The sequence below is a fragment of the Myotis myotis genome, unplaced genomic scaffold (genome assembly GCF_014108235.1).
Source record: "Myotis myotis isolate mMyoMyo1 unplaced genomic scaffold, mMyoMyo1.p scaffold_m19_p_4, whole genome shotgun sequence".
NCBI classification, from domain to species: domain Eukaryota; kingdom Metazoa; phylum Chordata; class Mammalia; order Chiroptera; family Vespertilionidae; genus Myotis; species Myotis myotis.
Window position 1 is genome coordinate 84,466,576 of NW_023416346.1, and position 72,089 is coordinate 84,538,664.

General features: G+C 43.2%; 1 pseudogene; it reads left to right on the forward strand.

Moving 5' to 3' along the window:
• Nucleotides 1-31,116: 31,116 nt before the first annotated feature.
• On the forward strand, nucleotides 31,117-40,205 carry LOC118653507 (annotated as a pseudogene).
• Nucleotides 40,206-72,089: the final 31,884 nt, after the last annotated feature.

The following is a 72,089-nucleotide window of genomic DNA, read 5'->3' on the forward strand; positions in this document are numbered from 1 at the left end:
CCATATCTTGCAATTTAGGCACAAAAAACTGGATTATCATGTCGCGATAGTGAGCACCATTAATTGTTATTGCCTGAGCAGCCGCATTTTCGAAGAAGAATGGTCCAATGATGCCTCCAACCCAAAATCTGCACTAAACAGTGACACACTGTGGATATTTTGCCCGATATGCTATTCCATACATAACCCTATACTGTATACTTTATGAATCAATAAAAAATTATAATTTTTAAATTATAAACCTGTGTTTTCTATCAAAATTACTTCTTACATGAATTTTGGGACACCCTTTAGTATGGTTTGATATCTGGTATTGGTATCCCTCCAACTTTGTTCTTCTTTCTCAAGATTGCTGCAGTTATTGGGGGTCTTTTTTGGTTCCACATAAATTTTCAGAGTGTTTATTGTAGATCTGTGAAAAATAACTGGTATTTTAATAGGGATTGCATTGAATCTATACATTGCTTTTGGTACTATGGACATTTTTAAAAAATATGTATTTGTGTTGATTTCAGAGAGGAAGGGACAGGGAGAGAGAAATAGAAACATCAGTGATGAGAGAGAATTATTGATTGGCTGCCTCTTGCAGGCCCCACACTGGGGATTGAGCCTGCAACCCAGGCATGTGCCCTGACCGGGAATTGAACTGTGACCTCCTGATTCATAGGTTGGCACTCAACCACTGAGCCATGCTGGCCAGGCAGTAGTATGGACATTTTAGTGATGTTAGTTCTAACAATCCATGAACACAGAATATCCTTCCACTTGTTTATATCTTCTTGTATCTCTTTTTTCAACATCCTGTAGTTTTCCATTTTAGTGTCTTAAACTTCATTAAGTTTATTCCTAAGTATCTTAATTTTTATGTTGCAGTGGTAAATGGGATTGCTTTTTGAGTTTCTCTTTCTGAGATTTCATTATTTTTGTATAAAAATGCCAACACTTTCTGGGTGTTAATTTTGTATTCTGCTACATTGCCAAATTCATTTATTAAATCTACTAGTTTTTGGTGGAGTCTTTAGGGTTTTCTATGTACAATATCATGTCATCTCCAAATAATGAAAGTTTTACATCCTCCTGTCCAATTTGAATGCCTTTTATTTTTCCTTCTTCTCTGATCACTGTGGCTAGGACTTCCAGTATTATGTTGAATATAAGTGGTGAAAGTGGATGTCCCTGTCCTGTTCCTGTTTTTAGGGAAAATGGTTTCAGATTTGACCATTGAGTATTATGTTGGCTGTAGGTTTGTCATATATTGCCTTTATTATGTTGAGGTATGATCCCTCTATTCCCACTTTGCTGAGAGTGTTTATAAAAATTGTTGTTGGATTTTGTGAAATGCTTTTTCTGCATCAATTGATATGATCATGTGATTTTTTGTCTTTCAATGTGTTTATGTGATGTATCACATTTATTGATTTGCAAATAGTGTACCATCCTTGAATCCCTTGGATAAATCCCATTTGGTCATGAGGTATGATTTTTTAAATGTATTCCTGGATCCAATATTCTGATATTTGTTGAGGATTTTAGCATCTCTGTTCATTAGGAATATTGGCCTAAAATTCTCTTTCTTTATCTATTTTTGTTATTAGGATAATCCTTGACTCATGAAAAGAGCTTGAGAGTATTCCTTCCTGTTGGAGTTTTTGGAATAGTTTGAGGAGGATAGGTGTTAGTTCTTCTTTGACTATTTGGTTAAACTCCCCTGTGAAGCCATCCTGGCCCTGGCTTTTGTTTGCTGGGAGTTGTTTGTTTTTTTTGTTTGTTTGTTTGTTTTTTCCTGCTTCAGTTTCATCATTGTTATCAGCCTATTCAGGCTTTCTGATTCTTCCTGATTCTGTTTTGGAAGGTTGTATTTTTCTAGGGATTTGTACATTTCATTCAGGTTGTCCAGCTTGTTGGCATATAGTTGTTCATAGTATTTGCTTACAATCTTTTGTATTTCTGTGGTATTGTTGCAGAAGACCAGAGAAAAACCAAGCAACACTTTAGAGAAAAGAAGTGACATTGTTTATTGACCCTGGCAGAATCAGGGAATAACTTTCCAAATCTGAGTAAAGTAACATGCAGGGGGGTTCTCTTTTATATCTTATTTGGGTCTTTGTCCTGCAAATATGGATTATGTTTCCAGTCATTTTCACCGGCTTTGCAAGAAGACCCCCAGGTGTTGGGGGTCTCGAGGTCATATATGATGGTCTGGCCTGGTGCCAGCGTTAATAAGCCTCCCTGCGGGGCAGTGTACTGTTCACAGTTTTATGGTCTCTGTAACAGGATCTGCAAGACCAGTTTCTGGAAAAAAGATAGTGACTTAATTATAGGTTATCTAGAATATACACTGGGCTTGCTGGCATGGGTTCAGATTGCTAGCCCCCCAAATATCAGGGTTACATTGGAATCAGCCCTTTTTAGTCTTCTCAGTATCAGTTGTTATTTCACATCCTTTGTTCCTGATTGTATTTATTTGGGTTCTCTCTGTTTGTTTCTTTTTTATCTTTAGTTTCTTTATTGGTTAAGGTATTACAAATGTGTCCTCATGCCCCCATTAACCCCCAACCTCCCCCCCCCACTCATGCTCTCATACCCCTGTTGTCTGTGTCCACTGGTTTGGCTTATATGCATGCATACAAGTCCTTTGATTGATCTCTCCCCCTTACCCCCACCCTCCCCTACTTTCCCTCTGGGGATTGACAGTCTGATAGCTGTTTCTCTGTCTCTAGATCTGTCCCTGACCATCAGTCTATGTTGTCCTCTATATTCCACAAACGAGTGAGATCATGTGGTATTTATCTTTCTCTGACTGGCTTATTTCACTTATCAGAATGCTCTTCAATTCCATCCATGCTATTGCAAATGGCAAGAATTCCTTCTTGGAAAACCAAGATGGCAGCATATGTAAACAACGGAGTTTGCTGCCTCAAACAACCACTTCAAAAATACAACTAAAAGATAGAACGGACATCATCCAGAACCACAGGAAGGCTGGCTGAGTGGATATTCTACAACTAGAAGGAAAAAGAAAAACATACCGAGACTCAGAGGAGGCGCAGTGCGGAAGTGAAATACTAAGGTGCAGAGGTGCATGCAGAGAGGGCTGGTGGCTGAGGGTGTGGTTGACATTTTCAATTGGGAGGGAGTCCCAGGCTCTGGCCTCCAGTTCCAGGTGAGTCTCTAGGGACCCAGACTCATACGGGAGAAGCGGGACTGTCTGGCATCAGTCGGAACTCGAGGGCAGCTTTCTCTCAGAGGGGCTGGTAGGGATTTCCAGGATACTGAGAAGCAGAGATTCCATAACTGCTAGCCCTGCCCTGTTGATCCCGTAGGACCCGCCCCACCCAAGCCCTGCAGGGTGGCTTTTGCTGGATAGCCTAAGGCAAAGGCTAGATTAGCACCTCCCTGGAGATCCAGGAGCCAGGAAACCCAGAGGTCAGAGTGGGACCATCCAGTTGGCAGCTCTGTGGAACCATAAAAGACACACTCAGGGGGCAGACTCAGTGAGCATCAAAGCCCCATTGAAGCAAGTCTTGCCCCAGAGGGTTGTCTCCAGCACAGAAGTTCTTCCACTGCAGACACACCTGATTCTCACAGCCAATTGGCCTAGAGGTCAATTCCTCTCAGTGATACCTACAACAATCAAGGCTTAACTACAAAAAGACTGTGCACAAAGACCACAAAGGGGTGCACCAAGAGTGTCCTCCTCAGGTAATTGGGGAGGCTGAACCACTGGGCCCTAGAAGACACTTAGCACAGAAAAACACTGTATCAACACAGGGAAGCATAAAAAATGCAGAGACAAAGAAAAAGGACACAAATGACAGAAATGGAGGAAAGCAAACTACTGGATATAGAGTTCAAAACCACACTTTTAAGGTTTTTCAAGAATTTTTTCTAGAAACTGCCGATAACTTAATGAGATCTACAAGAAATCTAATGAGACCCTTGAGGTTGTGATAAAGGACCAACTAGAAATTAAGCATACACTGACTGAAATAAAGAATATTATACAGACTCCCAACAGCAGACCAGAGGATACAAGAATCAAGTCAAAGATTTGAAATACGAAGAAGCAAAATGAAAAAAGAATCCAAAAATATGAAGATAGCGTAAGGAGCCTCTGGGACAGCTTCAAGCGTACCAATATCCGAATTATACGGGTGCCAGAAGAAGAGAGAGAGCAAGATATTGAAAACCTATTTGAAGAAATAATGAAAGAAAACTTCCCTAGATGGTGAAAGTAATAGACTTACAAGTCCAGGAAGCGCAGAGAACCCCAAACAAAAGGGATCCAAAGAGGACCACACCAAGACACATCAAAATTAAAATGCCAAGAGCAAAAGACAAAGAGAGAATCTTAAAAGCAGCAAGAGAAAAACAGTCAGTTACCTACAGGGAAGTAACCATATGACTGTCAGCTGATTTCTCAACAGAAACTATGCAGGCCAGAAGGGAATGGCAAGAAATATTCAAAGTGATGAATGCCAAGAACCTACAACCAAGATTACTTTATCCAGCAAAGCTATCATTCAGAATTGAAGGTCAGATAAAGAGCTTCACAGATAAGAAAAAACTAAAGGAGTTCATCACCACCAAACCAGTATTATATGAAATGCTGAAAGGTATCCTTTAAGAAGAGGACGAAGAAGAAGAAGAAGAAGAAGAAGGTAAAGATAAAAATTATGAACAACAAATACACATCTATCAACAAGTGAACCTGTAAATCAAGTGAATAATCTGATGAACCGAATGAACTGGTGATTATAATGGAATCAGGGGCATGTAAAGGGAGTGGACTGGCTATTCTTGGGGGGGAAAGGGGTGAGAAGTATGTGGGAAGAGACTGGACAAAAATCGTGCACCTATGGATGAGGACAGTGGGTGGGGAGTGAGGGAGGAGGGTGGGTGGGAACTGGGTGGAGGGGTTATGGGGGGGAAAAAGAGGAACAAATGTAATAATCTAAACAATAAAGCTTTAATTAATAATAATAAAAAAGAATTCCTTCTTTTTTACTGCAGCTTAGTATTCCATTGTGTAGGTGTATCACAGTTTTTAATCCACTCATCTACTGATGGGCACTTAGGCTGTTTCCAAATCTTAGCTATGGTGAATTGTGCTGCTTTACATAGGGGTGCATATATCCTTTCTGATTGGTGTTTCTAGCTTCTTGGGATATATTCCTAGAAGTGGGATCACTGGGTCAAATGGGAGCTCCATTTTTAGGTTTTGAGGAAGCTCCATACTGTTCTCCACAGTGGCTGCACCAGTCTGCATTCCCACCAGCAGTGCAGAAGGGTTCCTTTTTCTCCACATCCTCTCCAACACTTGTTGTTTGTTGATTTGTTGATGATAGCCATTCTGACAGGTGTGAGATGATACCACATTGTCGTTTTCATTTGCATCTCTTATATAATTAGTGACTTTGAGCATGTTTTCCTATGTCTTTTGGCCTTCTGTATGTCCTCTTTCGAAAAGTGTCTATTTAGGTCCATTGCCCATTTTTTGATTGGATTGTTTATCTTCCTTTTTTTAAGTTGTATGAATTCCCTGTAAATGCTGGAGATTAGCTCCTTATCGGTGATATCATTGGCAAATATGTTCTCCCATGCAGTGGGCTTACTTGTTTTGTTGATGGTTTCCTTTGCTGTGCAAAAGCTTTTTATTTTGATGTAGTCCCATTTGTTTATTTTCTCTTTAGTTTTCATTGCCCAGGAGCATTATCAGAGAAGTAATTCCTTCGGCATATGTTTGTGACTTCGCTGCCCGCGGATTTCTCTAGTATTTTTATGGTTTCCCATCTTACGTTTAAGTCCTTTATCTATTTTGAGTTTATATTTGTGTATGGTGTGAGTTGGTGGTCTAATTTCATCTTTTTGCATGTATCTGTCCAATTTTCCCAACACCATTTATTGAAGAGACTGCCTTTACTCCATTGTATGTTCTTGCCTCCTTTGTAAAATATTAATTGGGCATAGTGGTTTGGGTTGACTTCTGGGTTCTGTATTCTATTCCATTGATCTGTTCTTGTGCCAGTACCATGATGTTTTAAGAACAGTGGCTTTGTAATACTTCTTGATATCTGGTATTGAGATCCCACCTACCTTGTTCTTCTTTCTCAGGATTGGTGCAGCTATTCAAGGTCTTTTCTCATTCCAGATGAATTTTTGGAATGTTCATTCTAGATCTGTGAAATATGCCATTGGTATTTTAATGGGCATTGCATTGAAACTATAGATTGCTTTGTGTAGTATGGATATTTTGATGATGTTGATTCTACCAATCCATGAACACGGTATGTTCTTCCATGTGTTTATGTCTTCCTCTACCTCTTTTTTCAGTGTCCTGTAGTTTTTCGCATATAAGTCTTTTACCTCCCTAGTTTAAGTTTATTCCTAGGTATCTTAATTTTTTTTGGTGCGATGGTAAATGGGATTGCTTTTGTAGTCTCACTTTCTGTAAGCTCACTATTGGTGTAAAGAAATGCCATAGATTTCTTGGCATTAATTTTGTATCCTGCTACATTACCGAATTCATTTATTAAGTCTAATAATTTTTTGATGGAGTCTTCAGGGTTTCCCATGTACAGTGTCATGTCATCTGCGAATAAGGACAGTTTTACTTATTCTTTCCCAATTTGGATGCCTTTTAAAGGGTGTCCCAAAATTCATGCAAGAAATACTTTTGATAGAAAACAAGGTTTATAATTAGAAAATCGTAATTTTTTATTGATTCATAAAGGAAACAGTATAGGGTTATGTATGCAATAGCATATTGGGTAAATGGATTATCATGTCACAATAGCAAGCACCATTAACTGTTAGTGCCTGAGCTGCCGCATTTTTGAAGAAGAATGGTCCGATGATGCCTCCAGCCCCAAATCCGCATCAAACAGTGACATGTTGTGCATGCATTTGTTTCTCAACAATCAGTCGTGGATTTTCTGAACCCCAAATGTGACAATTTTGTCGATTAACCAAGCCATCAATATGAAAATGAGCCTCATCAAAATTCAGCCACATTTATGCAAAAACGGTCATGGAAAATGTCAACAAAAGAGTGCATATGTGCCAGCAAAGCTGTGGAGGCCATTTACCTGGTATGCTATTTAATACATAACCCTATACTGTATACTTTATGAATCAATAAAAAGGTACAATTTTTTATTATAAACCTGTGTTTTCTATCAAAATTACTTCTTGCGTGTATTTTGGGACACCCTTTATTTCTTCTTTTTGTCTGATCGCAATGGCTAGCACTTCCAGTACTACATTTAACAGGAGTGGTGAAAGGGGACATTCCTGTCTTGTTCCTGTTCTTAGGGGAAATGGTTTTAATTTATGGCCATTGAGTATGATGTTGGCTGTGGGTTTGTCAAATATGGCTTTTATTATGTTGAGGTATGATCCTTCTATTCCTACCTTGCTGAGAGTTTTTATCAAGAAAGGGTGTTGGATTTTGTCAAATGCTTCTTCTGAGTCAATTGATATGACTACGTCATTTTTGTCTCTCAATTTGTTTATGTGATATATCCTGTTTATTGAGTTGCGGAAATTGTGCCATCCTTGCATCCCCGGGATAAATCCTACTTGGTCATGGCGTATGATCTTTCTGATGTATTTCTGGATCTGATTTGCTAGAATTTTGTTGAGTATTTTGGCATGTATGTTCATGAGGGATATTGGCCTATAATTCTCTTTCATTGTGTTATCTTTATCTGGTTTTGGTATTAGTGTGATGCTGGCTACATAGAATGAGTTGGGAAGTGTTCCTTCCTCTTGAATTTTTTGGAATAGTCTTAGGATAGGTTTTAGTTCTTCCTTGAATGTTTGGTAAAACTCCCCTGTGAAGCTGTCTGGCCCTGGGCTTTAGTTTTCTGGGAGCTTTTTGATGGCTTCTTCAATTTCTTTCATAGTTATTGGCCTATTGAGATTTTTAGAATCTTCCGGATTGAGTTTTGGAAGATTTTATTTTTCTGGAATATGTCCATTTCTTCCAGGTTGTCTAGTTTGTTGGAGTAGAGTCATTCATAGTATTTTTTAACAATTGTTTGAATTTCTGTGGGGTCTGTTATTATTTCACCTCTTTCATTCCTGATTTTGTTTACTCGAGTCCTCTCTCTTTGTTTCTTGGTGAGCCTGGCTAAAGCTCATCAATCTTGTTTATCCATTCAAAACTCTTGGTTTCATTGATCTTTTGTATTTTTTTTTGTCCTCTATGTCATTTATTTCTGCTCTGATATTTATTATCTCCTTCCTTCTGCTCACTCTGGGCTTTTCTTGTTGTTCTCTTTCTAATTCTTTGAGTTGTAGAGTTAGATGATTTACTATCATTTTTTCTTGTTTTTTTGAGGTAGGCCTGTAGAGCTATGAACTTCCCTCCCAGGACTGCTCTCATTGTGTCCCACAGATATTGGATTGTTGTGCTTTTATTGTCATTAGTTTCCAGGGTGTTTTTATTTTCTTCTTTGATCTCATTGGTAACCCAATCATTATTTAGTAGCATGCTATTCAGCTTTGAAGTGTTTGAGATTTTTGGATTGTTTTTATGGTAGTTTATTTATAATATTTTGCCATTGTGGTATGAGAAGATGCTTGGTATGATTTCAATCTTCTTGAATTTGAGGAGACTTTGCTTGTGACCCAATATGTGGTCTATTTTTGAAAATGTCCCACATGCACTTGAGAAAAATGTATATTCCATGGCTTTGGGGTGAAATGTTCTGAAGATGTCAATTAAGTCCATCTGATCTAGTGAGTCATTTAGAATTGCTGTTTCTTTGCTGATTTTTTGTCTAGAGGATTTATCCAGTCATGTCAGTGGTGTGTTTAAGTTCCGTACTATGATCCCTTAATATCTTCCAGGAGTTTTTCTTATGTATTTCAGTGCTCCTACATTGGGTGCATATATGTTTATCAGGGTTATATCCTCTTGTTGTATACATCCCTTTAGTATTATGAAGTGGCCTTCTTTATCTCTTGGTATGGCCTTCACTTTGAGGTCTATTTTGTCAGATATAAGTATTGCTACCCCAGCTTTTTTTTTTTTTTTCATTTCCATTTTCCTGAAAGATATTTTTCCATCCCTTCACTTTCAGTCTGTATGAGTCCCTTGTTCTGAGGTGGGTCTCTTGTAGACAGCAAATATATGGGTCATGTCTTTTTATCCATTCAGCCACTCAATGTGTTTTGATTGGAGCATTTAGTCCATTTGTGTTTAAAGTTATTATTGAATGGTACTTGTAGTCATTTCTATTTTTGTACCTGTGTTCTTTCTTACTTTTTTATTTCTTCTTTTTTCAGCATTCCCTTTAGCATTTCTTGCATTGCTGGCTTTGTAGTGATAAACTCCCTTAGCCCTTTTTCTGTCTGTGAAGCTCCTGATTGCCCCTTCACTTTTGATTGATGGTCTTCTGGATAGATTATTCTTGGATTCAGTCCTTTGCTTTGCAACACTTTGTATACCTCCTTCCATTCCCTTCTAGCTTGATGTGTTTCTGTTGAGAAATCATTTGATAATCTGATGGGGATCCTTTGTAGGTAACTCTCTGTCTCTCTTTTGCAGCCTCTCTTTGTCCTGAACATTTGCCATCATTATTATGACATGTCTTGGTGTGGGAATTTTGGGGTTCATCTTGCTTGGGACTCTCTGTACTTGTGTAACTTTTTTCTTCCCCATATCTGGGAAGTTTTCTGCCATTATTTCTTCAAATAGATTTTCTAATCCTTGCTGCTCTTCTTGTCCTTCTGCCAACCCTTTTATGCGTATGTTACTTTGTTTCATGTTGTCCCAAAACTCCCTTAGGCTCTCCTCCTTCTTTTTAATTTTTTTCTCCAGTTGCTGTTCATATTGAGCTTGTTTCTCTACCTTATCTTTGAAATCACTAATTCGGTCCTCTGCTTCTTCTAGTCTACTGTTCAAACCTTCCATGGTGTTTTTGATTGTAGCTATATCACTTTTTATTTCTTCCTGATCCTTGCATAGGTTGTTGTATTTCTCATCCATCTGGTGAATGAATTGTACAACCATTACTCTGAATTCTTTTTCTGTCTTGTTGCATGCTTCAACCTCACTAATTTCCTTTCTTGGCGACTCCTCATTTTCTTTCCTCTGGGAATTGTGTCATCTCCCCATTCTGACTATCTCCAGAAGATCCAAACGTCAAGTTGCATGGGCCTGCGCTGTGTGCAGTGGGAGCTTCGCACCACCCTCGTGTCGCTGAAGAACTCTGACACTAAGATGTGTGGTTGTCGTGGATTGGTGGGAACCAGGCTTGCTCAGAGTCAGTGTTACCAGTGCTCAGTGTGGCTCATGTGCGTGCTTAGAGTCAGGGTTCCCGCCTTCACTGTGCTGAAACAGAGACCCCCCTGGATTGTGTTGAAAATCAGAGCCCCCTAGTGTGTGCCAGGAGTCAAAGTTCCCCAAGAATCCAGTATCGGAATCTCTGTTGCTTTGCGTGGCCTTGCATTGAGAATCAGTGTCCCAGTGTGCGCATGCACCAAGAATTGGAGTCACTGGCTCTTAGTGTGAATGCACTTAGAATCAGGGATCCCAGGCACAGGTGATAAGAAACATAGTCAAGTCACTGGTGCTTATTGCTGCCTCCCACCCAGAGAATTGGGGTCCCAGAGCCCGTGCTTCAGGGAACAAGTTCCCAGTGTTCGCGCGTTCCCAAGCTAAGATTCCTGTAGCCTTTACTGTGGGGAACAAGTTCCCAGAGTTTGCACGTTTCCAGGCTAAGATTCCTGTAGCCTGTGCTGTGGGGAACAAGTTCCCAGTGTTCATGCTTTCCCAGGCTAAGATTCTTGTAGCAGCACTGAGGCCAGAGTGAGGGGTTGGTGTATCAGTTACTATGGCACTGCCCGTGAGCCTGCCGGGAGGGGGATGGGCTCTCTTACTCACAGAGATCTTCCTCCAGGATGTCTGGATTCTTGCTGTCCGTGGGTTTGTAGCTGTGGTTGCAGGTCTCTGTCCCCAGTGGCTGCAGGGTCCTGGTTTGCATCTGAGACCAGACTGGGCGTGCTGAGGTGCCAGAAGCCACCTCACCCTTGCTGCTTGACACAGTCGCTGGAGGGAAGAAACATCTGCACAGCAAATGTTTCAAGGGACCTGGCGTATATGGCATATGTTTGCTCCCCCTCTTAGCACTATTTGTTTTAATCAGGACCACCTCCCTGAGAAAGGTTGTTTCCCCAGGTGGGGATTTTTCCCTAGAGTTAGGGATTTACAGGACTAAGGAATGGAATAAATCAGTAAAATGCCTTAACTAAGTGCCAGGCAGGTAGTTAATCACCTTAACTACGAACAATCACACTTAAGCTACATAATCTTTACTTAGGAAAATCTCCTTCAATTACTTCCTTGTAGCTTAACAGAACAGTAGAGTAGTGACCTTGGAATGGAGATAACACCTTTGGAATATAATGGATAGGATTAAAATCAACAGAACTAGATGGAGATGGGATTTTTGGCAAAGGTCAGATAAGAACTATGGACATGAAACAAGGAACTGTAGAAGGTCAAGGGAGGACCCAAAACATACCATGATTATAGAGGCATGCTTATAGGATCAAATGGTATAAATACAGATGTAACGAGAGAATAAAGGGAGAACCTGGCTATGCTGATCATCTGAACACTGCCTCCATGTCCTTCATTCTTCGCCAACTCTGTCCACACCTTTGGGAACCCCTGGACTGCTGGGGCTGGACCCTGACACTGAGTCCAGGATCCTAGTCTCAAGCAGCTCTGTTTCTCAAGATGGCGTGTTCTTTGTGCCTGCGCTGTCGGCCCAGGAGTGTCTGTGCTGGGAGTGGGGCTCAGCCATCTAAGACTGCCCGGTTAGGCAGCCCCTTAGAAGACCTGCAGAATCTAACTGTCCCTAGCTCAGACACACACACACCACACACATCCAAACATTTCTCTATCACTCCCTCGTGCTCTCACACTCTCTCCCTCCTTACCTTTCTGCCAGTTGCCATCTTCCTGGGCGTTTTTCTCTCTTTGTTTCTTGATGAGTATGGCTGAAGGTTCATCAATCTTGTTTGTGTTTTGTTTTTTCCAAAAAACCTGCTTTTGGTTTCATTGATCTTTTTTATTGTATTTTTTTCACCTCTGTGTCATTTATTTCTGCTCTGACCTTTATTATTTCCTTCCTTCTACGTACTCTGGGTTTTTCTTGTTGTTCTCTTTCAGTTCTTTAAGTTGAAGGGTTAGATAGTGTAGTAGGTTTTGGGTTGCTGTATGTTCAATTTCATTTGTTTCCAGGAAGTTTTTTATTTTTCTTGACTTCACTGGTAACCCATTCATTGTTTAATAACATGCCATTTAGCCTCCTTGTGTTTGAATGTTTTAGGGTGTTTTTATTGTAGTTGATCTCTAGTTTCATGCTACTGTGATCCAAGAAAATGCTTGATATCATTTCAATATTGTTGAACTTTTAGAGACTTATTTTTTTCTCCTAACATGTGGTCTATCTTTGAGGATGTCCCATGTGCACTTCAGAAGAATGTATAGTCTAGTTTTGGGGTGAAATTTTCAGTAAATGTCTATTAAATTGATTTGATCTAATGTGTCATTTAGGGTTACTGTTTCCTTGTTGATATTTTGTCTAGAATATCTATCCAGTGATGTCAGTGGGGTGGTAAAGTTGCCACTCTGGTTGTATTGCTATCAATCTTTCCCTTTAAGTGCTCCAGGAGATTTTTATATATTTGGGTGCTCCTACATTGGGTGCATATATATTTACCAGGGTTATATACTGTTATTGTATCAATCCTTTTAGTAATACGAAATGGCCTTCCTTGTCTCTTTTTATGGCCTTTTGAAGTCTATTTTGTCAGATTTGAGTACTGACAATAAGAGGCCAGAAGAAGTGTTATCCTTCCCCATCAGGCTTGCTACTATCATTCCCCACCCCCCCAATAGAAACCAGGTAGCTGGGTGAATGGAGAAGGGGGAATCCTACCACTTCAAGTGCCCTGTCTGAGGAGGCACTCTGAATTTTTGGGATGGCTTGGGGAGACTCCTTTTTCCCACTCAGTATCACCAGCAGAAGCCAGTGGGAGCCCCAGCAGCATCAAGCAAACCAAGCAGACTAAAATAGCACTTTAAAGACTCTGAAATTAAATTGTCATTGGAATCAGAGTCCACACAATAAGCAAGGACCTGTGTGTTATACCTAAACCAGACACCTGCCTGCTAAAATAAAAGATTTAAATAGGGCCCAGAGTCTTTTTACATAATTGACAAAATGCCTAAGAAAAAATCCCACCCACTATAATAAGAATCAGGAGAATCATAACTTGAGAAAATCAATGAGAAAAGACAGTCAACAGATGCCAAAACAGATGAATCAGATGTTGGAATTATCTAACAAGGATTTTAAAGCAGCCACCATAAAAATGCTTCAATGAGTAATTAAAAGTTATCTTCAAACAAATGAAAACATAGAACATCTCAGCAAAGAAACAGAAGTTATAAAAACAAATCAAATACATGTTAAATAAGTGAAAATACAATAACGGAAATTAAATGTTGCCAGATGGACTCAGGAGTAGGTTGAAAATGACAGAGTCAAATCATTGAAATTGAAGGCAGGTCAATAGATTTCACCCAATCTGAACAACGGAGACTAAATAGACTGAAAAAATGTACTGGTGGGACAGTAACAAAAATCAAACACTGATATCATGGGAGTCCCAGAAAGAGAGGTAAAACTGACTGTAACTGAAAGAGTATTTGAACAAATAATGGGTAATGACTTTTCTTTTATTCTCACCCAAATATATTTTTTAAATTGATTTTAGGAGAAGGAAGGGAGGGAGGGAGAGGGGAAGGGAGAGAGAGAGAGAGATACATTGATGTGAGAGAGAAACATTGATTGATTGCCTCCCAGATGCACCCTGACCAGGGATAAAACCCGCTACCTTTTGGTGCATAGTATGATACTCCAACCAACTGAGTGACCTAGCCAGGCAATGGCTAACAACTTTTAAGGTGTCCAAACCTCAAAAGGATAACCAGAAAAAACTCCACACCAAGATATATCATAACTAAACTTCTGAAAAGCAATGACAAAGAAAAAAGCCTGAAATGAGACAGGGGGACACATAAGACAATGAATGATGTTTAAATGTGAGGAAGGTAAGGGGATCTAAATGGAATGTTTCCACATTTCACTTATGTATTAATTACATTTCCTTAAACTTTTGTATTTTTTGTTCACATATTTGTTTACTAGTCCAGCTGTTATAGCCTTAGACTGTGGTAGCTTCCCTGAATTGTAGGATCATATACTTCCTGACAACCAATAAATGACCTTGTAGGGAAATCAGCTTACTTTTGATCAGTGATAGTTTTTCCTATCCAGTGTCCATAGAAATCACCTAAAAGCAACTATTTCAAAAGGCAGAATGTTAAAATCTTTACCCTGTGTTTACTGATTTGAGATGTTTTAATCAAAATTGAAATGATAATCTTTTTATTGAGGTATAATTGACATATAACATTACATTAGTTTCAGGTATAGAACATTATGATTCAATATTTGTATGTATTGTGGAATGATCATAATAAGTCTTCCATCACCACACAGTTATAAATTTCTTTTCTTGTGATAAGATTTTAAAATCTATCCTCTTAGCAACTTTCAAATTTGCAATGCAGTATTATTATTTATTTTTATTTTTAAAATATATTTTTGTTGGTTTCAGAGAGGAAGGGAAAGGAAGAGAGAAATAGGAATATCAATGATGAGAGAGAATCATTGATCGGCTGCCTCCGGTATGCCCCCTACTGAGGATAGGGCTTGCAACCCAGGCATGTGCCCTTGACCAGAATCAAGCCCGGGACCCTCCAGTCCTCAGGCTGATGCTCTATCCACTGAGCCAAACCATCCAGGTTGCAGTGCAGTATGATTATAGTCACTGGGCCATATATTTCATCCCCATGACTTTTTTTTATTTTATACCTGGAAGTTTTTACCTTTTTACTCCATATATCCATTTTCTCTCCCTCCCTTCCCCCACAACGCTCTGTTTCTAGTAATTTCAAATGTGTTGTCTATATCTATGAGATTGTTTTTGCTTCTTAGTTACCACATTCAAGTGAAATAATACAGTATATGTCGTTCTTTAACATATTTCATTTAGCATAGTGCCCTCAAGGTCCATCTATGTTGTCACAAATGGCAAAATCATTTTATGACTGAATAATATTCAGAGTGAGTGTATGTGCCATTTTCTTTATTTATTTATCCATCAGTGGACTTTTAGGTTGCTTCCATGTCTTGGCTATTGTAAATAATGCTGCACTGACTGTGGAGCTACATATTTTTTTTATCAGTGAAAATTTATCTTTTATTGTCATGGTCTCATAAAAGGATGAGTGATATTATTTTATTTATTTATTTATTTATTTATTTATTTATTTATTTATTTATATCTTAATTGTTGAAAATTATAGAGATATCCCACTGAAGTTCCTTAGTCTGTTCCAAGCATGTATGTATCTGGATCTATTTTGTTCATCAGTTTATTTATTGCCTTTGTTTTTTATGTCAAATTCAAAAAAATTATTGTTAAGGAGTTCACTGTCTTTTTTTTTTAGGTCTTACATTCATATATTTATCCATTCTGAGTTAATTTTCATGTATGGTGTAAGGTAGTGGTCCAGTTTCATTCTTTTGCATATGGCTCTACAGTTTTTCCAACATTATTTACTATAGTAGAGGCCCGGTGCATGAAATTCGTGCACTGGGGGGATGTCCCTCAGCCCAGCCTCTACCCTCTCCAATCTGGGACCCTTCTGGAAATGTCTGACTGCCGGTTTAGGTCCAATCCCACAGTCGGATACCCCTCTAACAATCCGGGACTGCTGGCTCCTAACCACTCGCCTCCCTGTCAGCCTAATTGCCCCTAAACACTTCTGCTTGCCAGACTGATCACCACCTAACTACTCCCCTGCTGGCCTAATCGATACCTAACTGATCCCCTGCTGGCCTGATCACCCCAACTGCCCTTTCCTGCTGGCCTGATCCACTCCAACTGCCCTCCCCTGCAAGCCTGGATGCCCCTAATTGCCCTCCCCTGCAGGTCTGGTCCCCCCAAACTTCCCTCCCCTATGGGCCTGGTCACCTCCTAATGCCCTCCCCTGCTGGCCCAATCGATCCCAACTGCCCTTTCTTGCTGGCCATCTTGTGGCGGCCATCTTGTGATGACATGGAGGAGACCATCTTGTGACCACATTGGGGCGGCCATGTTGTGATGACATGGGCACAGCCATCTTGTGACCACATGGGGGCGGCCATCTTGTGAACACAAGGGCATGGCCATATTGTGACCACATGGGGGCAGCCATCTTGTGTGGGGCATGGTGGTCAATTTGCATATTACCTCTTTATTATATAGGATTATTATATAGGATAGGTTGTCTGTTCCGCATTGTAAATTCTAGGCCCGTGGTAGGCAAACTGCGGCTCACAAACCACATGTGGCTTTTTGGCCCCTTGAGTGTGGCTCCTCCTAAGCCTTAGGAGTACCCTAATTAAGTTAATAACAATGTACCTACCTATATAGTTTAAGTTTAAAAAAGTTGGCTCTCAAAAGAAATTTCAATCGTTGTACTGTTGATATTTGGCTCTGTTGACTAATGAGTTTGCCGACCACTGTTGTAGGCTCTTTGCCAGTAATTACTTGACTATATATGTGCGGGTTTATTTCTGGGCCCTCTATTCTGTTCCATTGCTCTATGTGTATTTTCTTAATTCTTTTTATTTTTTTCTTTATTGATTAAGGCATTACATATGTGAACTTATCCCCCCATTGCCTTCCAGACCCCCCCCCTCACTCATGCCCTCACCCCCTTGGTGTCTGGGTCTATTGGTTATGCTTATATGCATGCATACAAGTCCTTTGGTTGATCTCTACCCCTTATCCCCACCCTACCCTATCTTCCCTCTGAGGTTTGAGCATCTAATCAATGCTTCTCTGTCTCTGGATCTGTTTTTGTTCATCAGTTTATGTTGTTCATTATATTCCACAAATGAGTGAGATCATGTGATATTTATCTTTCTCTTATTGGCTTATTTCGGTTAACATAATGCTGTCCAGTTCAATTCATGCTGTTGCAAATGGTAAGTATTCCTTCCTTTTTATAGCAGCATAGAATTCCATTGTGTATATGTACCACAGTTTTTTAGTCTGCTGATGGGCACTTAGGCTATTTCCAAATCTTAGCTATGGTAAGTTGTGCTGCTATGAACATGGGGGTGCATATATCCTTTTGGATTGCTATTTCTAGTTTCCTGAGATATATTCCTAGAAGTGGGATCACTGGGTCAAATGGGAGTTCAATATTTACTTTTATGAGGAAACTCCATACTGTTCTACACAGTGGCTGCACCAGTCTACATTCCCATCAGCAGTGCAGAAGGGTTCCTTTTACTCCACATCCTTACCAGGACTTGTCATTTGTTGATGATAGCCATTCCGACAGGTGTAAGATGGTACCTCATTGTCGTTTTGATTTGCATCTCTCAGATGATTAGTGACTTTGAGCATGTTCTCGTATGTCTCTTGGCGTTCCTTATGTCCTCTTTTGAAAAGTATCTATTGAGATCATTTGCCCATTTTTTGATTGGGTTGTTTATCTTCGTTTTGTTAAGTTGTATGAGTTTCCTGTATATGTTGGAGATTAAACCCTTATTGTTGATATCACTGGCAAAGATGTCCCCCCATGCAGTGGACTTTGTTGTTTCATTGATGGTTTCTTTTGCTGTACAGAAGCTTTTTATTTTGATGTAGTCCAATTGGTTTATTTTCTCTTTAGTTTTCTTTGCCCTAGGAGCTGTATCAGTGAAGATATTGCTCTGGCATATGTCTGAGGTTTTTGCTGACTGGATTCCTCTAAGATTTTTATGGTTTCCCATCTTAGGTTTAAGTCCTTTATCTATTTTGAGTTTATTTTTGTGTATGGTGTAAGTTGGTGGTCTGGTTTCATTTTTTTTTTTTTTGCATGTATCTGTCCAAATTTCCCAGCACCATTTATTGAAGAGACTTTCTTGACTCCATTGTATGTTCTTGTCCTCCTTTGTGAAATATTAATTGAGCATAGTGGTTTGGGTTGATTTCCGGGTTCTCTATTCTATTCCATTGGTCTATATGTCTGTTCTTGTACCAGTACCAGGCATTTTTGAGAACAGTGGCTTTGTAATACAGCTTGATATCTGGTTCTTCTTTCTCAGGATTGCTGTAGCTATTCGGGGTCTTTATTTATTCCAGATGAATTTTTGGAGAGTTCGTTCTAGCTCTGTGAAATATGCCATTGGTATTTTAATGGAGAGTGCACTGAATCTATAGATGTTTTGGGTAGTATGGACATTTTAATGATGTTGATTGTACCAAAACAATGAACACGGTATGTTCTTCCATATGTTTATGTCTTTCTCTATCTCTTTTTTCAGTGTCCTGTAGTTTTCTGAGTACAGGTTTTTTACCACCTTTGTTAAGTTTATTCATAGGTATCTTAATTTTTTTGGTGCAATGGTAAATGGGATTTTTTAAAAATCTCTCTTTCTGTAAGTTCACTCTTGGTGTATAAAAATGCCATAGATTTCTGGGCATTAATCTTGTATCCTGCTACATTGCTGAATTCATTTCTGTTTTGAAAAAAATTTACTTTATTGTTTAAAGTATTAAAAATAGTAATATATATGTCTCCTTTTTTTCTCTCATTGACTTTCCCCCGCCACCCCAACCCCCTGGCACATGCCCTCACCTCACCGCTCCCCGCAGTGTCTTGCATCTATTGGTTATACTTATATGCATGCATACAAGGCTTCGGTTGATCTCTTACCTTCCCACCGGCCCAAACCTCCCCAGCCTTCCCGCTGTATTTTGAAAGTCTGTTCAATGGTTCTCTGCCTCTGTATTTATCTTTTTGTTCATCAGGTTATAATGTTCTTTATTATATATAAATGAGTGAGATCATGTGGTATTTTTTTCACTGACTGGCTTATTTCACTTAGCATAATGCTCTCCAGTTCCATCCATGCTGCAGCAAATGGTAAGAATTCATTTTTTTAAATATATTTTATTGATTTCTTACAGAGAGGAAGGGAGAGGGATAGAGAGTTAGAAACATCGATGAGAGAGAAACATTGATCAGCTGCCTTCTGCACACCCCCAACTGGGGATCTGCCAGCAACCAAGGTACATGCCTTTGACCAGGATTTAACCTGGGACCCCTCAGTCCACAGACCGATGCTCCATCCACTGAGCCAAACCAGCTAGGGCAAGACTTCATTTTTTATAACAGAGTAGTGCTCCATTGTGTAGATGTACCACAGTTTTATAATCCACTCATCTGCTGAGAGGCATTTAGGCTGTTTCAGAATCTTAGCTATTGTAAATTGTGCTGCTATGAAGATAGCGGTGCATATGTCCTTTCTGATCGATGTTTCTGTTTTCTTAGGATATATTCCTAGAAGTGGTATTATTGGGTCAAATGGCAGTCCCATTTTTAAATTTTGAGGAAACTCCATACTGTTTTCCACAATGGTTGCACCAGTCTGCATTCCCACCAACAGTGAAGGAGGGTTCCTTTTTCTCTGCAACCTCTCCAGCACTTGTCCTTTGTTGATTTGTTAATGATAGCCATTATGACAGGTGTGAGGTGATACCTCGCTGTTGTTTTGATTTGCATCTCTCAGATGATTACTGACTTTGAGCATGTTTTCATATGTCTCTTGGCTTTCTGAATGTCTTCCTTTGAAAAGTGTCTGTTTAGATCCTTTGCCCATTTTTTGATTGGATTGTTTATCTTCCTTTTGTTAAGTTGTATGAGTTCCCTGTAAATGTTGGAGATTAAACCCTTATCAGAGATACCATTGGCAAATATGTTCTCCCATACAGTAGGCTTTCTTATTGTTTTGTTGATGGTTTCTTTTGCTGTACAGAAGCTTTTTATTTTGATATAGTCCCATTTTTTAATTTTTCTCCTTAGTCTCTCTTGCCTGAGGATCTGTGTCTGTAAAGATATTGCTACAATATATGTCTGCAATTTTGCTGCCTATGGAGTCTTGTAGGATATTTATGGTTTCCTGTCTTACATTCAAGTCCTTTATCCATTTTTTTTATTTATTTAAATTAAATCTTTATTGTTCAGATTATTACATTTGTTCCTATTTTTCCCCCCATAACTCTCCTCCTCCCAGTTCCCGCCCCACCCTCCGCCCTCACTCCCCACCCACTGTCCTCTTCCATAGGTGCACGATTATTGTCCAGTCTCTTTCCGCATCGCCCACACCCCTTTCCCCCCCAAGAATAGTCAGTCCATTCCCTTTCTATGTCCCTGATTCTATTATGATCACCAGATTATTTATTCACTTGATTCTTAGATTCACTTGTTGATAGATGCATATTTGTTGTTCATAATTTGTATCTTTACCTTTTTCTTCTTCTTCCTCTTCTTAAAGGATACCTTTCAGAATTTCATATAATACTGGTTTGGTGGTGATGAACTCCTTTAGCTTTTCCTTATCTTTGAAGCTCTTTATCTGACCTTCCATTCTGAATGATAGCTTTGCCGGATAAAGTAATCTTGGTTGTAGGTTCTTGGCATTCATCACTTTGAATATTTCTTGCCACTCCCTTCTGGCCTGCAAAGTTTCTGTTGAGAAATCAGCTGACAGTCGTATGGGTATTCCCTTGTATGTTACTGAGTTTCTTTCTCTTGCTGCTTTTAAGATTCTCTCTTTGTCTTTTGCTCTTGGCATTTTAATTATGATGTGTCTTGGTGTGGTCCTCTTTGGATTCCTTTTGTTTGGGGTTCTCTGCGCTTCCTGGACCTGTAAGTCTATTTCTTTCACCAGGTGGGGGAAGTTTTCTGTCATTATTTCTTCAAATAGGTTTTCAATATCTTGCTCTCTCTCATCTTCTGGCACCCCTATAATTCTGATGTTGGTACGCTTGAAGCTGTCCCAGAGGCTCCTTACACTATCTTCATATTTTCGGATTCTTTTTTCATTTTGCTTTTCCAGTTGGGTGTTTTTTGCTTCTTTGTGTTTTGAATCTTTGACTTGATTCTTGCGCTCCTCTGGTCTGCTGTTGGGTGTCTGTATAACATTCTTTATTTCAGTCAGTGTATGCTTAATTTCTAGTTGGTTCTTTATCATAACATCGAGGGTCTCATTAGATTTCTTGAGGATCTCACTACATTTATCGGCGGTCTCACCAGTCTTTTCGAGGGCCTTACTAAGTTTATCGGCAGCTTCTAGACAGTTCTTGAGAGACCTTAAAAGTGTGGTTTTGAGCTCTATATCTTCCATTTCTGACATTTGCGTCCTGTTTCTTTGTCTCCGCATTTTTTTATCTTTTCTTGGTGCACCCCCTAGTGGTCTTTGTGCGCAGTCTTGTAGTTAAGCCTTGATTGTTGTCGGTAATACCAGGGGTGATTTGACCTCCAGGCTAACTGGCTATGAGAGTCAGCTGTGTCTGCAGTGGGAGAGCTTCTGTGCTGGATCTCTAGGGCAGTACTAATCTAGCCTTTGCCTGAGGCTATCCGGCAAATGGTGCTGCGCAGGGCTTGGGCGGGGCGGGTCCCCGGGGATCTACAGGGCGTGCCGGAGCGAGCAGTTATGGCTGCTCTCAGTTCCGTCCCTAGGAGCTCTGCCTCTCAGAGTCCCAGCAACTGCTTCAAACCTCGGAGAGAAAGCTGACTTCGAGTTCTGACTGAAGCCAGACAGTCCTGCTTCTCCCATTTGAGTCTGGGTCCCTAGAGACTCGCCCGGATCTGGAGCTCAGAGTCTGAAACTCCCTCCCGATTGAAAACAACAACCGCGCCCTCCGCCGCCAGCCCGCTCCGCGAGCGCACTCCGCACCTGAGTATTTCACTTCAGCACTGCGCCTCCTCTGAGTCTGGGTATGAAATTCTCTTTCCTCCTAGTTGTAGAATTTCCACTCAACCAGCCTTCTTGTGGTTCTGGATGATGTCTGTTCTATCCTTTAGTTATATCTCTGAAGTGGTTGTTCGAGGCAGCAATCTCCGGCGTTAACCTATGCCGCCATCTTGGTTTCTCCTTTATCCATTTTGAGTTTGTTTTTGTGTACGGTGTAAGTTGGTAATCTAGTTTCATTTTTTTGCATTTATCTGACCAAATTTCCCAGCACCATTTATTAAAAAGACTGTTTTGACTCCATTGTATGCTCTTGCCTCCTTTGTCAAATATTAATCGAGTATAATGGCTTGGGTCAATTTCTGTGTTCTCTATTCTGTTCCATTGGTTTATATATCTATTCCTGTGCCAGTAAGAGACAGTTTTGAGAACTGTGGCTTGGTAATATAGCTTGATGTCTGGTATTGTTATCCCTCCAACTTTGTTCTTCTTTCTCAGTATAGCTGTTGCTATTAGGGGTCTTTTTTTATTCCAGATGAATTTTTGGAGAGTTTTTTCTAGACCTTTGAAATATGCCATTGGTATTTCAATAAGTATTGCATTGAATCTATAGATTGCTTTCGGTAGTATGGACATTTTAATGATGTTGATTCTACCAATCCATGAACAGGGTATGTTCTTCCATTTGTTTATGTCTTCCTCTATCTCTTTTTTTTTAGTGTCCTCTAGTTTTCCAAGTACAGCTCTTTTACATCCATAGTTAAGTTTATTCCTAGGTATCTTAATTTTTTTGGTGCAATGGTAAATGGGATTCTTTTTTTTCATTTCTCTTTCTGTGAGTTCATTATTGCTGTATAAAAAGGCCATAGAGCCGAAACCGGTTTGGCTCAGTGGATAGAGCGTCGGCCTGTGGACTGAAAGGTCCCAGGTTCGATTCTGGTCAAGGGCATGTACCTGGGTTGCGGGCACATCCCCGGTGGGGGATGTGCAGGAGGCGGCTGGTCGGTGTTTCTCTCTCATCAATGTTTCTGACTCTCTATCTCTCTCTCCCTTCCTCTCTGTAAAAAATCAATAAAATATATTTAAAAAAAAAATAAAAATAAAAAGGCCATAGATTTCTTGGCATTAATTTTGTATTCTGTTACATTTCCAAATTCACTTATGAAGTTTAGTAGTTTTTTTTATGGAGTCTTTGGGGTTTTACATGTATAGTATCATGTCATTTGTGAATAAGGACAGTTTTACTTCTTATTTTCCAATTTGGGTGCCTTTTATTTCTTCTCCTTGACTGATCGCTATGGCTAGTACTTCTATTACTATGTCAAATAGGAGTGGTGAAAGTGGGCATCCCTGTGTTGTTCCTGTTCTTAGAGGAAATCGTTTTAGTTTTTGCCCATTGAGTATGATGTGGGCTATAGGTTTGTCATATAAGGCTTTTATTATGTTGAGGTATGATCCTTCTATTCCCACTTTGCTGAGCGTTTTTATCAGAAAAGGGTGCTGGACTTTCTCAAATGCCTTTTCTGCAGCAATCAATATGATTATGTGATTTTTATCTCTCAATGTATTTATGTGATGTATCATGTTTATTGATTTGAAGATATTGTACCAGCCTTGCATCCCTGGAATAAATCCGACTTGGTCATGGTGTATGATCTTGCTGATGTAATGCTGGATCCAGTTTGCAAGAATTTTGTTGAGGATTTTAGCATCTATGTTCATGAGGGATATTGGCCTGTAGTTCTCTTATTTGTGGTGTCTTTATCTGGTTTTAGGATTAGGGTAATGCTGGCTTCATAGAAAGAGCTTGGAAGTTTGCCTTCCATTTGAATTTTTTGGAATAGTCTGAAGAGGATATGTTTTAGTTCTTTGAATTCTTGGTTGAACTCCCCTGTAAAGCCGTCTGGACCAGTGCTTTTGTTTGCTAGAAGATTTTCGATCGCTGTTTCAATATCTTTGGTAGTTATTGGCCTATTCAGGTTTTTTGAACCTTCTTGGTTGAGTTTTGGGAGCTTGTATTTTTCTAAGAATAAGTCTATTTCATCTAGGTTGTCCATTTTGTTAGAATAGAGTTGTTCACAGTATTTTGTCATAATCATTTGTATTTCTGAGGGATTGGTTGTTACTTCACCTCTTTCATTTCTGATTTTGTTTATTTGGGTCCTCTCTCTTTGCTTCTTGGTGAGCCTAACTAGAGGTTCATCCATCTTATTTATCCTTTCAAAGAACCAGCTCTTGGTTTTGTTGATCTTTTGTATTGTTGTGTTTTTTTTTTCGTATCTATGTTGTTTATCTTCACTCTGATCTTTATTATTTCCTTCCTTCTACTTATGCTGGGCTTTTCTTGTTGCTCTCTTTCTGACTCTTTGAGTTGTAGGGTTAGATAAATTATTACTATTGTTTCTTCTTTTTAAAGGCAGGCCTGCAGAGCTATGAACTTCCTTTTCAAGACTGCTTTCACTTTAAAAAAAATTTATTGATTAAGTTATTACATATGTGTCCTTATCCCCACAATACCCCTCATGGCCCCCACTCATTCCCTCAGCCCCCTGTTGTGTTTGTCCACTGGTTAGGCCTATATGCTTGCATATAAGTCCTTTGGTTGATCTCTCCCTCTTACCCCCACCCTCCCCTACCTTTCACTGTCACTGTGTCCCATAGCTTTTGGATTGTTGAGTTTTCATTGTCATTTGTTTCCATGATGCTTTTTATTTCTTCTTTGATCTCTCTGGTAACCCAGTCATTGTTTAATAGCATGATATTTAGCTACCAGATGTTTGATATTTTTATTGTTTTTATTGTAGTTGATTTCTAGTTTTACGCTATTGTGATCTGAGAAGATGCTTGATATGATTTCTATCTTCTTGAACTTGAAGAGACTTTACCTGTGTCCCAATATATGGTTTATCTTTGAAAATGACCCATGTTCACTTGAGAAGAATGTATGTTTCGTGGATTTGGGGTGAAATTTTCTGAAGATGTCTATTAATTCCATCTGATCTGGTGTGTCATTTAGGATTGATATTTCTTTGCTGATTTTTTGTTTAGAGGTTTTTTCCAGTGGTGTTAGTGGGGTATTAAAGTCCCCTACTATGACTGTAGTGCTGTCAATCTCTCCCTTGAGATCCTCCAGAAGTTTTTTTATGTCTTGGGGTGTTCCTGTATTGGGTGTGCATATGTTACCTAGAGTTATATCTCCTTGTTGAATTGCTCCCTTTAGTATTATGAAGTAGCCTTCCTTATCTCTTGTTATGTCCTTCACTTTGAAATCTAATTTGTCTGATATAAGTATTGCTACCTCAGCTTTTTTTTTCATTTCCATTTGCCTGAAAAACCTTTTTTCATCCCTTCACCATCATTCAGTTTCAGTCCTTTTTTCTGAGGTGGGTTTCCTATAGACAGCAAATATATTGGTCATGTTTTCTTATCTACTCAGCTACCCTATGTCTTTTGATTGGGTCATTTAATACATTTACATTTAAAGTTATTATTGATAGGTACTTGTTTGTCACCCTGTGTATTCTTTATGCCTATGATCCTTCTTTGCTTCTTTTTATAGCAGAGCCTTTAGCATTTCTTGCATTGCTGTTTTGGTGGTGACAAACTCCCTTAGTCCTTTTTTGTTTGTGAAGCTCCTGATTTCACCTTCAATTTTGATTGTTCGCCTTGCTGGGTACAGTATTCTTGGATTCAGATGCTTCCATTGCATGAGTTTGTATATTTCATTCCATTCCTTTCTCACCTGATGTGTTTCTCTTGAGAAAGCAGTCACCAGTCTGATGAGAGATCCTTTGTAGGTAACTTTCTGTCTCTCTCTGCTGCTTTTAAGATTCTTACTTTGTCATTGGTATTTGTCAATTTAATTATAATTTTCCTTGGTGTCATTCTTTTTGGGTTCATTTTTTTGGGACTCTGTGAACTTCTTTGACTTGTGTGAGTTTTTTCTTCCCTATATCAGGGAAGCTTTCTGTCATTATTTCTGAAAACTGGTTTCCTATTCCTTGCTCAGTTTCCTTTCCTTTTGTTACCCTTGTTATGCGGATGTTGTTCATTTCGTGTTATGCCAAAGTTCCCTTAGGCTCTCATCTTTTTTTTTTAGTTTTTTTTTTTTCTAGATGCTGCTCTGCTTGGGTATTTTTTCCTACCTTGTCTTCTAGCTCACTGTTATGGTCCTTTTCTTCTTCTAGTCTACTGTTGATGCTTTCTATTGAGTTCTTTATTGCAGTGATGTCTTTTTTCATTTCTTCTTGGTTCTTCTTCATTTACTCTCGGTTCTTACACATATTGTTAAATTTGTCTTCAAACCTTTACAGGGACCTTATGACCATTTCTCTGACATATTGCTTGCCTCCATTTTGTTTACTTTGTTTTCAGGTGATGCCTCCTTTTCTTTTGTATGTGGGATGTTTCTTTGTCTCCCCATGATCTCTCCTTTCTGGACGTCTGGTTATGTAGCTCTCTCTCTCCTTTCTGTGGGCGAAATCTGTCCTTTCCATGAGAAGCTGCAGAGCTCATCTGAGTCCGCATATTCACACTGCTTGAGACCCAGTGTTTGTGGGTTCGCAGCTGGTCTCTGGGTGTTGTGGGTGTAGGGTCCTGAATTCCTTTCTTAAGTCTAATAATTTTTTGATGCAGTCTTTATTTAGGGTTTTCTATGTACAGTATCATGTCATCTGTGAATAATGACAGTTTTATGTCTTCTTTGCAAATTTGGATGCCTTTTATTTCTTCTTCATGTCTAGTTGCTATGGCTAGCACTTCCACTGCCATGTTGCACAGGAGTGGTGAAAGTGGGCATCCCTGTCTTGGTTCTGTTAGTAAGTGAAATGATTTTTGTTTCTGCCCATCAAGTATGATGTTTGCTTTAGGTTTGTCATATAAGGCATATATGATTTGATCTTTGTATTCCCACTTTGCTGAGGGTTTTTACCAAGAATGGGTGTTGGATTTTGTCGAATGTTTTTTCTGTGTCAATTGATATGACTATGTGATTTTTATCTCTCAATTTGTTTATTTGATGTATCATGTTTATTGATTTGTGGATATTGTACCATCTTGCATCCCTGGGAAATCCTACCTGGTCAGGGTGTATGATCTTTCTGATGTAATTCTGGATCCGATTTGCTAGAATTTGTTAAGAGTTTTGCCATCTATTTTCATAAGGGATATTGGCCTATAATTTTTTTCTTTGTGTTGTCTTTATCTGGTTTTGGTTTTAGGGTAATATTGGCTTCATAGAATGAGCTTGGAAGTGTTGCTTCCTCTGGAATTTTTTTGGAATAGTCTGAGGAGGATAGGTATTACTTCTTCTTTGAATGTTTGGTAAAACTCCCCTGTGAAGCTGCCTGGCTCTGGGCTTTTGTTTGCTGGAAGCTTTTTGATGCCTGCTTCAATTTCCACCTTAATTATTGGCCTATTTGTTTTTAGATTCTTCCTGATTGAGTTTTGGTAGATTGTATTTTTCTTGGAATATGTCCATTACCTCTAACTTGTCTACTTTGTTGAAATAGAGTTGATCACAGTATTTTTTTTTTTTTTTACAATCCTTCCTATTTCTGTGAGGTCTGTTGTTATTTCCCCTCCTTCATTTCAGATTTTCTTTATTTGAGTCCTCTCTCTTTGCTTATTAGTGAGCCTGGCTAGAGGTTAGTCAATCTTGTTTATCCTTTGAAAGAACCACCTCTTGGTTTCACTGATCTTTTGTATTGTTTTTTGGTCTCTATGTCATTTATTTCTGCCTTGATCATTATTATCTCCTTCCTTCTGCTGTCTCTGAGCTTTCGTGTTGCTTTTTTTATAAATCTTTAGGTAGTAGAGTTAGATGATTCAATACCATTTTTTTAAATGTAGGCCTCTAGAGCTATAAACTGCCTTCTTAGGACTGCTTTCACTGTGTCCCATAGATTTTGCATTGTTGTGTTTTCATTGTCATTCATTTCCAGGATTTTTAAAATTTCTCCTTTGATCCCTTCAGTAACTCAATCATTGTTTAGTGGCATGCTATTCAGCTTCCAAGTGTTTGAATTTTTTTATTGTTTTTACTGTAGTTTATTTCTAATAGTATGCCATTCTGGACTGAGAAGATGCTTGATATGATTTCAATCTTCTTGAATTTGAAAAGACTCTGCCTGTGACTCAATATGTGGTCTAACTTTGAAAATGTCCCATTTTCACTTGAGAAGAACATATATTCCAAGGCTTTGGGGTGAAATGTTCTGAAAATATCAATTAATTCCTTCTGATCTAGTGAGTCATTTAGGATTGCTGTTTCTTTGCTGATTATTTTTGTCTAGATGATTTATCCAGTGATGTCAGTGAGGTGTTAAAGCTTACTAATATTGTTTGTATTGTTTTTGATCTCTCCCTTGATATCTTCTAGGACTTTTTTATGTATTTGGGTTCTTCTGAATTGGGTACATATATGTTTACCAGGGTTATATACTCTTTCTGTATTGATCCCTTTAGTATTATGAATTGGCCTTCCCTATCTCTTGCTGTGGCCTTCATTTTGATGTCTATTTTGTCAGATATAAGTATTGTTACCCCAGATTTTTTTTCATTTCCATTTGCCTGAAAAATATTTTTCCATCCCTTCATTTTAAGTCTCTGTGAGTCCCTTGTTCTGCGATGGGACTCTTGCAGACAGCATATACTGTAATGGGTCATGTTTCCTTATCCATTCAGCCACTCAATGTCTTTTGATTGGAGCATTTAGTCCATTTATGTTTAAAGTTATTAATGATAGGTACTTGTTTGTAGCTATTTTTATTTTTTGTGCCAGTGTTCCTTCTTCCCTTTTTATTTCTTCTTCTACACCAGTCCCTTTAGCATTCTTACATTTCTGGCTTGTTGGTGATAAACTCCCTTAGCCTTTTTGTCTGTGAAGCTCCTTATTTCCCCTTCAATTTTGAATGATAGCTTTGCTGGATAGAGTATTCTTGGATTCAGTCCCTTGGTTTGCATCACTTTGTAAACTTCCTTCCATTCCTTTCTGTCCTGATGTGTTTCTGTTGAGAAATCATTTGATAATCTAATGGGACATCCCTTGTATGTAACTTTCTCTCTCTTGCAGCCTTTAAGATTCTCTCTTTGTCATGAACGTTTGCCATCATAATATCTCCCATTTTGTTGTTGGTCTTTTCTTTTTTTTTTTTTTAATTGCTTAAAGTATTACAAAGGGTATTACATATGTGTCTCTTTTTTTTCCCCCGCCCTTGACTATCAGGTTACTCTTGTTTGGGACTCTTTGTGCTTCCCACTACATCAGGGAATTTTTCTGACTTTATTTCTTCAAATAGGTTTTCTAATATTTGTTCCTCTTCTTGCCAATCTGGCACCCCTATTATTCATATGTTGCTTCATTTCATGTGGTCCCAAAGCTCCCTTAGGCTCTCGTCCTGTCTTTTAATTTTTTTCTCCAATTGCAGTTCAGTTTGGGTGTGCTTTGCTTCCCTGTCTTCTAATTCACTAATTCGGTCCTCCGCTCCTTCTAGTCTACTGTTGAAACTTTCCATGGTGTTTTTTATTTCAGCTATATCACTCTTTATTCCTTCTTTATTCTTACATAACTTGTTGATTTTTTTATCCATCCGGTTTATGAACTATATGATCCTAATTCTGAATCTTTTTCTGACATATTGCATTCCTCGATTTCACTTACCTGCTTTTCTGGTGATTCATACTTTTCTTTCCTTTGGGGGTTTCTTTGACTCCCTATTTTTGCTCTCACCAAATGATCTAGATGTCAAGTCATGCAGGGGCTGCTCGTCGGGTGGCAACAGCTCCTCATGTGGTGGCTGCTCGTCGGGTGGTCAGGGCAGCAGCTGCTCCTCAGTAAGCAATGGCTCCTCTGGTGGGTGCCACTTGCAGCAGTGGTGGCTCCTCCGAAAGGCAGGGGCAGGCTGCTCACGTAGTTGCTGCTCCTTGGATGTGGGTGGGCTGCTCGTGGGGTTGCTGCTCCTTGATAGGGGAGGGCTGCTCATTGAGCTGTTGCTCCTCAGATAAGGGAGGGCTGCTCACACGACAGCTTCTCCTTAGGCAGGATGGGCTGCTTGTGAAGATTCTACTCCCCTGACATGGGTAAGTTGCTTGCAGGGCTGTTGCTCCTTGTACAGGGGTGGGCTACTCGCGCAGCTGCTGCCCCTCGGATGGGTGCCGGCTCTTCACAGGGCTGCTGCTCCTCAAATGGGTGTGTGCTCTTCATGTGGCTTTTGCTCCTGGGATGGGGGTGGGCTTCTCGTGTGGCTGCTGCTCCTCATATGGGTGCTGGTTTCTTGTGCAGCTATTGCTCCTCATATGGGGAGCAGCTGCTTGCACAGCTGGTGCCCCTTGGACAGGGGTGGGCTGTTCAGCTGTTGGCTCCACTGCTTTTCCTCAGATGGGAGTGGGCTGTTCATGAGGCTACTGCTCCTTGGACAGGGGTGGGCTGCACGTGAGGTTCCTGCTCCTCTAATGGGGGGTGGGCCACTTGCACAGCTGCTGCTCCTCCAATGGGGGTGGGCTGCTGGTGGGGCTGCTGCTCCTCAGAGGGGGCTAGGCTGCTCATGTGGCTGCTGCTCCTCCAATGAGTGTGGGCTGCATGTGGCTGCTGCTCCTTGGATGGGGGGTGGGATGCTCGTGTGGCTGCTGCTCCTCGGGCAGGGGCTGGCTGTGTGGGGTTGCCACTCCTCAGACTGGTGTGGGCTGCGCATGAGGCTGCTGCTCCTCAGATGAGGGGCGGGCTGCTTGCACAGCTGTTGCTCCTCAGATGGGGGCAGGCAGCTCATGCATCTGCTGCTCCTCTGATGGAGGCAAGCTATTTGTGGGGCTGCTGCTCCTTGGACGGGGGGATGGGGGGTTCCATGCGGCTGCTGCTCCACAGACAGGTGTGGGCCATGTGCAACTTCTGCTCCTTGGATGGTGGAAGGCTCTGTGGGGCTGTCGATCCTTGGACATGGAGGGCCTCATGAGGCTGCCACTCCTCAGACTGGGGCAAGTTGCTCTCGGGGCTGCTGCTTGTGTGGTCGCGGTGCCCTGGGCTAAAGCATTGGGCCGGCCAGGGGGTAGTGTGCTTTGGAACTCACAGGAGCCCATGCCTAGTGTGGCTGGAGTCTCAGTGACTCTGGGACCACAGCCAAGGTATCAGGTCCCTGGCAGGGGTGGCTGTACAGTCCAGGGTGTTATCTGAGGGCACCCTGAGTGGAGATAAGGTTGGGCTCCCAATCACAGCAGCTCTTCCCTTCAAAAAGGCATGGCCCTTGCAGAAGAGCCGGCCACTCTGGAACTATTTGCAATGGTAGCAGAGGCTGCCTGGTTAGGTGAGCCTGGTCAGCCTGCCCTCGAAGGTCGTACAGGATCTAACTGTGACACACACACACACACACACACACACACACACACGCACACACACACACACCATGTCCACACACTCCTCTTTTGCTCCCACACTCACTCATGCTCTCTCCCTCACTGCCACCTTCTTCCTGCCTCTGTAGTTTGATCTGGAGTGTTATTGACCTCTTTGTGGATAGAGTCTCCTCTCCAGGTTTCTGGTTATGTGGCTTGTTCTCTACCACATTGGCCAAACAGGATAAAATTCACTTCGACAAGACACGACACAAAGGGAACAAAACACCAATGTATTCATGACACCAATAACCCCATTATAAGTGACCACCAGAGAAAAGAGACTTAAGAGAGAGAAAAGAGATTTAAGGGAGAGAAAATGATGTAAAGGAGAGAAAAAATGGTATGAGAGAAAAGGAAAAGAAGAACAAGGAAGAAAAAGAAAACAAAATTATATATATGTATACACACACACACACACACATATATATATATATACACACACACTAGGGGCCCGGTGCACAAATTCGTGCACTGGGGGGGGGGTGTCCCTCAGCCCAGCCTGCCCCCTCTCACATACTTGGAGCCCTCAGGGGATGTCCTAGTGACAACTTAGGCCCGCTCCCTACTCCCCTTGGGGAGTGGGCCTAAGCCGCAGTCTGGCCTCCCTTTGTGGGAGGTAACTGGGCTGATCAGGGGAAGGCACCAGCCCCATCACTCCACTGCCATAGCCACTGCCAGTCACAGCAGTCAGCAAGGTTTTTTCATCAACACGGACTCCAGTCCCTTCACCATGAAAAAATGACAACTTTCTTTAGGCATTTTCAAGATTTGTCTTTCATATAATCATAATTTCTTTATTATTTTTTTTATCCTCACCTGAGGATATGTTTCCATTGATTTTTAGAGAATGTGGAAGAGAAAGGTAAAGACAGAGAGAAACATCAAAGTGAAAGGAACACTTTGATTGGTTGCCTCCTACATGAGCCCTGACCTGGGCCCCGGCCAGAGAGGAACCTGCAACCTAGGTACATGCCCTTGGTCAGAATTGAACTCAGACCCTGCCATCGGCAGGCCAAGGCATTATTCACTGAACCAAAGTGGCTAGGGCAGGATATGACATTTCTTAGCCCTCCAGCAGTGGACCTTTGTTTTTTTCACCAGGAGTGTGGTGAAAAACCCTAGATCACCGTTTTGGATTCTTATTACCCAAGCTACTAAGAATATTACCAGTGGCATACAGGGAGCTTAGCCAATGAGCGGTCAGAAAAGGTGTTTCCTCTGTAGTTCACACCAATCGCCGGCTTGCTTCCCCCCCCACCCCCCGCCCGGCCTGACACCTCTGACCCAGGCTTCAGGCCTTGGTAGGGGACCCCCATTTCCCCCCAATCACCAGCTCTGCCTTTGCCCAGGCCTGACGCCTCAGCCAGAGGCATAATCCCCATCACCCTCCTATCACAGGATTGTCCCCTTGCCCACACATGACGCCTCTGCCAGAGGTGTCAGGCCTGGGCAGGGGACCCCCATCTCCCCCCGATCACTGGCTCTGCCCTTGCCCCAGCCTGATGCCTCTGGCCCAGGAGTCAGGCCTGGGCAGGGGACCCCCATCTCCCTCTGATCACTGGCTCATCTCTCTGCCCCCAAACCCCTCCGATTGCCGGCTCCGCCCCCTGCCCAGGCCTTACGCCTCTGGCCCAGGATTCAGGCCTGGGCAAGGGACCCCCATAACCCCCCGATCACCGGCTCCACCCTCCACCCAAGCCTAATGCCTCTGGCCCAGGCGTCAGGCCTGGGCAGGGGACCCCCAGACCCTTCTGATTGCCAGATCCATCCCCCTCCCAGGCCTGATGTCTCAGCCAGAGGCATCGACCTCCATCACCCTCTGATGGCTGGATCTGCCCCTTGCCCAGGCCTGACGCTCTGCCAGAGGTGTCAGGCCTGGGCAGGGGACCCTCATCTCTCCCTGATCACCAGCTTCTGGGTGGCTTCTAAGGCTTCTGGGGCTGGCCTGCGGCCCAGGATGTCAGCTCATGCTGGCAGCTGCGCTGTCCCACCCTGCCTGCAGTATGCAAATTAGCCTCCATCTTTGTTGGCGGTTAATTTGCATATTGTGCTGATTAGCTGATGGGAGGCGTAGTGAAGGTATGGTCAATTACCATGTTTGTCTATTATTAGATAGGATATGGACAAAACCCCAGAGAACAAACAGATAAACCAAAGCACACAAACACCAAATACCCAGTAAAGAGGGTGGGGGCAGAATCTTATATACAGAAAGTAAGGTTAAGGAATTGGATGAATATTCGGAGGATCTCAGTTCAGTACAGAGGAAGTAGAAAAAGGATGAGTGGATAAGAAGAAAGAAAAAGAGAAGAAAATAATAATAATAATTAATTTTAAAAAGTAGGACAAAAAAAGAATGATGAAAAAAAGAATGTGAAAAGAAATAGAAAATAAAGAAACAAATAAAAAAAGAAAAATAAAGAAAAGAGAGATAAAAAAATAATAATACAATAAAATAAAAATGAGGGCTGGTTTGAGATCCCACTCTTCTGTACTGTCCGCCATTTCTCAGATTCCTGTTGCTGGGACTCAAGGCTTCTCTTTAGGCCAGTCCTTGTGGGCTCTCAGGGACTATTAAGATTGTTTTTGTATCCTTTGTACCACTTGGGGTGTAGTCTGGGTGTGGCTGTATTGGTTGCCTGGAAACTGCTGGGAGAAAATGGCTGCCTAGGTCCGGCACATCAGGTATGACTTCGCACCAGACTCATGGCCACCTTTTCCCGACCTTCTCCTCTCCCTGGCCTCTCCCCAGACTCCACAAGTCCTCACCTCCACCTGCACCTCAGCCATGGGTGAGTGTCTGTATTTGAAAGGTCCTATGAACTAGGTTCAGTGAACAAAGCAAAGACCAAAAAGAGGGGAAAGAGCTGTGCCACTGTGAGCACCTCCCTCCCCTTGTACAGGGCGCCTGGGCAGCCATCCAGGCTGCCCCCTCTGGGTTCAATCTCTCTGTTGTGGACCCAGATCTAGAATCCCCTGCAGCCAGCAGTCCTGCGGACCTCCTTTCCACAATCAGAAGCTACACCTGTCCCAAGGGATGCGACCTCAGTGCTGTGCGGTTTCCCTCTGACCCTCTGGGCTCAGAGATCTCACACTTCTCTCCAGCCCAGATCCCTGATTTTACTGTTCTTCAGGTGTCTTCTGCCCTTCCCGGCTGTGAATTGTCTCACAAGCTGTGTCTACTTTGTCAATTCGGGTTGGATGTTATTCGGTTTAGTTGCTCATTCTATCTGCTCCGGGACAAGGCTCAGAACATGTCTGTCTATTCCGCTGCCATTTTGTCTCCCCTTACCTCAATTGTATTTCTATATACTAAAAATCTACACTAGGAAAATGTAATTTAAAATACAATACAAGTTATAATTTCTCCAAAGAAAATGAAATAGCTATACACGCAGCAAACCAATTTAGAAGTTATATGCTGAAAACAATAAAATGCCAATGAAAGAAATAAAAGAATACCTAAATAAATGGAGAGACATACCATATCCATGGATTTAAATACAGAGTAATGATATCAATTTTCCTCAAATTGATATATAGATTTAACACACTTTTAATCAAAATACCAGTGGGTTTTTTTATAGTTACAGACAAGCTTATTCTAAAATTTATATAGAAAAATCACTGTGTCTAGAATTGTTAGAACAATCTTGAAAAAGAATAACAAAGTGGGAAGGATCACTCTACCCAATATTAAGGCTTACTATATAGCAATAGTAATCAAGGCAGTGTGGTATTGACAATGGGGTGGACACACAGATCATTCAAACAGAATAGGGAAACCAGAAATAAATAGACCTACATCAATATGTCTAACTGATTTTTTGAAGCAACAATAAACATTTTACAATTTTTGAGTGTTAGGAATTTGGTAGTGGTTTAGTTAGGTGGATCTGGCTCAGTTTCTTTTCTAAAAAAAACTGAATTTATTGGGGTGACATTTGTTCACAAAACTATACAGGTTTAAAGTGTACAACACAATAAAACATCATCTGCACACTGCCTTGTGCACCTGCCCCTATTTTCCCCTCCTTTTCCCACCTCAACCTTCCCTTACCCCCCTTTCCCTCTGGCTATCACCCTACTATTGTTTTTGTCTATGTGTTATTTATGTATGTTTTTAAGATAATCCCTTCACCTTCTTTCATCCCACCTCCCCATCACCCTCCCTTCTGATAGCTGTCATGAGGTTGCATGGATGATGGTTGCTCCATAGGGCTTGTGGAGTGTTCTCACCACATGACTGGTGGATTTCCCAAAGAAAGTGATTTAGGAGAGATCAAGGGAAGTCTTCAGTATCTTAATGAACTAACCTCTCAGAAGTCACTTATTGTCACTTCCACAATCTCTTGTTGGTTGTTCAGGTCATGGGAAGGGAATGAATGCCTGGAGGTGAGGATCACTGGGGCCTATTTTGGAGGCTGACTACCACATAGAGCAATTCATATATTTGTTTTGAGACTTTTGTGGAGAATATGTTGGAAAAAGGAAGCATTACAAGTCTTAATCCAGTTAAGCTTTACTGATAAATACAAAAAAGCACTATTAAAGCAAATCCTATGCTGGTTTGTAGCAAATTATCTGTATTGAGGAATTTTAATCATCATAATGATGTAATAATAAAAAAATTTAAATTAATATGTAGTAGTATGAGGATTTAACTTGGTGAAAAGTAATATATTAATGTTTGGATATGAGAATATTGCAGAAATAAATTAACTTTCTCATTTGTTACTGTGTTGCATATGCTATGGAAAGCATCTGCTTTTGGAAAAGTGGCTCTAAACAATTTTTTCCTTTTAAAAAATATCCCAAATGCCCAAATTCTGATTTATTTTAGGCTTTGGATCATACATCTTAACCCAGGGCCTTTGGGCATCTCATCTGCTTATTTGCAAACAGATGTATACAATGAGTGAGGTCAAAGTTGCAGTTCCAGTCAGAAATTCTGTGTCAAACAGCATCCATAGGGAACAAAGTAAAGATAAATACTGTGAAAGATGCCTGCAGCGGTGGCAGCCAGAAACATCTATTTCAGGAGACACCACTTGCAGACCCAATACACAAAACACAGGGATCATGAGTGCTCTTTAGCCAGTGACTTGCTGACTCCTCAACCCACAGAGTACAGTGACTGTCGATCACAACTGAGTGCAAACATGAGAGGATAATAGTGATCATCTGGAAGAACACTCACATCAAAACACCTGTTGATGTCTTCTGATGTCATAGTATAAATGTCACATGATCCCTGGGCTTTGTCTTCAGTGTTGCAGCCCTTTCTAGCCTTTTCCAGGATCCACTGCATGATGTCTACACTGCCAATCTCAAGAGGTTAGGGCAGGCCCTGTGATATAATTCTTTACATAGGTACAAAGCCAATTCACTGGAGAAAGGAGAAACTTTTCAACAAATAGTAATGGAACAACTGGACACTTACTGGTAAAAACAACAACACAAAATCATGACCTAAATCTCACAAACTAATACGAAAATGAACATGAAATGGATCGCATACTTAAAATCTAAATGTAAAACACAATTCTGTAAAACTTAAAGAAAAAAGAAAAGAAAAAAGGTTCTGGATCTAGAACAAGACAAAGTGTTCTTAGGCTTGCACCATAGAAAGAAAATTGATAAATTGTATCTAGAATATGTAAAGAACTCTCAATACTCAACAGTAAAAACAAACAACAAGCAATCTAATTAGAAAATGATAAGACATGAAGAGACATTTCATCAAAGAGGATATTTGGATGGCAAATAAGCACATGAAAAGTTGTTCAGCATTATTAGCCATTAGGGTAATGCAAATTAAAACCATAATAATATATCACTACACACCTCTAAAGAATGACTAAAATGAAAATAATAGTGATAACACCAAAAGCTGATGAGGTTGCAGAAAAACTGTATCCCTCATACTTTGCTGATGGGAATGTAAAACAAAACATAATTCTAGAAAACAATTTGGCAGTTTGTTGTAAAACTAAACATGCAACTACCATGTAACCCAGCAATTGAATTCCTGGGCATTTATTGCAGAAAAATGAAAACCCTTATGTTTATAAAATCCTATACACAGATGTTCATAGCAGATTTATTCATAATATACATAACCTAGAAAAATCTATATACCCTTCAATGGGCAAATGGTTAAACATATATACCAAGTAACACTACTGAACAATTAAATGGAACAAAATATTAATAAACATAACCCCTTAAATGACTCTATAGGGAATTATGCTGAATGAGAAAAACTAACTCTGCAAGGTTACATACTGTATGATTGCATTTATGGAGAATTTTTGAAATGACAAAATTATAGAGATGGAAGCCAGATTATTGGTTTCTGGGGAGTAGGTATGGGAGAGGGGGTTGAAGGAAGATGGTTATAAAAGGGCAACATGAGAACTCCTTATGGTGATGAAACTGGATCCTAACTGTGATGTTGCATACATTAAATTATACATGTGTTAAAATTTGCATAGAACTAAACCCTCACATACACACAAGCATAAGTAAAACAGGAAATTTAAATAAGGTCAGTGGATTGTTTCAATACTAATATCCAGGTATAGTATTGTACTACTAGATGCCTGGCACGAGAAATTCGTGTGGTCCCTCGGCCTGGCCTGTGATCAGGGCCATCTTACCTGGCTGCCTGCAGCTGGCCCCACCTCCTGCTGCCACCCACCCCCAGTTCCTTGTTCACCATTGGGTGATTGGAGCCTGCTGGCTGGGGGTGGAACCGAGAGGTTGGCTGTTCCGCCTACTCTCTTGTCCCGCCCCTGCCGCAGGTTGCCCTCTGTGTGTGGGACAACTGGTGGGGCAGGGGCCTTGGCCTGGCACCACTTGCAACCCCCCGACTCACCCATGATTCCCTATTCACCATTGGGTGATAGAGCCTGCCGCCCGGGGAAAGGGCCCAAGAGGTAGTCAGTGCACCTCATAGTGACTGCTCAAGCAGTCGTTCTGGTCATTCCGCCATTAGGGTCAATTTGCATATTACCCTTTTATTATATAGGACTAGAGGCCCTGTGCTCAAAAATTTGTGCACTGGCGGGGGGTTGTCCCTCAGCCCCACTTGTGCCCTCTCACAGTCTGGGACCCTTCGGGGGATAAGAACCTGCTGGCATAGGCCTGCTTCCGGGTGGCAGAGGGCAGGCCCAATCCCTAGGTGCCTTCCCCACAGCCCCTGGTCGGGCTCAGAGCAGGGCCGATTGGGGAGTTGGGGTGCCACCTCCTGTCACACACAGAGCTGGCCAATCAGGGGGTTGGGGAGCTGTCCACTGTCAGGAACAGAGCAGGGCTGATGGGGGGTGTTGAGGCGCAGCCTCCTGTCATGCTCAGGGCAGGGCCAATCAGGAAGTTGTGGTGCCCCCACTCTGTCCCTCACAGAGCAGGGCCGATGGGGGTGGGGGGTTTGGGCACCGCCTCCTATAACTCACAGAGCAGGACCAATCAGAGGGTTGTGGCGCTGCCCCCTGTCACACACAGAGCAGGGCCGATCAGGGGGTTAGGGAGCTCCCCCCTGTCATGCACATATAAGGGCCGATCCGGGAGTTGGGGTGCCACGCTCTGTCACCCACAGAGCAGGGCCTATCTGGGGGTTGTGGCTCTGCCCCCATGATGCTGCTCCAGGGGCCAGGGGCTGGGAGGCCTCGCAGCTCCACTTATCCCGGGGCTGGGAGGCCTTGTGGCTTTGCTGATCCCAGGCCCGGGAGGCCTCTCCGCTCCACTGATCCCGGGGCCTGGAGGCCTCATGGATCCATTGATCCCAGGGCGGGAGGCCTCACGGCTCCGCTGAACCCGGGCCCCGGAGGCCTTGCAGCTTTGCTGATCCCAGGGCCAGGAGGCCTCTCGGCTCTGCTGATTCTGGGGCCGGGATGCCTCTCAGCTCTGCTGATGCCAGGCCGGGAGGTCTGCTGCTCTGCTGATCCTGGGGCGGTGAGGCCTCGCTGCTCTGCTTTTTTTGGGCTGTTTGGCTTCGCTCCAATGTTTGGAGCCTGCGTATGCAAATTAACCACCATCTTTTAGTTTCTATAATTGAAACATTGTATCTTTTGGAGCCGTTGCTTCAGGAGCTCAGAGTTGGGCGGCAGCAGGCAGGGAACCTTGGCTTCCTCCATCACTGAGGCAACCAAGCCTCCTGTTCGCTTAAGCTGCCTGGCTGCAGGCCGCCATCTTGGTTGGCAGTTAATTTGCACATTGCCCTGATTAGCCAATGGGAAGTGTGTCAGAGGTACGGTTAATTACCATGTTTGTCTATTATTAGATAGGATAGTTACACAAGTTGTTACCATTGGGGAAGCTGAGTAACAGATACACAGGATCTCTCTGTATTATTTCTTATAAATGTATGTGAATCAAAAATTATCTTAAAACTTTTTATTTAAAAAATATGATATTTTTTGGTGTTCACAGCCACCTTTGCTCTCCAATGCCTGTGCTACCTCCAGCTCACTGAGCTCCAGCCAAAGGAGAGGGGAGGTAAGTAAAGAGGCCTCTATACAATAGCTCATACAAAGCAGACTGCCTGCAAATCGACTGGGGGTAAAGCACCAAGGAAGCAACTGGCTACCAAAGCCACTTGAAAGAGTGCACCCTCTATTGGAGGGGTGAAGAAACCTCATCGTTACAGGCCTGGTACCATGGAACTTTGTGAAATTAGACATTATCAGAAGTCACTGAGCTTCTGATTCTCAAACTTCCCTTCCAGTGTCTGGTGCAAGAAATTGCTCAGGACTTCAACACAGACCTGTGGTCCAAAGTGCAGCGACTTGTGCTTTGCAGGAGGCCAGTGAGGCCTATCAGGTTGGCTTTTTTGAAGACACCAACCTGTGTGCTATCCATGCCAAACGTGTAACAATTATGCCAAAAGACATCCAGCTAGCACGCTGCATTTGTGGAGAATGTGTTTAAGAATCCACTATGGTGGAAAATATTTTATTCTTTTAAAAAAATTTCTCTTCTTCTTGTTATTGGTAGTTCTGAATGTTAGGTTTCCCCACCTCCATGGGGTCAAAAGGTGCTTAAGTATATGATTTCAAGTTGAAAATAGGGAACAGAAATCAGGTATTGGCAGTTTTTCCATTTTCATTTGTGTGTGAATTTTTTTTTTAAATATAAATTTGGGGACATGAAGCATTAATGCAAGTCAAATGTTTCAGTGAATAAGTTTGAGCAGTTCAACTTTACAAAAATATAAATAAACCTGTTAAAATTTTCTGGACAATGCCAGCATTTGGATTTTTTTAAAACAAGTAAATTTCTTATTGATGGTGACTAAATGGTGTTTGTAGCATTTTTATCATACAGTAGATTCCATCCTTTCACTATACTTTTCTAACTTAGTTGTCCTACATGCAAGTACATGTTTTTAATGTTGTCTGTCTTTTGTGCTGTTCCTGTAAGTTTTCTACTAAAATAAATTAAATTATAAAAAAATATATTTTTCAAATAATGTATTACTCTAATATTTTTCATTTTCACTTTTATTCTGTTAACCATGTGAAACATACTTATTCTGTATATCATAATTCCATTATATGGATTTCATAGGGGTGTAATCCTGTTGTTTGTTATTTTTGCCAAGTTTCACTCATAGTTCCTAGTGCGTTTTATTTCTTTGAGTTGTGAGCTCAGTTTTATAAGATTTTTTGTTTGCTTGCTTGTTTGTTTGTTGTAGTTCTCTATGGCTAGGTTGAAGCTTCATCCTTCCAGAGATAATCTACCTTTGCTTCTGCTAAGCACCCTAGGGCACTACCAAGCTGGGAACACTTTTTTTTGGTTGTAGATTTTCTGGACACACAAATAGTATGAATTTGAGTCATAACTCTTTGTGGTTATGAATTCTTAACAGCGACCTTACCTACTATTGTATACATACTAATGCTAAAGCTGAAACAGCTATGTTTGCTTGTTTTCTCATTTTATTTTCAAGTGGAATTTTTTCCTAGTCTATACTTTGCTAAGGGTGTGGTCTTTTGAGGATTCTTTTTTTTTAATATATATTTTTTATTGATTTTTTACAGAGAGGAAGGGAGAGGGATAGAGAGTTAGAGACGTCGATGAGAGAGAAACATTGATCAGCTGCCTCCTGCACACCTCCCACTGGGGATGTGCCCGCAACCAAGGTACATGCCCTTGACTGGAATTGAACCTAGGACCTCTCAATCTGCAGGCCGACGCTCTATCCACTGAGCCAAAACAGTAAGGGCTGGGGATTCTTATTTTTGTTTGTGATCGTCTTAATTCCTATTCCTCCTTTTACAAAGTCTGAAGGCCTTGTCTACTACATTTATATGTCCATTAAAGTGCAAGATATCATTAACAAATAAAAAGACAAGTCACTGAGTGAGTAAAGGTTTTTGTATTACATATATACAACAAAAGATTTGTGTAATATTTCAAACCAATAAGAAAAAGGAAGATAACCTGAAAGAGAAATGAAGATATTCAAATGACCAGTAAACATATAAACATATACTCAACTTTATTAATCATCAGGTAAATGTGAATTAAAATCAAAATGTGATAGTCCTACCTCTTAGATTGGCAAAAATATAAAAAATAATAAAATTAAGTGTTGACAATTATAAAATTAAATAGGGCAATTATAACTCTTATACACTGCTAGTGGGAGGGTAAATTTGTACAAAGTGTATAACACTTTGGAAAACTGTTTGTCAGTGTCTGCTAAAGCTCAGTATATACATATCTTAACATCTAGCAGTTCCACTTCTAGATATATGCCCAATAGATTATATATATATATATATATATATATATATATATATATATATAAAATTATATATATATATATAGTCATCAATAGATATAATAAGACAAAAATACAATGCTTATAGCAGCATTATAGCAGCACTATTGGAATAACCAAAAACTGGAAATAATCCAACTGTACATCAACAGAAGAAAGCAGAGATTTTATTATTAGGACATAAGAGTGCTAAGCAGCAATGAAAATGAATGAATTATTGCTATACACCACAACACGATGGATGGATCTCACAAACACAGTATTAGGTGAAAGGGGCCAGACATAAAAGAGTACATACTATATGACTTCATTCTATAAAGTTCTCAAACAGAAAAAAAATAATCTATGATGTTAGAATTTAGAATAGAGTTTGGAAGACAGTGACCAGGAACAGGATATAGGTGGGGGATTTCAGAGTAATGTTCTGTTTCTTGGTCTGGTTGTGCTCACTTTAAGTAAATTTATTAAGTCATACACTTAAGATATTAACTATGTACTTTTCTGTTTATGATATACTTCAATAAAATTTTGCTTTAAAAATTGAATTGAAAAATAGAAAACGAATGTGCTCAGGATTGGATATGGAAAAATAAGTCATGAGAGGACATTGGTATTTTAGCAATAAATTATGTGTTGTTTTTTATTTTGTTAATGTGTTACTTAAAAATTAGTTAATTGGCCGTAACTGGTTTGGCTCAGTGGATAGAGCGTCGGCCTGCAGACTGAAAGGTCCTGGGTTCGATTCCGGTCAGGGGCATGTACCATGGTTGCGGGCACATCTCCAGTAGGGAGTGTGCAGGAGGCAGCTGGTCGGTGTTTCTCTCTCATTGATGTTTCTAACTCTATCTCTCTCCCTTCCCCTCTGTAAAAAATCAATAAAATATATTTTTTAAAAAAATTAGGGCACTTGAAACTAAGGAGAAAATGAACAAATGGGACTACATCAAAATAAAAAGCTCCTGCACAGCAAAAGAAACCATCAACAAAACAACAAGAAAGCCCACTGTGTGGGAAAACATATTTGCCAATGTCATATCTGATAAGGGCCTAATCTCCAAAATTTATAGGGAACTCATACAACTCAACAAAAGAAAGATAAACAATCCAATCAAAAAATGGGCAAAGGATCTAAATAGACACCTTTCAAAAGAGGACATTCAAAAAGCCAAGAGACATATGAAAACATGCTCAAAGTCACTAATCATCCGAGAGATGCAAATCAAAACAACAATGAGGTACCATCTCACACCTGTCAGGCTGGCTATCATCAACAAATCGACAAATGACAAGTGCTGGAGAGGATGTGGAGAAAAAGGAACACTCGTGCACTGCTGGTGGGAATGCAGACTGGTGCAGCCACTATGGAAGACAGTATGGAGTTTCCTCAAAAAGTTAAAAATGGAGCTCCCATTTGACCCAGTGATCCCACTCCTAGGACTATATCCCATGAAACCAGAAACACCAATCAGAAAGGATATATGCACCCATATGTTCATAGCAGCACAATTCACCACAGCTAAGATCTGGAAACAGCCTAAGTGCCCATCAGTAGATGAATGGATTAGAAAACTGTGGTACATCTACACGGTGGAATACTCTGCTGTTGTAAAAAAGAAGGAACTCTTACCATTTGCAACGGCATGGATGGAACTGGAGAGCATTATGCTAAGTGAAATAAGCCAGTCAATGAAGGAAAAATACCACATGATCTCATTCATTCATGGATAATAAAGACCATTATAAACTTTTGAACAATAATAGATACAGAGGCAGAGCTGCCTCAAACATATTGTCAAACTGCAGCGGGAAGGCCGGGGAGGTTTGGGGGGCAAGAGGGCGGGGGGTAAGAGATCAAATGAAGGACTTGTATGCATGCATATAAGCATAACCAATGGACATAAGACACTGGGGTGTAGGGGAGGCCAGGGGATTGTCAAGGGCGGGGGAAAAAAGGAGACATATGTAATACTCTTTGTAATACTTTAAGCAATAAAACAATAAAAAAAAAGAATTAAGGAACTGCAAAAAAATTAGTTAATTGTTTAATAGCTTAAAATATAAATAATATTAAAAGTAAATCCAAAAGACAAAACTGCATAGGGTGTTTTTTTTGTTTTTGTTTTAATCCTCACCTGAGGATATGTTTTATTGATTTGAGAGAGAGGCAGTGAGAGGGAGAGAGAAAGAGACATCAATCAGTTGCCTCCCACGTGCACCCAAACCAGGAATGGAACCCACAATCTGGGTATGTGCCCTGACTGGGAATCAAACCCATGACCTTTGGGACAATACCCCAACCAAGTCACCCAACCAGGCTAGGGCATTTTTAATGGTAAATGTAATATTTGGTGGTGTGCTTCTTCTCCAACAACAACAACAAACAAACAAAAAACCAAAAAAAAACAAAAACAAAAAAAAGGAGTAAAAAAGAAACAAAACCAAAACTCTCCAAACTCTACTTGGATAGTAATCCATAGTTGCCTCCAGAGCATTTATAAAGTAGCATAAGCCCAGGGCTCTTCTTTAAAGCTCAGCTCTTTATTTTGGCTCTTTGGGATTTTACTTGACTCTTTTTGAGTTCAGCAATGTATTTAAAAGGAAATTTGTTATCTTTTATCTAGTATTTTTAGGTGTTTTGTGAGAGGAAGTTATTGTCAGGATACCTCACATACAATAATGCCAGAAATGGAAGGTGTAATCTCATTTCTGTGTTCTGATAACTCCCTAAGCCCCATCTCCTCCTGGATCTCACCCCTCATATCTAAGAATTATCTCGTATATACTGTTTCACATTTTCAGTTAGATGTCTTATAAGCATCTCAAATGTACTGTGTTGAAAGTAGAATTTTTGAGTTTCCCCTCAAACCAGTTCCTCCCCAGTCTTCCTCATCTCAGCGAATTGTGGTACTGTATATAGATGTATTACAGCCAGAAATCTGGGTTTAATCCTGGGTGTCTCTTTTTACCTCACCCCCTAAATCAGCACATGTTGTCAAATCCACTCCAAATTGTATGGTTAATTTCTTCACTGCATTTTTCTCTACTATAACCCATTTCTAAGATCTCATTATATCTTACCCAGGCTACTCCCATAGCCTCCTTACTTGTCTACATGCCCCCAATCTTGACTCTGCACTAATTGAGTGGACTAATTGCATCAGTCTCCAGCTTAAAAACATGTTCATTCTCTTAGAGTGAAACTCTAACTCCTTATCATGGCATACAGTGTCCTAGACCACTGAGTCCAAACTTAAGGAGGACTGGTTAATTGGCTAGCACGTGGTCCTTCCATAAATGGGCATCTGATACCTGGTTCCAAAAGATTGTCACCTTGCCAAATGAAGATCCACTATTATCAGATCTTTTGATTTTTTCCCCAAGAGAACTAGAAATCTAGGTCTAGATATGTGATTTCCCCCTCCTTTTTTTTAATCCTCAACCAAGCATATGCTTTTCATTAATTCTAGAGAGAAAGGAAGGAAGAGAGAGGGAGCAAACATTGATTGGTTGCCTCATGCACTGGCCCTGACTGGGAATTGAACCTGTGACACTTTGATGCATAGATGGAGTTCTAATCACTGAGCACACTGGCCAGGGCAAGAGCTTACTATTTTTAATTATTGGTGATTAAAAACAAAATAAAACAAACAAACAGAAATAAGAGAAAACATTGTGCCAACCAAATCAAGCACCTCAGCTACTATTTTTCAACTAACCTTGGCTCTAGGTGGTCTGGGCCCTGTTTAACACTCCAGCTGGCCTTTTTTCTGATTCTGCTCCAGGCTTACTACAATAGCAGACACTGTCAATACTTTCTCATATCCCTTAGCTCTGACATTTCAATGCACTCTCACTTTCCCAAGGCCAGCGGCTGCATCTTTGTGCCTGGCTGCTTTTTCTGAAGTCTTAGAAGATCCCTCTGCTCATGGAGAACTGCCATCAACCAATGACGCTAGGAGTTGGAGATAAGTACTTCATTTCTCTTCTTGAGTAGGGTAATTTTGACACATGTGTTTTTCCCATTTCCAAGAGTTTTCTTGAAGTATTAGGACTTTTACCCACTGGCAAACATGTTCCTGCTACAAGTCTCTTGCCTTTGCTGTTTATTCTGCTTGCATGTTCTTCTTTCATATGTTTGCATGGTTCATTCTCCTGTTTTATATTTCTCTCAATGAGTTATCATCTGAGCACTGCATCATGCACTCACGAGCAAAAGTCAAGTCTCTCCTTGTCCCCATTAATCACTCTTTAGCCACTTCCAACTCCCCCATCCCTTTTACCTCTGACTATCACCAACTATTATCTGTGTCTATATATACATTTTTTCCCCTTAATCCTTTCACCTCTTTGTTTTTATCTCAGGTCAAAACTCACTTCTGCAGATAGGCCATCCAAGACCACCCAAACTATTATAGTTCCTCTCTCTCTTTCACAATCAGTTTTATTTTCTCCTTGGCCTATTTACTAACTGAATTTATATTATTAATTTACTTGTTAATGTGTGTTTACTGTCGATTTACCCTCAATATCAAATCCATGAAAGCAGAAATCCTGCCTGGTTCCCTGCCTTATTATGAGTGCAGGGTACTAAATAAATTCTTGGAGTTCGTGTTCATTTTCCCCAGTACTCCCTCCCTTGATTCTCGGTTCTTAACCTGACCCCAAGGATACCACAAAGTTGGTGCAGGTGAGCAAAGCCACCTTTGTACTGGTGGGTAACCCAAACCATCTATCAGAATTATCTTATACTAGAGGCCCGGTGCACAAAAATTTGTGCACTCGGGGGAAGGGGGTCCCTCAGCCCGGCCTGTGCCCTCTTGCAGTCTGGGACCCCTGGGGAGATAACGACCTGCTGGCTTAGGCCTGCTCCCGGGTGGCAGAGGGCAGGCCCAATCCCTAGGTTCAGCCCCTGGTTGGGCTCAGAGCAGAGCTGATTGGGGAGTTGGGGCGCCGGCCCTGTCATGCACAGAGCAGGGCGGATTGGGAGGTTGCGATGCCACCCTCAGTCACGCTCAGGGTAGGGCCGATTGGGGGGTTGGGGCACCACCCCCTGTCACACTCAAGGCAGGGTCCATGGGGAGGTTGCGGCCCCACCCCCTGTCAAGCACAGAGCAGGGCCAATCAGGGGGTTGGGGCACTGCCTCCTGTCATGCACAGAGCAGGGCCCATCAGGGGAATTGGGGCTCCGTACCCTGTCACGCACAGAGCAGGGCCCATCAGGGGGTTGGGGAGCTCCCCCCTGTCATGCACAGAGCAGGGCCCATCAGGGGAATTGGGGCTCCGTACCCTGTCACGTACAGAGCAGGGCCCATCAGGGGGTTGGGGAGCTCCCCCCTGTCATGCACAGAGCAGGGCCCATCAGGGGGGTTGGGGCTCCGTACCCTGTCACGCACAGAGCAGGGCCAATCAGGGGGTTGGGGAGCTCCCCCCTATCAGGCACAGAGCAGGGCTGATCAGGGGGTTGGGGCGCCTTCCCCTGTCATGAACAGAGCAGGGTGGATAGGGAGGTTGTGGCCCCGCCCCCTGTCACACACAGAACCGCAGGGCAATCAGGGGGTTTGGGCGCTGCCCCCTGTCATGCTGATCCTGGTGCAGGGAGGCCTCTCGGCTCCACTGGTCCCCGTGCTGGGAGGCATATTACCCTTTTACTATATAGGATAGAGGCCTGGTGCATGGGTGGGGGCAGGGTGGTTTGCCCTGAAGGGTGTCCTGGATCAGGGTGGGGGTCCCCACTGGGGTGCCTGGCCAGCCTGGGTGAGGGGATGATGGCTGTTTGCAGCTGGTCACACACCCTTCAGGTTGGGGGTCCCCACTGGGGTGGCCTGGCCAGTCTGGTTGAGGGGTTGAGGGCTGTTTTCAGGCTGGCGGTTGACTGAAGCTTCCAACTACTCCTTTTTTTCTTTTCTTTTTATTCTAGGCCAGCTTTAGCTCTGGATCCAGCTCTGAGGCCTCTGCTGCTGAAAGCAGGTATCTGGTTTGTTTGGGTTCTATAATCGAAACACTGTATCAACTCCAGCTCTGAGATCCTGGCTGGCTGAAAGCAGGTTTCTGGGGTTTTGTTTAGCTTCTATATTTGTAACAATGTTTCAAACTGCAAGCTCAGAGGCTGGCAAGGAAGGCGGGGAACGTTGGAGTCCTCCATCACTGAAGCAAGCAAGCCTCATGTTAGCTTCAAGCTGCCTGGCTGCTGGCCGCCATCTTGGCTGGCAGTTAATTTGCATATTGCCCTGATTAGCCAATGGGAAGGGTAGTGGATGTACAGCTAATTACCATGTTTCTCTTTTATTAGATAGGATAAAAAAGGCAATATGCAAATTGACCGTCATTACAAAACACAAGATGGTTGCCTCCATGTGGACACAAGATGGCCACCGCAAGAAACCTGTAGGGGAGGGCTGTTGGGGACAATTAAGCCTGCAGGGGAGGGCAGTTGGGAGTGACCCAGGCCTGCAGGGGAGGGCAGTTGGGGGGGACCAGGCCTGCAGGGGAGGGCAGTTAGGGGGGACCAGACCTGCAGCGGAGGGCAGTTGGCGGGACCAGACCTACAGGGGAGGGCAGTTTGTGGCTACCAGGCCTACAGGGGAGGGCAGTTGGGGGTGACTGAGCTGGCAGAGGACGTCATTTGGGAGAAATCAGGTTGGATGGGGAGCAGTTAGGGGTGACCAGGCTGGCAGGAGAGAACAGCTAGGGGTGACCAAGTTGGCAAAAGAAGGCAGTTTTAGGCATTTTAGGCTGGCAGGCGAGGTCAGTTAGGGGCAACCAGCCTTGAAAAAGAGAGCAGTTATGGGTGACGGGGCCATAAGAGGGCAGTTGGGGGTGAAAAGGCCTGCAGGGGAGGGCAGCTGTAGGCAACAAGGCCTGCAGGAGAAAACAGTTAGGGATAACCAGGCTGTCAGGGGTGAGCAGTTAGGAGTAACCAGGCCAGCAAAGGAGGGCAGTTAGTGGCAATTGGGCCAGCAGGGGAGGGTAGTTAAGGGCGACTAGGCTGGAAAAGGTGGGCAGTTAGGGGAGACAAGGGTGGTACAGGAGGGCAGTTAGGGTTGAGCAGGCCGGCAGACAGCATTAGGTGGCAACCAGTCCTGCAGGGGAGGGCAGTTGGGGGGACCCAGGCCTGGAGGGGAGGGCAGTTGAGGGGACCCAGGCCTGCAGGGGAGGGCAGTGGGGGAAACCAAGCCTACAGGGGAGGGCAATCGGGGGGGGACCAGGCCTGCATGGGGAGGGCAATCGGGGGGGGGGGGGGACCAGGCCTGCAGGGGAGGGTGGTTGGGAGCAATCAGTACAGAAGGGGAGGGCAGTTGGGAGTGACCAGGCTTGCAGGGGAGGGTGGTTGGGGGGGGGGGGAAGCCCTGCAGGGAAGAGAAGTTAGGGGTGACGAGACTGGTAGGGGAGGGCACTTAGGTGCCACCAGGCCTGCAGGGTAGGACAGTTAGGGTTGACTGCACTGGCAAGGGAGGGCAGTTAGGGGCAATCAGGCCTGCAGGGGAGGGTGGTTGGGGGCAATCAGATCAGCAGTGGAGGGCAGTTGGGGGTGACCAGATTGGCAAAAGAGGACAGTTTGGGCCATTTTGGTCCAGCAGGGGAGGGCAGTTAGGGGCAAGCAGGTTGGCAAAGGATGGCAGGTTGAGGCGACCAGGCTGGCAAAGAAGGGCAGTTAGGAGAGATGGGGCCAGCAGAGGGCAGTTGGGGGAGGTGAGGCCTGTAGGAGAGGGCAGTTGCAGGTGACGAGGGCTGCAGGGGAGGGCAGTTAGTGGTGACCAGGAAAGCAAAGGAGGGCACTAAGGGTAATCGGGCTGGCAGGAGAGGGCAGTTAGGGGCAAGCCAGCTGGTAAAGATGGGCAGTTATGGGTGACCAGGCTGGCAAAGGAGGGCAGTTAGGAGTGATGGGGCCAGCAGAGGGCAGTTGCTGGAGACCAGGCCGGCAGGAGAAGGCAGTTGCAGGTGACCAGGCCTGCAGGGGAAGACAGTTAGTGGTGACCAGGCTGGCAAGGGAGGACAGTTGGGAGTGACCAGACCGACAAAGGAGGGCAGTTAGAGGTAATCGGGCTGTCAGGGGAGGGCAGTTAGGGGCGACAAGGCTGGCACAGGGGGGCAGTTAGGGTTGATTGGGTTGGCAGAGGGCAGTGGGGGCAAACCAGGCCGTCAGGGGAGTGTGGGAAACTGTTTATTGCCTTCACTATCTGATAAGCATAGACAGAGAACTCCCCGAAACCCCCCGAAGGCTGGGTGCCTTTGAAGCCCTAGCAAAGGTCGGAGCTAGGGGCCACCTCTGTTTGTCCAGACAGTGGTAGCTGAAACTACTCCCCCATTTATTATTATGTAAATCCTTGCTGATGGGCTAGTCCCCTTGTTACTAGGGGGTCACCTGCCTAAGGGCTATGCTATGGGTGCATCCCAGATCAATAAAAGCTTGGTGAGGCCTGAGCACGGAGGAAGTCCTTCGGGACTTGCCGCCTGGTCCCCCAATATTGCAAAATTATCTCGTGTCTTTTTCTCTCATTTGCTGTGCGGCTCCTCTTTCAGATACCGAACCTTACTCCACGCAGAATGTGGAGGGAGTCTTACTCGACAGGGGAGGGCGGTTGGGGGCAATCAGATTGGCTGGGGTGGGCAGTTGGGAGTGAGCAGGCCTGCAGGGGAGGACAGGGGTGACCAGGCTGGCAGGGGAGGGCACTTGGGGGTGATTAGGCTGGCAGTGGAGGGCAGTTAAGGGTGACCAGGCAGGCAAAAGAGGGGAGGGCAGTGGGGGGTACTAGACCTGCAGGGGAGGGCAGTGGGGGAAGCCAAGCCTGCAAGGGAGGGCAATCGGGTTGGACCAGGCCTGCAGGGGAGGGCAGTTGGGGGCAATAAGTATGACAGGGGAGGGCAGTTGGGAGTGACCAGGACTGCAGGGAGGGCACTTGGGCGGGCACCAGCCCTGCAGGGGAGAGAAGTGAGGGGTGACGAGGCTTGCAGGTGAGGGCATTTATGGGCCACCAGGTCTGCAGGGTAGGGCAGGTGGTGGTGGTGGTGGGGGGGGGGGACCAGGACTGCAGGGTAGGACAGTTAGGGTTGACCAGGCTGGCAGGGGAGGGCAGTTAGGGGTGATCAGGCTGGCGGGGGGGGGCAGTTAGAGGTGAGCAGGCTGGCAAAGGAGGGCAGTTAGGGGTGAATAGGCTGTCAAAGGAGGGCAGTTTTGAGTGACGGGGCCAGCAGAGGGCCGTTGGTGATGACCAGGCCTGCAGGGGAGGGCAGATAGGGGCAATCAGATAAGCAGGGGTGATTAGTTGGGGGTGACCAGGCCTGCAGGAAATGTTAGTTGGAGGGGGAAATAGTCCTGTAGGGGAGGGCAGTTAGGGGTGACCAGGCTGGCAGGGGAGGGCAGTTAGGGGCCACCAAGCCTACAGTGGAATGCAGTTGGGGGGGGACAAGGCCTGCAGGGGTGAACAGTTAGGGGTGACCAGGCTGGCAGGGGAGGGCAGTTGGGGGCGACCATGCCTGCAGCGGAGGACAGTTATTGATGACCAGGCTGGCAGGGGAGGGCAGTTGGGATTGACCAGGCTGGCAGGGGAGGGCAGTTAGGGGCGACCAGGCTGGCAAAGGAGAGCAGTTAGGGGTGTCAGTGCCAGAAGACTGTTGTTGGGGGCAACCAGGCCTGCAGGGGAGGGCAGTTAGGGTGACCAGGCTGTCAGGGGAGGGCACTTGGGGGTGGTCAGGCTGGCAGTAGAGGGGAGTTAGGGGTGACCAGGCCAGCATAAGAGGACAGTTAGGAATGACCAGGCTGGCAGGGGAGCTCAGTTGGCGGTGACCAGGCCTGCAGGGGAGGATAGTTAGGGGTGACCTGGCTGGTAGAGGTGGGCGGTTGGGAGCAATCAGATCGGCAGGCAAGGGCCTTTGCAGGGGGGACCTGGCCTGCATGGGAGGACAGTTAGTGGTGACCTGGCTGGCAAAAGAGGGCAGTTAGGGGTGTTGGGGCTGGCAGAGGGCTGTTGTTGGGGGGGACCAGGCCTGCAGGGGAGGGCTGTTGGGGGCAATCAGTATGTCAGGGGAGGGCAGTTGGGAGTGACGGGGCCTACAGTGGAGGGTACTTGTGGGGGAACCCACCATGCAGGGGAGAGATGTTAAGGGTGACGAGGCTGGCAGGGGAGGACACTTAGGGGGGACCAGGCCTGCAGGGGAGGACAGTTAGGGGCCACCAGGCTGGCATGGGAGGGCAGTTAGGGGTGACCAGACTCGAAAAGTAAGGCAGTTAGAGGTGATGGGGCCAGCAGCGGGCAGCTGGGGGCGACCAGGCCTGCAGGGGAGGACAGTTAGGGGTTACCAGGCTGGAAAAGGTGGGCAGTTAGGGGTGAAAAGGCTGGCACAGTAGGGCAGTTAGTGTTGAGCGGGGTGGCAGATGACAGTTGGGAGCGGTCAGGCCTGCAGAGGAGGGAAGTTGGGGGGACCAGGCCTGAAGGGGAGAGTAGTGGGGGGGGGGGAACCAGGCCTGCAAGGGAGGGCAGTTAGGGCATCCAGGTATGCAGGAGATGTCAGTTGGGTGGACTGTCATATAGGGGAGGATAGTTAGGGCTGTCCAGGCCGGCAAAAGAGGACAGTTACTGGCAATTGAGCCGGCAGGGGAGAGTAGTTAGGGACGACCAGGATGGCAAAGCAGGGCTGTTAGGGGTGACCGGGATGACAGAGGGCAGTTGGGGGTGACCAGGCCTGCAAGGGAGGGCAGTGGGGGAACCAGGCCTGCAGGGAAGGGCAGTTTGATGGGACCAGTCCTGCAGGAGTGGGCGGTTGGGGGCAGTCAGATCGGCAGCGGAGGGCAGTTGGGAGTGACCAGGCTGGCAGGATAGGGCAGTTAGGGGTGACCAGGTTGGCAAAAAAGGGAAGTTTGGGGCATTTTGGGCCGGCAGGGGAAGGCAGTTAGGGGCGAGCAGGCTGGCAAAGGAGGATAGTTAGGGCCAACAAGGCTGGCATGGGAGGGCAGTTAGGGTTGACTGAACTGGCAGAGGGCAGTTGGGTGCAACCAGGCCTGCAGGGGAGGGCGGTTGGGGGCAATCAGATTGACAGGGTTGGGCAGTTTGGAGTGACCAGACTTGCAGGGGAGGGCAGTTGGGGGGAAACCAACCCTGCATGGGAGGGCAGTTAGGGGTGACCAGGCCTGCAGGGGTGGGCTGTTAGGGGCCACCAAGCCTACAGGGGAGGGCAGTTTTGGGGGACAAGGCCTGCAGGGGAGAAAAGTCAGGGGTGACCAGGCTGGCAGGGGAGGGCACTTGGGGGTGACCAGGCCTGCAGGGGCGGACAGTGAGGAGTGACCAGGTTGGCAGTGTAGGGCAGTTAGGGGTGACCAGGCCCACAAAAGAGGGCAGTTAGGGGCATTGTGGGCCGGCAGGGGAGGACAGTTAGGGGTGACCAGGCTTGAAAAGGTGGGCAGTTAGGGGCGACAAGGCTGGCACAGGAGGGCAATTAGGGTTTAGCGGGCCGGCAGACAGCAGTTGGGGGAGACCAGGCCTGCAGGGGATGGTGGTTGGGGGCTATCAGTAAAGAAGGGCAGGGCAGTTGGGAGTGACCAGGCCTGCAGGGGAGGGCACTTGGGGGGGAACCAGCCCTGCAGGGGAGGGAAGTTAGGGGTGACGAGGCTGGCAGGGGAGGGCACTTAGAGGTCACCAGGCCTGCAGGGGAGGGCAGTCAGGGGCCACCAGGCCTGCACAGGAGGGCAGGTGGGGGGGGGACCAGGCCTGCAGGGGTGGACAGTTAGGGTTGACCAGGCTTGCAGGGGAGGGCAGTTGGGGGTGACCAAGTCCACAAAAAGGGCAGTTAGGGGCCCTTTGGGCCAGCAGGAGAGGGCAGTTAGGGGCGACCAGGCTCGCAAAGGAGGGCAGTTAGGGATGACGGGTCCAGCAGAGGGCAGTTTGGGGCAAACAGGACTGCAGGGGAGGGCAGCTGCTGGCTACCAGGCCTGCAGCGGAGGACAGTTATTGGTGACCAGGCTGGCAGGAGAGGGCAGTTGGGATAGACCAGACTGGCAGGGGAGTGCAGTTAGTAGTGAGCAGGCCGGCAAAGGATGGCAGTTAGGGGTGAACAGGCTGGCAAAGGAGGGCAGTTTTGGGTGATGGGGCTGGCAGAGGGCAGTTGGTGATGACCAGGCCTGCAGGGGAGGGCAGTTGGGGAGAAACAGGCCTGCAGGGGAGGGCAGTGGGGGGAACCAGGCCAGGAGGGGAGGACAGTTAGGGGTGACCAGGTCTGCAGTGGAGGACAGTTAGGGGTGACCAGGCTGGCATGGGAGGGCAGTTAGGGGTGACCAGATTGGCAAAAGAGTGCAGTTAGGGGCAACCAGGCTGGCAAAAGAGGGTAGTTTGGGTGATGGGGCCGGCAGAGGGCAGTTTGTGGTGACCAGGCCTGCAGGGGAGGACAGTTAGTGGTGACCAGGGTGGCAGGGGAAGGCAGTTTGGAGTGACCAGGCCGGCAAAGGAGGGCAGTTAGGGGCAATTAGGCCTGCAGGGGAGGGCAGTTAGGGCAACCAGGCTGGAAAGGAGGCATTTAGGGGTGACCGGTCCGGCAGCGGGCAGTTGGGGGTGATTAGGCCTACAGGGGAAGGAAGTTGGGGGGAAACCAGGCCTGAGGGGAGGGCAGTCAGGGGTGACCAGGCCTGCAAAGGAGGGCAGTTGGGGGGGACCCAGGCCTTGAGGGGAGGGCAGTTGGGGGGAACCAGGCCTGTAGGGGAGGGCAATGTGTGGAACCAGGTCTGCAGGGGAGGGCAGTTAGGGGCAACCAGGCAGCAGGGGAGTGCAGTTAGAGGTGTCCATGCTGGCAAAATATGGCAGTTAGGGGCAATTGAGCTGGCAGGGGTGGGCAGTTAGGGGTGACCTGCCTGGCAAAGGAGGACTGTTAGGGGTGACCTAGCTGGCAGAGGGCAGTTGGGGATAACTGGGTCTGCAGTGGAGGGCAGTTTGGGGGGGGACCCAGGCCTGCAGGGGAGGGAAGTTGTGGGGGACCAGGCCTCCAGGGGAGGGTAGTTAGTGGTGACCAGCCTCGCAGGGGCAGGCATTTAGGGGTGACCAGCCTGGCAAAAGAGGGCAGTTCGGGCCAACTGGGCAAACAGGGGAGGGCAGTTAAGGGCGACCAGGCTGGTGAGGGAGGGAAGTTGGGGGGACCAGGCCTGCAAGGGAGGCTTGTTAGGGGCAATGGGGATGGCAGAGGAGGGTAGTTTGGAGTCATCAGGCTGGCAAGAGTTGGAAGTTATGGGTTACCTGGCCATCAGGGGACAGTAGTTGGGGGTGGCCAGGCCAGCAGGGGATGACAGGGGTGATCAGCTTGGCAGGGGAGGGAAGTTCGGGGTGACTAGGCCGGCTGAGGAGGGCAGTTATGGCCAATCAGGCTGGCAGGGTAGGTCAGTTGGGGGGGACCAGGCCTGCAGGGGAGGGCAGTTGGGGCTACCAGGCCGGCAGTGGAGGGCAGTTAGGGTCAATTGGGCTGGCTGCAGAGCAGTTAGGCATCAATTAGGCTGGCAGGGGTGTTGTTAGGGGGTGATCCAGCTAACAGACAGAAGCCGTTGGGGGCAATCAGGCAGGCAGGCAGGCAGGCAAGCAGTTGGGAGCCAGCAGTCCTGGCTTTTATATATATAGACTAGAGTCCCGGTGGGATTGGGCCTAAACGGGCAATTGAACATCCCTCGAGGGGTCCTAGATTGGAGAGGATGCAGTCTGGGCTGAGGGACACCCCCCATCCTGTGCACAAATTTTGTGCATCGAGCCTCTAGTATCCTTATAAGTACCCATAAGTATATTTCAGTTATGAGTCCCTTTCCTCTAAGTTTTAGTGATCTCTTTGGGCTTTTTCTTCTTTGTATTAAAAATCCAAATTTGCTTTGTTTTCTGCTCTCACTCTTCACACTGGCATATTGACAGTTGAGGCTGAAACTGCCATGGCCAATTTCCTTCCCAGTCATTTCCTGCAAATCACCAGTGTCTCTCTCACTATTATTCTTCTGTTGAGGACATGCAGTCTGTTGTCTATAGTATCTGGCCTCACAGTCTGATATTGGGCATGTTTCGCACCCCCACCCTCACTTCCAGTTAAAGTCATCTTGATCAGATCGGCAAGTTTCCAGGCAACCACATTCTTCCCTAGTGAGATGCACTGGATCCCTAGCCAAAAGCCTATCATTCCAGGATCTTAAGCCATCATCCACAAAAAAAAAAAATTTTTTTTCTACACAGCTCCAACAGTTTCCTGCATCTCCAGATGTGCTGGCTGCAGCTGCCCCCACACCTAGACTCAGGAGGCTTCTGACCTCCCAAGCTAGCCCTGCATCGGCTGAAATATACACAAACCTATTTCCCCTGGTTCAGATGAGACAATATTGGAATTTCTCAAGAGGAAATTTGCTAGGAAACCAAGTGCAAAACAAAACCAGGGAGTGGGGGAGACATCAGAAAAAGAATAAAAAAGTTTAGGAAAAGATGATTACAGAGTCCTGATTCCTTATCCTGAGATAACTATAGTCTGACTGCAGATTGGCTTGGCTGGAAGAGCTAACTGGGCACACAGGATATGAGAATATAATCTTTCAACCTTTCCACAAAGGAGCAATGGGAATGGGGCTGGAGAGGGGCTTGCAGGAAGACAGAAAGAATCTTTGTGTGTCTGGACTGTTTCATTCCATTCCATGGAAATGGTACCCAAAGAAATGTGTGGGGACTACTCCATCACCTCTAGGAGGAGCAGGCAACCCCCTCTACTAACCCTCATTTCCCTGGAAGCTGCCTGTTACTTTGCCCAACTTGTTTATTGGTTCTGATAGTTTTTAGTTGATCCTTTAGGGCAGTGGTTCTCAACCTTCCTAATGCCACGACCCTTTAATACAGTTCCTCATGTTGTGGTGACCCCCAACCATAAAATTATTTTCATTGCTACTTCATAACTGTAATTTTGCTACTGTTTATGAATCATAATGTAAATATCTAATACGCAGGATGTATTTTCATTGTTACAAATTGATCATAATTAAAGCATAGTGATTAATCACAAAAACAATATGTAATTATATATGTGTTTTCCGATGGTCTTAGGCGACCCCTGTGAAAGGGTCGTTCGACCCCCAAAGGGGTCGTGACCCACAGGTTGAGAACCACTGCTTTAGGGTTTCATATATACAAGATTATGTCATCTGCAAACAGGTAGTTTTACTTCTTTTCTACTCTGCATGTTTTTATTACATTTTATACCCTAATTGCCTTAGAACTTCCAGTACAATGTTGACTAGAAATGATGAGAGCAGGCATCCTTACCTTGTTCTTGACCTTAGAAGGAAAGCATTTAGTCTTTCACCATAAAGTTGATGTTAGTTGTGTTTTTTGCTAACTTTTTCAGGGACCCATGCTTTATTGTAAAGTTCTGCTATACTTGTTGCATTTTCTTATTTTTAGCCTCCTTTACTTTTTGTACATTTTCTTAAAAAAAAAAAAAAAGGTCTAACCTGTCTTAAGTGGTAGAGAAATCAAGAGGGAAAGGCTTGATTTCATTCATGTGTTCAGCAAGTATTTATCAAATACTTAGTATGTGCCAACAGTGCCCTAGGTTCTTGGGGATACAACACTGAATAAAATAAAGTTCCTATCATCATAGAGCTCAAATTCTAGTGATGAACTTACCAGGGGTGGGCAAACTTTTTGACTCGAGGGCCTCAATGGGTTCTTAAACTGGACCGGAGGGCCGGAACAAAAGCATGGATGGAGTGTTTGTGTGAACTAATATAAATTCAAAGTAAACATCATTACATAAAAGGGTACGGTCTTTTTTTTTTTTTAGTTTTATTCATTTCAAATGGGCCGGATCCGGCCCGTGGGCCGTAGTTTGCCCACGGCTGACTTAGATAATAAGTAAATTGACAAGATAATTACAAAGGGATATAAGTTCTGAGATGTAAGAATGTTGGGTGCTATGGGAAGGAAGGCCTACTTTATAGTAAAAGGTCAGGGAAGGCTTCTCTGGAAAGTTGCCATTTTGGCTGAGATCATGTCATCAAAAGAACTTGGACAAGAGTGTTCCAGCAGAAGGAACAAGTCCAAAGGCCTTAAGGCAGGAATAAACCTGATGATTGGGGTGCAAAGGCAACTAGGAGGCAGCCCAAGGTGGCTGGAGCAGAGGGAGGAAGGGGAGAGTGAGAGATGATGAGGACAAAGAAGCCACAGGTAAGGATGCTGGAGTTTCCTGAGTGTGATGGGAAGACATTGGAGTGTCTTAAAAGGGATACTGTGATCTAAGTTGAGAAAAACCCTCTGGCTGGTATAACTGCACATCACATACCCTGGCTCTCAAGCCTGCGACATTTTGGAGTGTGGGCCGATGCTCTAACCACTGGCAACACCATCCAGGGCATGAATTGTATACTTTAAAAGGATTAATTTTATGATATATGAATAATATATGAATAAAGCTATTATCAAAACAAGAAACATATGAAGATTTAAATAAAAATCACTTAATATCCTACTACCTCAAGGTAAACCTATGGGATTTTTGTGTAGCTTATATATCCCTATTTATCTACTGGTAAATAGATGTAGATATATAACTGCAAAATGGTAAACATAGGATATATAAATTTTATTTGTTATATTTATTACAATGTGAGCAATTTACAGACCATTAAATATTTTCTTAAAAATATGCTTATAATGGTTGTTTATTTCTCAAGTATCAAAGTTTTCTCTTCAAGAGTCATACCCTTTGGTATATTTTGGGGGAGGAAAGGAGACTCATCTTATGCCCACCACTGAGTCCTACACTGAGCACTACTTTTCTGTTCCACATGCTTATCCCTGCTACTATTTCCCTTGCTTTACCCTGTTACCTCCAATAAGTCCTGAACTATAGTTTCCCCTGATTTAATGTTGATGTGTCTACACAGGCCTCAGTGAGTGGGAAAATAGGGCACAGGACACACCCATTGAAACCCTGCCCTTTCATTCAACACTAGAGGCCGGGTGCATGAAATTTGTGCACTGGGGGGGGGGGGGTGCGTCCCTGAGCCCGGCCTGTGCCCTCTCACAATCCAGGACCCCTTACTCCTTACCACCCACCTGCTCGCTGCTTCTTAGTGCTGTTGCGAAGGTGGGAGAGCCTCCTCACGCCACCACTGCACTCGCCAACAGTAAGCCCAGCTTCTGACTGAGCGGTGCTCCCCCTATGGGAGCACACTGGTTGAGCATCTGCCCCCTGGTGGTCAGTGTGCATCATAGCGACCGGTCGTTCTGGTCATTCCGCCGTAAGGTTGCTTAGGCTTTATTATATAGACTAGAGGCCCGATGCACAAAATTCATGCAAGGGGCTCAGCCCTTGCAGCCCTGGCTAATGCCACCCTCTGTGGGGAGATCGATCCCAGTTCTGATGATCCCAGGATTCAGGGTAATGCCCTTCACCCCCAACACCAGGTTTTGTCTATGTTGCTATAGAATGTCATGTAAATTTTGGGTTAATGGCATTTCTAATGTATCTCCTAACTTCCTAAGGGATTAGGGTTGGGAGGCAATTAGGTAATGGAAAGATAGTTTGTTCCTTACATCTAGGCTGGTAGTCCTTTCAGGAAAGATTCCATGCTATTTCTGGTCACATTACATCTGTGTCCTGATAGAAAAGGCCAGCACCACCATTTTCTGACTCTACCAGAAAGGTCAGTAAGTTATTATTCCATCACATTCTCCTAATACTTCTTCATAGATGAACAATCTCACCCTGAGACCATGATTCCAAGAGTGACTCTACTAGCCCAGACCATTGAACCAGGCAAAGTCCTAGACATCCTGTACTTAAGAGCCCGCTGGTCATATGATACAAGGACTAGTGTAGACTGCACCTAAGGCAGGTGATGAGGAGCCAGTGCATAAGGATATGGGTTGGAGAGAGAGAGCTATTTCTAGATGACAGTAGCTTAGTGAGCAGCTCACAAGAAGAGACTATGCTGCATGGCCTGAACCAAAACTGGAAAATATTGAGCTACTAGTGACAGGAAAATGGGGTAGGCTCAGGCATAACTCTCATTTTATCTGAGCCTCAAATTGAGTCAGAAGATGTACTGGCTATCAGAGAAACTGTGGAGAGGGTGGTGGTATCCAGTTAAAAACAAATGTATTAGTGGTTTTGGGGGTATTGGGGAACTGGATCTAGTAGGCCCAGCTATTGACCTGGCCCAGGCCTGCCCTAGTCCTGGCAGAGTTTATTACTGAACATCCCAATCTTTCTCATGCCAAACTGCACACAGAAAATGATAACATTTGTATGGTGCAGTGGGGTAAATGGAGATGACTCATAGTCAGAGGTGACTGGTCCAGGCTCAACTGCCTCAGGTTCTGCCTAGCTACCTAAAGGCTGAGGGGATTAATATATGCATTGCAGCACACAGGTTGGGGTAAGCTCTGCTTTATTGAAGGGCATTTTCTTCTGATGGCACCCATACACTTAAAGCTCAGAGTTAAATAATATATACCACCACTTCCTGGACCTGTGCCTGCTTGACCTTAGACGTACCTATCTTGAGACTTTCCAACTTATTTTTTTCTGAAGCAATTGAGACCCTGAACTTCACTTATAAGCACTGCCAATGTTATCTTTGGGCCAAGCTTGTGGCCATAAAATCCACTTTGCCAACTAAGTTATCACCTACTTGAGTGGTATTTTCAGAACAGGAGATGGTAATTCTAGTTCTATATTAAACCTTCAAGGGATTTTGTGGTCTTATAGTCAGTATGCCCATCTTGAAAAATGAATGTACTCACACTCTGATTCAGGAGTCCACGCTCAAGGACTCCACATATAAAACCTATGGCAGTGGTTTATTAAATATTCAAATTCCTCTACTCTGGCACTAGCTTTTTTTTGTAAAAGATTAAGAGAGACTTCAGGTGATGGCAGGTGTCCAGTGGTTAAGGCACTGGTATTGTGAGATGAGCCCAAGTATTTATAAACCTCCACCCGGTGGTTTATAATCTCATTTGAATTAGAAGGGTGAAAAATGTCATTTCAGAACCACTGAGGGGGAGGGAATAATATATGTTATTAGTCATATAATTGGAATGAATTAGCCTTTATTGTTCTTTCATTAAAACAATGGAATCTTTTATTCTTGTTGGATCTAGGGCCCTAAGTTTATATTTATTTCCTCTCTAAACCAGTTTCCCCGGTTTAGTTCTTGGTTTGAGTTACATTACACTACTACAGCAGCACCACCTGCAGGTCACAACAAAGAAATGCATATTGATGGTTTAGGATTTGAAAGTTAGAATTCTGATTAAGAGATCTAGACTAGTAGTTTCTTAGTCTTGCTGTGCTTCAGAATAGCTGAGAAGCAAAAAACAAACAGCCAAGCAAAAAAACTATAAAAACAAACAAAGAAATTATCAGGCCTAACAAGATCTCCTAAATCAGAAATTCTGTGGATGAGGGCTGGAATTAATTTTTTCAAATTAGTTCTGATGTCACTGGCTTTTGGGAAGCACTGGTTTGGTTGACAGTGAAAACATGCCTGCAGTACTTGAATAGCAAACCCCCAAGTGATCATGGACATACAAGCTAGGGTCTTACAGGCCACATTACAAGTTTATAACCCAAGTCTCAAACCGGAATCATGATTCTCATGATTTGCATGAGGCAGGAAGGCATAATTTGGACTATGGGTGCAGCTGAGAATTTTTTTCCTCTTAAATTTTTTTTCTTTTGCAGTAACACATAAAACTTCTAGTTTATGATCCAGTTTGTAAGGAGCTCAGAAGTCACCACATCACCCTAAGAATAAGTTAAAACAGTGGTTCTCAACCTTCCTAATGTTGCTACGCTTTAGTACAATTTCCTCATGTTGTGGTGACCCCCAACCATAAAATTATTTTCATTGCTACTTCATAACTGTAATTTTGCTACTGTTATGAATCGTAATGTAAATATCTGATATGCAGGATGTATTTTCATTGTTACAAATTGAACATAATTAAAGCATGGTGATTAATCACAAAAACAATATGTAATTATATATGTGTTTTCCGGTGGTCTTAGGCAACCCCTGTGAAAGGGTCGTTCAACCCCCAAAGGGGTCGCGACCCACAGGTTGAGAACCACTGAGTTAAAAGATGAACAAACTGAAAATTCAACAACTCTTTTCACTTTGGTCAGAGAAGTGAGATCATAGGGAAAACTGCTGCCACCCAAATTGGACAGACAGACAGTCAGATACAGAGAATCACAACTTTACCAGAGCAGAAACTTATGAGCAGGAACCTTTGTGGGGATAACAGAACTGCAGTTGATGAATTTCTGGAGCTCAGAGTGACAAATCCAAGAGTTAAAACTCCCAAGGGGACTCAGTCATAATGGAGCCCAAATATTTTTGAGAAATTTAGTTCCAGGAGTTCTACCAGGTTCTCATAGTGAAGACTGAAGAAAATTCCCTCATGCTTCCAAAAGATGGAGAGGAAAAGAAACCATTTTGAAATATGCCAGACCATTCTATTCTTCTAAACAAGGCCTGCCTTCAGGACACACTATTTAACCAGAGGCTAACCTGTGCTGGGATATTAGCAGAGCTTAACCTACATAGAGAAGGGAAATATCTAATTGCAGCCCCTTGTAGCCCTCCTGTCCCACTTAAGGGAGGGGGAGGACTGAAAACACTAGTGAACTTCACATTCCAGAAGCATAGATTCACCAAAAGATTGAGATCTAATTATAGGACCACGGAAGACTTCCTCTCCCCCTACACCTTACCACTACATTACTAAAGGCCTATTTACAACAGTTCCTTTTACTCAGTACATCATGCCCACCTTTCAACCAAAATATTATAAGACATAATGAGAGGCAAAAACACAGTTTGAAGAGACTGATCAAGCGTCAGAAATAGATTCAGATATGGTAGGAACGTTGGAATTATCAGACCAAGAATTTTTTCAAAACTATGATTGATATGCTAAGGGCTTTAATGGAAAAAGTAGATAGCATGCAAGGATAGATAGATAATATAAGGAGAAATACGGAAACTCTTTTTACTCTATTTTACATACTTTCTTTCCCCCTGTCACTATTTAAACTCCCTCTACCCTTTCCCACCTTCACCCACCCCCTGCAACCTGCAATTACCACACTGTTGTCCATGTCCATGGGTTCTTTCCCTTTTTTTCCCTTTTTTGTTCAATCACTCCACCTGCCTAGGTACAGCCCTCCACCAGAACTGTCTCCCTGCTTTCTATCTATGAGTCTGTCTCTATTTTGCTTGTTAGTCTAGTTTGCTCATTACATTCCACAGGAGTGAAATCATATGGTACTTGTCTTTCTCTGATGGGATTATTTTACTTAACATAATATTCTCCAGGTCCATCCATGGAATCACAAAGGGAAACTTTTTTCCCCCTTTCTATGGACATTTAGTATTCCATTGTGTAAATGTACCACAGCTGTTTTATCTACTCATCTACTGATGGACACTTGGGCTGCTTCCAAATCTTGGCTATCCTATATAATAAAGAGGTAATATGCAAATTGACTGTCATGCCCTTGCACAAAATGGCTGCCCCTATGTGGTCACAAGATGGCTGTCCCAATGTCATCACAGGATGGCCGCCACAAGATGGTAGGCAGGGGAGGGCAGTTGTGGGTGATCAGGCCAGCAGGGGAGGGCAATTGAAGGCGATTGGGCTGCCAGGGGAGCAGTTAGGCGTCAATCAGGCTGGCAGGGGAGTGGTTAGGGGGCTATGAGGTTGGCAGGCAGAAGCAGTTAGGGGCAATCAGGCAGGCAGGCAGGCCAGCAGTGGGAGCCAGCAGTCCTGGATTGTGAGAGGGATATCCAACTGCCAGTTTAGGCCCTATCCCTGTGAGCCCGAGGAGTCCCAGATTGGAGAGGGTGCAAGCTGGGCTGACACCCCCCTCCCCCCAGTGCATGAATTTCGTGCACTGGGCCTCTAGTTGTAAATAATGCTGAAATAAACATAGGGGTATATATATTATTTCAAATTAGTGTTTTGGGTTTCTTAGGATAAATTCCTGGAAGTGGAATTGCTGAATCATAAGGCAGTTCCATTTTTAATTTTTTCAGGTAACTCCATACTGCTTTCCACAGTGGCTTCACCAGTCTATATTTCCACCAACAGTGCACAAGGGTTCCCTTTTCTCCACATCTTCACCAGCACCTGTTGTTTATTGATTTATTGATGTTAGCCATTTTGACAGATACTAGGTAATATCTCATTGTGGTTTTAATGTGCATGTCTCTGATGATTAGTGACATATGTTTTTATATGCCTATTGGCCATCTGTATGTCCTCTTTGGAGAAGTGCCTATTCAGGTCCTTTGCCTATTTTTTTAATTGGATTGCTTGTGGATTTTTTGGTGTTGAGTTTTATAAGTTCTTTATAAATTTTTGATAGTAACTCTTTATCAGATGTATCAGCAAATATGTTCTCTCATTCAGTGGATTGTCTTTTCATTTTGTTGATGGTTTCCTTTACTGTGCAAAAACTTTTTAGTTTGATGTAGTCCCATTTTTTTCTTTCCCTTGTCTGAGGATATATATCAGAAAAAAATATTGTTATGAGAAATTTCCAAGATCTTACTGCCTAAGTTTTCTTCTAGGATTTTTATGATTTTGAGTCTAACATTTGAGTCTTTAATCCACTTTTAGTTTATTCTTGTGTGTGGTGTAAGAAGGTGGTCTAGTTTTGTGTTTTATTGTTTCATTTTGTTTTGGGTTTTGGGGGGGGGGTTGCACATAGAGAAATGGAAATTTTAAGAAAAATAAAAAGAAATTCTAGAGATCAAAAATACTGTAACCCCCTTTGATGGGTTCATTAATAGACTAGACTTGTCCTTCTTCAATATTGGGTTGGTTATTCTGGCTCTTTTAACTCTTCATATAAATTTTATAATTAGTTTGTCAATATCCACAAAATAACTCGCTGGGGTTTGATTGGGATTGCATTGAATCTGCAGATCAAGTTGGGAAGAACAGACATCTTGACACTATTGAGTCTTTCGATTCCATGAACATGTGATATCTTTCCATTTTCTTAGTTCTTTGATATCTTTATTAGAATTTTGTAGTTTTCCTCATTTAGCTCATGGACATATTTTGACATAAATATTTTATTTTTGTGTTAATATAAATGTTAATGTGTTTTCAAATTCAACTTACTCATTGTTGGTATATAGGCAAATGATGGACTTTTGTGTATTAACCTTGTACATTGCAACCTTACTGTAATTGCTTACGAGTTCCAGGAGGTCTCATTTTGTTAATTAATTCAGGTTTTCTACATAATAATCATTTCATCTGTGAACAAAGAGTTTTATATCTTCCTTCCCAATCTGTATACCTTTTATTTCCTTTTCTTGTCTTATTGCATTAGGTAGGACTTACAGTACAATGTTGAAAAGCAGTGGTGAACAAACCTTTTTAAAGAAAATATGTAGTTGGCAAGTGAGCCTATGAAAAGATGTTCAACATCTTATGTTATTAGGGAATTTCAAATTAGAACAGTAATGAAATATCACTAAACACCTATGAGAATGGTCAAAATCCAAAACACTGACAATACCAAATGCTGGTAAAGATGTGAAGCAACAGGAACTCTCCTTTATTGCTCTTGGGAGTGCAGAATGTTACAGTTACTTTGAAAGACAATTTGACAGTTTGTTACAAAACTAAAGATACATATACCATATGATCCACCAATTGTGTGTTTACCAAAGTAATTGAAAACCTATGTCCACATGGAAACCTGAACATAGATGTTTGGAGCAGCGTTATTTATAATTTTCATAACTTGGAAGTAAACAAGATATCCTCCAGTAGGCAAATGTATAAATAAGTTGTGGTACATCCAGAAAATGGAATATTACTTAGCACTAAAAGGAAATGATCTATAAAGCCATGAAAATACATGGAGGAAATACAAATGCTTATTACTAAGCACAAGAGGCCAATGCTTCTTTTTTATTGAGATGAGATTGGTTTATAACATTACTAGTATATAAGTTGCCGGTGTACAACATTATAATTCAACATCTGTATACATTACAGAGTGCTTACCACAAAAAGTCTAGTTTTCATCTGTCATCATATGGTAGACCTGCTTTATCCATTTCACCCTCCCCTCTTCCCTCTGATAACTACATCTGTTTTAATTTAGTTTGTTGTTTTTTTATATGAGTAAAATCATGTAGTATTTGTCTTTATACATCTGACATTTCATTTAGTATAATAACCTCAAGGCCCATCCATGTTGCAAATGGCAAGATTTCATCTTTTTATGGCTCATAGTCAATTGTGTTTCTATACCATATCTTCTTTATCCATTCATCCATCATTGGACACTTAGGCTGTTTCCATATCTTGGCTATTATAAATAACTAGTGGCCCAGTGCACGAAATTCGTGCATCGGGGAGGGTATGTTCCTCAGCCTGGCCTGCACCCTCTCCAATTTGGGGCCCCTCAAAGGATGTCCTACTGCCAGTTTACAGGGATCGGGCCTAAACCGGCAGTCGGACATCCCTCTCGCAATCCAGGACTGCTGGCTCCTAACCACTCACCTGCCTGCCTGCCTTCCTGATTGCCTCTAACCACTCTGCCTGCTGGTCTGCTTGCTCCCAACTGCCCTCCCCCCACTGCCGGCCTGCTTGCCCCCAAATGCCCCCCCACCAGCTTGATCACCCCAAACTGCCCCCCCTGCTGGCCTGCTCGCCCCTACCTTCCCTCCCCACTGGCCTGCACATCCCCAACTATTACCCTGCTGGCCTGCTTACTCCAAACTGCCCCCTCCCCCCCGCTGTCCTGATCACTTCTAACTGACCCCCACTGATGGCCTGCTTGTCCCCAACTGCCCCCCCCTGCTGATCTGCTTACACCCAACAGCCCTGCCCCCCACCAGCCTGATCAACCACAACTGCCCTCCTCTCTTGGCTTCTAACCCCCTCTACCTCGGCCCCTCCACCATGGCTTTGTCCAGAAGAACATTTGGAAGGTCTCCCAGTCTAATTAGCATATTACCCTTTCATTAGTATAGATGAATTATTTTATAGAATGGACATTTTATTACAGATGGTTTCCCATGGCATTTTTTCTAAAGAAGTAAAACTTACTTTAAAAAATGTTTCAGGAAGACTTTGAGAAATTTACAGTATCTGCTTTTCTTCCAAGAAAGTTGTCACTTTTATGCCAGAGTGAGAATTATTTGTATGCTTTGTATGTCAGCATTGGGCCACTGTGACTGGGGGGCACTTAGCTTGACTTGAGAGTAATTATCTTGCTCACTGGCTGGGAGGGAGGGTGTGTGGCAGAGGAGATAAATACTCGGTTCTGGATTATTCATAGATTGCTGACTTTCTGGATTGATTGTGAAAGCCCCTCTTTTTATTGATGCCCACCTTCTATTGACAGACATCCACCCTGGTAGAGAAATGAGATGAAACTCTCTTTCTTTTCATTGTAAAAAGCATTTGAATTCCTAAGGTGTGATAAGGCCTCCCAGCCATCCACAGTCAAGGTACACATTTTCATGGATTATGTTCCAACTCTTGAATAAATCAAAACAATTTTTTCTTTTAATTTAAACTTTCTTCTATAACTGTTTTCTTGTTACTTAAAAGCTAGTTTTTTTTGAAACTACTTCCAAAGCTTTTCAAGCTGTATATATCCTTGGAATGAATTTATAAATTAGAATTGAGCCCAGCCAGTGTGACTCAGTGGTTTAGCATTGACCTATGAACCAGGAAGTCACAGTTTGATTCCAGGTCAGGCCACATGCCCAGGTTGTGAACTTGATCCCCAGTATGGGGCTTGTAGGAGGCAGCCGATCAATGATTCTCTCTCATCATTGATGTTTCTTTCTTTTTTAAAAAAATATATATTTTATTGTTTTTTTACAGAGAGGAAGGGAGAAGGATAGAGAGTTAGAAATGTCGATGAGAGAGAAACATCGATCAGCTGCTTCCTGCACGCCTCCTACTGGGGATGTGCCTGCAACCAAGGTACATGCCCTTGACCAGAATCGAACCTGGGACCCTTCAGTCCACAGGCCAACGCTCCATCCACTGAGCCAAACCAGCCAGGGCTCATCATTGATGTTTCTATCTCTCTCCCTCTCCCTTCCTCTCTGAATCAGTAAGAATATATTTGAGAGAGAGGGAGAGAGAGAGAGAGAGAGAGAGAGAGAGAGGAGTATATATGTTTGTAAATAATAAAACATGTATTTGATGCTCTTAGAAAGTCTTATTTTCTTTCATTAAAACTTGTGCAGTATAGGGAACTCCATAGATTCTCTTAATTTGAAGAAAGTTAGAGGGAAAGGTACTAATTCAGAGTTCCTTGGGAAAATGTGTCACTTATATATTTTTCATGTTTATTTTTTTTAAATCAAAAACAAATATTTTCTATTCAGAAAATATATTTAGATCTAAATATCTTCTATAATTTTAACCCTAAAATATCAATTTAAATTTTTAAAAAATGGTTGGGATGTTTGTTTTTTAAATAAGTTGGGTTACTGGAGTTCTACATGTTACTGGATCACCTGGGGTAATTTTCTGATTGGAAAATTAAGAATTATAGTCAGAGGGGAGGACATGAGAATTTTTAAAGAACATTCAATGTACATTAGAAGCTGAACCTCTCTTATCATGTGACTTTTTTTGTATGTTTGTTAAACTATATTATCACATTGGAACACATTTGTTCCACTGCTATTGGAACAAACAGTGACAGTTAATTCGGGTCATTTGAATGTCCACTGTCTGTTTTAATTTGTATGTTCGTTTTGACTCTGTCATATGCTCAAACTTCAGTGGAAGTCATGAGAACCTATTATTTTTGCCTGCTCCCTCCTTTACTTTGGAAATATTCTTTTTTACTCAGAGGGACCTTAACTTTGATCTAAGGGATTGTTTCCATTGCCAACTGTTTTCTTCCTTGCCAAGTAAGACAGTTGTGAACTCTTCAGTGATGCCTTCCCCAGGATATTTGCAGATGTGGTTGGGAAAAGTCATTTCATCCCCAACCTTTGCATCTCAGGTGCTGAGGTTCTGGGGGTGACATGGTGATCACGGGGAAGCAGGCCAGCCAGCACCCCCAGGCCCGGGGGCTCTGGGGGTGCCGGCTGACCTGCGCCCGGGCTCTCTCTCCCTCCGATCCACAATGCAATCACCGGCCGCAAGCAGCCCGCACCCCCGGCCTGGGGTTGTTGCCTTGCCTGCCGCCAGGCTTTCCTATGGCGATCTCCTGCTGGGGGGCGGGCAAAGGCGTCTGGCAGAGCTGCCTTTGCCTGCCCCCCAGCTCTTGCCTGCAGCCTGGGTTTCCAATCCCTTTCGCCTCCCATGATTGTGCCTATGTATGCAAATTAACCGCCATCTTTGTTGGCAGTTAATTTGCATATCACCCTGATTAGCCAATGGGAAGTGTGTTGGAGGTATGGTTAATTACCATGTTTGTCTATTATTAGATAGGATGTTTTCTTTTGCTGTGCAAAAGGAAGGAAGCCAATTTGAAAAGGCTGCATGATGCATGATTCCATCTATTTGACATTCTGGAAAAGGAAAAATTATGTAGATAGTAAAAAGATTAGTTGCCGGGAGATGAAGTGAGGATTGAATAGGCGAAGCACAAAGGATTTTTAGGGCAGTGAAACTATTCTGTGAAAACCCATAGAATGTACATCACCAAGAGTGAACCCTAATGTAAGCTATGGACTTTGGGTGATAGTTATGTGATAATATAGATTAATTGCTTAGAAAAATATACTACTGTAATGAGGGATGTTGATAGTGGGGGAGGTTGTGTGTGTTGGTACAGGGGTATATGGGAACTCTATGTTTCCAATAAATTTTCCTGTGATCCTAAAACTGTTCTAAAAATTTATTAATTTTAAAAAGTAACATGCAGTAAAATTGACTTTTTTAACACATTTCTATGAAATTTCACACATATATAGATTTGTATGACCACCCCTCCCCATCAGGAAGCAGTTGTTTCATCTTGAAAAACAAACTGCCATATGTTGTCCTTTTGTACTAACAAGTATAAATCTGTTCTCCACAACTATAGTTTTGTCTTTTCAAGAATGCTATATAAGTGGATTATGCAGTATGTATCCTTTGGAGACTGATTTCTTTTTCAAATATGTTTTTATTGATTTTAGAGAGAGGAAGCAAGAGGGAGAAAGAGATAGAAACATTGATGAGAGAGAGACATCGATCGGCTGCCTCCTGCACTGGGGATTCAACTGGGGACCTCTTGGTTCATGGATCGACACTCAACCACTGAACCACACTGGCTGGGTGAGACTGATTTCTTTCATTCAGCAAAATTACATATAATGGCAAGTTGTGTACTCAGAACTTGAATACTCAATAGCATACTCATAGTTTGTTTCATTTCATTGCTGAGTAGTATTTCATGTCATGATGTATCAAATTTATTTTACCATTCATCTATTTGGGTTGTTTCTACTTTTTGGCTATTATGAATAGTGCTACTATGAACATTCCTGTTCCCGTTTTTGTGTGGATGTATGTTTTCATTTCTCTAGGGGATATATTTAGGAGAGGGGTTACTGAGAGTTATAGACTGAATATTTGCATTCCCCAAAATTCATATGTTGAAACCTAATCCCCAATGTGATGGTATTTGGAGGTGGGACCTTTGAAAGGTTATTGGGTTATGAGGGTGGGGCCTTCATAAATGGGATTAGTGAACTTATAAAAGAGACCACAGAGAGCTCCCTCACATGAGAGCGCACATTGGAAGACAGCATTCTATAAACCAGGAAACAGGCCCTCACCAGACACCAAATCTGACATGTGAGACACCAAACACCAAATCTGACATGCAAGCACACATTGGAAAAGACAGCATTCTATAAACCAAGAAACAGGCCCTCACCAGACACCAAATCTGCAGGCACCTTAATCATAGATTTCCAGCCTCTAGAACTATCCTATATAATAAAAGCCTAATATGCAAATCGACTGAACAGCGGAATGACTGGTGCAACAACTGGTTGCTGTGACACACACTGACCAGGGCCAGACACTCAATGCAAGAGCTGCCCCCAGCCCACAGGGCCCAGGCCGGCCAAGGCGGGTGACAGTGGGAGCCCCCCGATTGCCCCACTGGTCGCCCTGCAGATTGGCCCTGATCTCTGGCCACGCCTATAGACCCTACCCATGCACAAATTTTATGCATCAGGCCTCTAGTAAGAAATAAATGTTTGTTGTTTAAACCAGCCATTCTATGGTATTTTATATTATAGCAGCCTAAATGAACTAAGACAGTGGGTTATATGGTAGGTGTATGTTTAACTTTGCAGAAAACTGCCACACTGTTTTTAAGAGTGACTGTGCCATTTTGCATTCTCATCAGCAATATATGTTTTAGTCCTCCATATCCTTGTGAGTACTTGATACATTTAATGAGTATATTGTGGCATTTAATCATGTTTTTAATTTACTTTTCTCTAAAGATGTTGGCTATCTTTTGTGTGTTTACTTGCCTTTCATATATCCACTTTAGTGAATTCTTCCAAAGATATTTTGATCAGGTTGTTTTTTCACTGTTGAGTTTTGAGTGCTTGTTATATATTCTAGATATAAGAGCTTTGTTGAATATGCAGTTTGGAAATATTTTTCCAAGCATGTAGCTGTCTTTTCATTTTCAACAGTGTCTTTTATAGTGCAAAAGTTTTTCATTTTAATGGAATCTAACTTAACAACTTTTTTTATGGATCATAGTTTGGTGTCATATGTAAAAATGTTTTGCCTAACCCCTGATAAGATTTTCTACATTTCCTTCTAAGAGTTTGATAGTTAAAAATTTTGCATTTAGAATTAATTTTTCTATAAGGTGTGAGATTTAGATTAAGGTTCTTTTATTACATGTGGATATGCAATTGTTCTAGTACCAGTTGTTGAAAAGATCCTTCCTCCATTGAATTGCCTTTGCACCCTTGTCAAACATCAATTAGCCAAAGCTAGAAGCTTAGGTTATTGATTTTAAATCTTTTTGATTTCTAATGTATGCATTCAATGCTG